At 42.3% G+C, this 72089-nt stretch overlaps 12 non-coding genes across 12 annotated transcripts; all 12 read right to left on the bottom strand.

Annotated features, from left to right (window-relative positions):
* Positions 1-31889: 31889 nt before the first annotated feature.
* On the bottom strand, positions 31890-31961 carry trnap-ugg (transfer RNA proline (anticodon UGG)). Its single transcript has one exon. It is a non-coding gene; the product is annotated as a tRNA-Pro (tRNA).
* A 1028-nt stretch (positions 31962-32989) lies between these two features.
* trnap-ugg (transfer RNA proline (anticodon UGG)) lies at positions 32990-33061 on the bottom strand. The gene has a single exon. It is a non-coding gene; the product is annotated as a tRNA-Pro (tRNA).
* A 1025-nt stretch (positions 33062-34086) lies between these two features.
* Positions 34087-34158, bottom strand: trnap-ugg (transfer RNA proline (anticodon UGG)). Its single transcript has one exon. It is a non-coding gene; the product is annotated as a tRNA-Pro (tRNA).
* Positions 34159-35186: 1028 nt separating this feature from the next.
* Positions 35187-35258, bottom strand: trnap-ugg (transfer RNA proline (anticodon UGG)). Its single transcript has one exon. It is a non-coding gene; the product is annotated as a tRNA-Pro (tRNA).
* A 1028-nt stretch (positions 35259-36286) lies between these two features.
* trnap-ugg (transfer RNA proline (anticodon UGG)) lies at positions 36287-36358 on the bottom strand. The gene has a single exon. It is a non-coding gene; the product is annotated as a tRNA-Pro (tRNA).
* A 3199-nt stretch (positions 36359-39557) lies between these two features.
* trnap-ugg (transfer RNA proline (anticodon UGG)) lies at positions 39558-39629 on the bottom strand. Its single transcript has one exon. It is a non-coding gene; the product is annotated as a tRNA-Pro (tRNA).
* A 1028-nt stretch (positions 39630-40657) lies between these two features.
* Positions 40658-40729, bottom strand: trnap-ugg (transfer RNA proline (anticodon UGG)). Its single transcript has one exon. It is a non-coding gene; the product is annotated as a tRNA-Pro (tRNA).
* A 3206-nt stretch (positions 40730-43935) lies between these two features.
* trnap-ugg (transfer RNA proline (anticodon UGG)) lies at positions 43936-44007 on the bottom strand. The gene has a single exon. It is a non-coding gene; the product is annotated as a tRNA-Pro (tRNA).
* A 1028-nt stretch (positions 44008-45035) lies between these two features.
* On the bottom strand, positions 45036-45107 carry trnap-ugg (transfer RNA proline (anticodon UGG)). The gene has a single exon. It is a non-coding gene; the product is annotated as a tRNA-Pro (tRNA).
* Positions 45108-49413: 4306 nt separating this feature from the next.
* Positions 49414-49485, bottom strand: trnap-ugg (transfer RNA proline (anticodon UGG)). Its single transcript has one exon. It is a non-coding gene; the product is annotated as a tRNA-Pro (tRNA).
* Positions 49486-50513: 1028 nt separating this feature from the next.
* On the bottom strand, positions 50514-50585 carry trnap-cgg (transfer RNA proline (anticodon CGG)). The gene has a single exon. It is a non-coding gene; the product is annotated as a tRNA-Pro (tRNA).
* A 998-nt stretch (positions 50586-51583) lies between these two features.
* On the bottom strand, positions 51584-51655 carry trnap-cgg (transfer RNA proline (anticodon CGG)). The gene has a single exon. It is a non-coding gene; the product is annotated as a tRNA-Pro (tRNA).
* Positions 51656-72089: the final 20434 nt, after the last annotated feature.

The raw sequence follows: 72089 nt of genomic DNA, 5'->3' as shown, positions 1-72089 counted from the left end.
TGCACTACGCCGATTTTCAGACAGGCACGTCTGCGGGCAGCCCAGTGTTATTGTTGCTGTGGAACACGTGACCCATGCTGCCTTGTGCAGGACCACAGCCAGAAGTTTTGGAAGAGTCCTGGGATAAAACGGTAAGGCTTCAATTCTGATCTTTCAATGACCTGTTTATTTAAGTAGTTTGCTATGAAATGTTGCTTTAAAAGAAAACGCGAATTACGCTATTGGGAACTGGGGTAATGATAATGAGCCTTCAACCAACCGTAGCTTACAGGTAACATTAAGGATCATTGATTCTAATAGAGTTCGTTTTGTGCGCTTATTGGTGGGCTCATAGACATTTTTTAATCGTTAAAAATCATTTTAATTGTTAACATTTTAATTATTACCATATCAGCCCGATGTTATCAGTTATGTTTTTTTTCTTGTGTCGGAGAGTTTCACTCTGTGAGTGTGTGGGGCGGAGCAGGCAGCTCTCAAATACTGTAGCGTGTGTGAGAGTTGCGTTACTCTGCCCTGATCGCAGACAGCGCCGTCCTCGGAGACACAGAGCTGCTAAAAACAATGCATGGCGGAGAAAAGTGTTTGTTCGAAAGCGTGGTTACCATTTACTTGAGCTGATGCTGACAATGGTCCTTCTGTGCAACTTTTTTTCATTTGAGACCGGAGATTCAAACAATTTGTCAGACGTCTAGATAAAAAGTGCATGACTTTGCGCAGTTAGTTTCCTCATTAAACATGTCTATCCTTTATACGGGCTTATACGTAGACAACGTCACAATCACTAGGGGCTTATGTTGTCCTTGCATACAAGGCTGTGCAATACGACAGTTATTTTATTTTATTTTCCGGGATCACTAGATTCTGATTGTGAATTTGGCTTTAAGCTATCTGTCTGCTAACAACAGAAACAACATGGATATGTGTTTAAAACATTACTGCATGTTAGGGCTGGGTGATATGACAGAACTTTATATATCTTAGGCAGCGATGATATAAAGTGTGAATCGATTAAACTTTTCAAAATCGTTTACATAGGCCTAGGTCATTTTGTACACTACTCATCATACCATTATGCACTTAGTGTTTTTTTTTCTTCAAAATGTATTAGAGTGTAATTGTTTTAATGTGCATGGAATACTGGAATTGTAGAATGAATTGAAGATGAAGGTACTATAATAAAAATTCTAACCTTGCATTTATTCTTCTGTTTTAGTAATTGCTGTCTTATGGCTGAACAAAAATCTAATCCTGTATGACAGCATTTCACAAAGCCAACACCAGGAAAAGCCAGGTGCAATATCTGCAGCAGACTGGTGAGCTTGGGAGCTGAAGAATGAGTTTGCTGCTAAAGAGATTCTGATGCTGCTATCTTTATTGTTTATAAGTTTAAGTTGTTTATAAGTTGTATTGTGTTTTTGTTATTAAAATTTATATTTAAATTTACACAAGTCAGTATTCAATAAATGCTAAGTTGAGAAATTTTGTGTATCGTTTGTTATTATTAATGTGATATTTTATCATGCAAATAGAGGGGAAAACGTCCAATTTTCGGCCAAAAAATATCGGCAGCATATATTGGCCATCGGCTGACCCTGACTCCTAAATATCGGCATCGGCTATTGAAAAACCCATATCGGTCGACCTCTAGTCACAAAACACCAATAAACCGAGCTCAAACGTATAACAAATGCAATTATCCTGCTCTATTGGTTCACCTTGGTAGCTAGGTAAAATCCACCCATTTTGCCCATTTAACCGCAATCTGTCTGGGCTCCCAGACTTTAATTGAGATATATATATATATATCTATATATATAGATATATATATATCTATATATATATATATATGTTGATTATACGACATTGAATCACTGTCCACGTACACGCATGCGTGTTTAGAATTCACTACGAGTCGTAAACGTACGTAGCGCAGTGCATCGAGCCGCAATCGCAAACAGTACTGTTTGCTACCAGTCATAAAATACTCCATGTACGCAAGCTTTAACTCTGAGCACATGCACAGTATAACGCTGGGAAAGACACATGCAGGCGCACATGTACATTATGCATGAACCGGATCCGGAAGCTACAGATCCTGTAGGGTGTACAGATCGTGTAGCGACAAGTCGAACGCACCCAATGACCGGACTGGGGAAACAAACGGAAATGCGGACTTAATACAGAGGACTAATGACAACAACCAGAAACAGCTGATCACATGGGGATCCCACACGAGGTTAATGAGGGGGGCGTGACACACGGAAGGAGCGGAAGATCGGGGCAGGACAGGGGTAATGTTGGGATAAGATCTTTATCGTTTTGGAAGCCGTTAAGAAAAAAATGCTCTTCTTGTTTTATCCTGTTAATTTTGTGTTTAAATGCTAAAAAAAAAAACATATTTAGGTGTAATTAATTGGTTTTCCATTATTTCTTATGGGGAAAATTCGATCACAACTCGAACTTTTTAGGATTCGATCTGGAGTTCTGAACGGATTAAATTCGAGTTCTGAGGTACCACTGTATATTCAAGTATACTTGAATTCATGTAAAAGCACTGTACTATCCTTAACAGGAAATAAAACTGGAAAATAAGGTTGACGTTAGCAAGGTAGATAATGTTAATTAGGTAGGAAAAATTCGATCAGAACTCGAACTTTTTAGGATTCGATCCGGAGTCCGTAACGAATTAAGTTCGAGAACCGAGGTACCACTGTACTGTTTAAATAGTTTTCTTATAGTAATCAAGTAGTCTGCTTAGGATCTTTTTATACATGAAAACATAAAATTTTAATTACGATTTTTTTTTATTGCCTACTTTGCCTTGCGGTAACCCATCTGCTTTTGGCTAGCTACTTGAGGCTAATGCTGCCTGCACAGAAATCATGATGAAAAAAGAAAGTCCATTTTCTCTCAATTACTAATATAGACTCATCAAAGTTTATGAGAAAGTGCCAAAATGAGCCAAGGAGATGCAGTAGTGAAACTATAATAAGTAACTTTATGTACAATACTATACTGTATTATAGCATATTTGAAATATACACAGTTCAATAATTTTATTTGTACTGTAATTGTACCGTAATTTGAAAGTGTTTGAAACAGCTGTACTCCCAGATAGCACCATGTTATTGTTTCAACGTTGAATTATAGTTTAATGCGTTGAATTATGGTCAGTGTTAAATTATCAGCGTTGAAACTGAATTGATTTTTGGTCACTGTGATCAAACAGACCTGCTCCACAGTTCTCTTCGCAAAGCATCGTAGGTAGTCTCAGTTTTCCCGTTGCACATCAGTACAACATCATGTCTCCTGTTCTGTGTTCCAAGTGCAATATGTTTAGTTATTCTTCTCCAGTCATTAGCGGTACGTTTACATGTGAGAAGTGTCAGTTAGTCGCTAGGCTGACGGAGAAGATTTATAGTGATATAGTGAGATAGTGTTAGAAGGACGTATCCAGATGTTATGGGACATTCAGGAGAATGAGAGTTTTATTAATTCAGTGTTAACGGCTCTGGATATGTCCGCAATAGCTAATTAGTCTCCCCCCGCTCCGGCATCAGAGCATTCGCAGGCTTATTCAGCACTATTCGCCCATTCGCGTTTTCAACAGGTTCTCCCCACTCAGTGAAACTCCCGCTGAGACACCTGTTGAAAGTGCTCTAGTAATTGCCGATTCTATGCTAAGAAACATGAGAGTAGCGACTCCAGCGACTATAGTAAATTGTCTCCCTGGTGCCAGAGCGACTGACATCTTGTCAAATTTAAAAGTGCTGGCTAACAGTAAGCGTAAATACTCTAAGATTATTATTCACATCGGCACTAATGATGTCCGATTGAGGCAATTGAAGATCACTAAGGCAAATTTTAAAGAGGTGTGCAACCTTGCGAAGAACATGTGTGTGTCAGTATGTTGCTCTGGTCCCATCCCTGCTAGATCGACGTGGTGATGAAATGTACAGCAGATTAACGTTGCTACATCACTGGCTGTCAGAATGGTGCCCGATAAATGGTGTGGCTTATATAAGCAACTGGCGAACGTTTTGGGATAAGCCTGGGCTTTTGAAGAGGGACGGTATTCACCCTTCACGGGCAGGTGCCGACTTCCTGTACAAAACGATAGCTCATAGCCTCGAATAGCTGACTAACTAGAGCCTAGCCCAGGCGGCAGGCAAATTGGCATAACCGACTGCCTGCTAGTAACTTAGAGTCATCACCTAGGGTTCATTTTATTGAGACTGTGTCTGTTCCCCGCACTTTTAATCATGAAAGCCTATTCCACCGTAGTGTGTGCCATAATGACTTGATAAAAATGAATCGGTTACTAGAAAACAGTTGTGATGCAGGGCTTAAACTTAAACTTGGACTTCTCAATGTAAGATCACTGGCTCATAAGGCACTATTAATAAAAGAAATGATTACTGATTTTAGTCTTGGGGCCCTATGCCTTACTGAGACCTGGCTTAAACCGAATGAATTCATGGCACTAAATGAATCTACTCCAACTGAATACAGTTATAAGCATAACTGTTGCTGCAATTTTTCAGTCTAACCTAGGAGTGTCTGAGAAATGTAGTTTTAGCTTCAGCACATTTGAAACTCTTGTTCAGCACATTTGAAACTCTTGTTCTTAGCCTTGCTGGCTTATCTCTTTGTAACTCTTCACCCCAAATCACCATTGTTACTGTGTATTGGCTGCCTGGGCCATACAGTAATTTTCTTAAGGAGTTTGCAGATTTTATAACAAACCCGGTGGTCAGTACTGACAAACTGTTATTGTTGGTGATTTTATATTCACTTGGAGAAAGACAGTGAGCCTTTAAAAATAGCGTTTGCAGCTATTCATTTTTTTTTTTTTTAATTGTCCCGCCACCACCCCCCCCCCCCCCCTCTTTGGAGGACAACTTTATATTTATTTCCAATTGTGTATAAACAAAAATTTCTCCAGACAAGCCCACATCACCATATCCCTAATATTGTGAAGTAAAGTGAGAATGGTAACAAGCACAATAATTGATGGCAAGTTGAACAGAATTAACCAAATTTTATAGATAGATGCAGATGGGCAGACAGATGGGCAGGCAAATACAGACGACAGACAGAGACATTAACAGCCATACACACAGGCAAATCAACGGACGGCTGAACAGACAATTTAGACAGGAAAACAATAAACAGGCAAAGACACACATATAGACAGGCAAGTATATAGTTATATCACGTAATATTGGAGTACAAAGGTCTATAGAGAAGACTGGTTACTGTTGGAGAGGAGGGAGAAAGAGAGAGAAAGAGAAGAAGGGAGAGAGAGAGGGAAAGAAAGATAAGTTATATGAACTAGGATAATGACCAGGCATAAGTTGAGAATAGTAGTTATGAGGAATATAAGTGGTTCAGTTATTATTAAGTTGAAGAAAAGTTGTGAATGGATTCCAGATGTCCTTAAAGTCTTGGAAGGCTGATGTATTATTCTTCTTTTGAGCTGAAAGTTCTTCTATAAGGATGTGTTCTGACATTAGGTTGATCCAATACTTTATATGACAAGAATTTCTAGATTTCCAGTTTTGAAAGACTATTTTCTTAGCTATAGTTAGAGAGACAAGTACTGGGTGTTTCATTTTCTGTGGAATGCAGATAGAAGTGGTGTCTCCTAGAAGGCAAAGTGAGGGGGACAGTGGGATGCTACAGTCCAAAATGGTAGAAAGTGTCTTTATGACTGAGGTCCATAAATGATTGATTGGCTAACAAGTCCAAGTAGCGTGCAAATATGTGTCAGTGCTCACTGAGGTACAGTGTGGACAGAGGTCTGTGTTGACTAATCCCATTTTAAACAGTTTACTTCAAGTGATGTGAGTCCTATGTACAGTTTTATATTGTATAAGTTGCAGGTTAGTATTAGAGGTCATGGAAAATATATTTTTGCAGATATTTTGTCACGATCCGCTCCGAACAATCCTCATGTGTGCCACGCCCCCTCATTACCTCATGTTACTTCCTGATTGTTCCCACCTATGTCTAGTTAATTCCAACCTGTCCTGTGTATTTAGTCCGAGTCTCAGACAGTCTTCCCCAGATCAGTCATTGTGGTGTGATGTTCGCTGTCGTGTTTCCCCGGTCCTATCTGTCTACAATAAATCCCCGGTTTTGCTCGACTCCCTGGCTCCGATCGCCTGCTTTCTGGCTCGCTTGCCCCGCGATCGTGACAGAATGAGTGATCTCCCGAGCGCACCTCCACAGCTTGAGGAAAGCCGCATCAAGCTGCTGGACGAGGTGCTGTATTGGCTGTCACAGCCCGAGGTCCGTGAGGACCCTGGGCTATGGCAGCTAGCCAGCAAGAGCGGTCGCCTCCTTCAGGAGATGACTCCAATCACGGGCGCGCACATAATCGCCGACGTGCGCAAAAACCTCCAGCAGCTGGTCGAGGGATTCATGGAGAGGCAACTGCGACCGCTCACCTTCTCGGAGGTAACCCCGCCTCCACCGACCTGCCCCAGCCGCAAGAAGAAGAAGAAGCGCAGGGGAAAAGGGGAAGAAGCAGCCCCAACAATCTTCTTGGGGGCATGCTCACTACGCCCCACTTTCCTCCCTGCCGGCAGGCACGGGGACTTCCCGATAAGCCGGGAGGTTACTCCCGCTGCCAGTCACGCGGACGAGCAGCCGCCTCCCATGGAAAATTACAACTACCGGCCGGCGTGCCTGGGTCTAGGCGGGGTACGCGTCGTAAGAGACGGCATTCCCCGGGTGCCCAAAGCCCTTAAAGTGGCAGTCCCTGGTTTGCCGGTTCCGGACCTGCCTGCTCTGGACCTGCCAGCAGCGCCTTCTGCAGCTGCCGCCTCTCTGCCCGCGGTACCGCCTGCTGCAGCTGCCGCCTCTTTGCCCACGGCACCGCCTGCTGCAGCTGCCGCCTCTCTGCCCACGGCACTGCCTGTCCTGCCTGACCCGCTTGCCCAGCCTGCGGTCCCTTCAGCTGCCGCCGCGCTGCCTGAGTTCCCTGCAGCTGCCGCCGCTCTGCCTGCGGCACCGTCCCCTGCTGGCCGCGTGACGGCGGTGCCCTCCGTGTCCCCTCCGTCTCTCCCTCGTCCCGTTCCCTCGGTCCCTGTGTGGTCCCCTCCTGCTCCCTCCTCCCTCTTGGAAGGCTGGGATTGCTGTAGTGGCTGCTGGGATTGCTGTACTGTGCGGGAGTGGTGTAGTCGCTGTGTGCACTTCTGTTGTGCGCCTGTTGAAGCGGTTGATTTGATTTGAATTATCTGTAAAGTATATTTTAGTGTTTGTGTGCAAGCATGGTTACGTGGGTGGTTGTTGTTGTTGTTTCATTTTTAACTTTTATTTTTACGTGTGTACTTGTCTGTCCTTGTTAATTGACAGCGTGAGTGTTACCGACAGCTGTGGGCGCGAGCGGCGTTTCTGTCTACGTCCTTCGCATCAAACACCCGCGGGTAATATTATCGAACATCGGTAACATTAACTCTAAACAGACAGTTGCTCCTGAGCTTTGCACAGTCGCCGGTCGGGGCCGGGAGGACATTTTCCACTTTTTTTCCCGCTCCAGCAGTAGCCTGCTTTGAGAGGGTTTTTTTTTTTTGTGGTTTTTTAGCCTCCCTAGAGCAACTTCGCTTTAGTTTAGCTAAACGTGGTTCAGCAGGAAGTTAGTCTCGGGTAAGTAATTGTTAATTTGGTTATTTTAAAAGTTTAATTTAAAGGTTGTTATCGTTGACGCCGCCGGATAATTTATAATAATGTACCGATTTAACGCAAGTGTTAATTTAGTGTTTTAGTGTACTAGGCACTTTGTTTTAACTATACGCTAATTAGATCAACTTAAAGTTTAAACACTCTATATTAATATACTGGGCTGGGAGTAAAGGACGGGGACATAGTGAGTTAGGTAATTATGGGGCCAGCTCAGTGTTGTGTTTGCAAGATGTTTGCCCTTCTGGATGCTTGCGTCCAGTCGGACTTTGTCAGCGAGCGATTGTAGGAATTTAACAGCTCAAATGGGGGTGGTTTTCCACCAATGAACAGGGGAATTGATTATGAATGAATTAATGATTAATTCATACACAATTAAATATGGAATATTAGGTTTGAGTTGTTGTTCCGATATCACAGTCTTTATATTAGTCCCACTTGGTAAAGAGCTGAATGATTTAAGTCCAGAATGTGAATGGAATTCATTCGTTGGTATCACTACTCAGTCTAAGATAGCTGCCCGTCCACCGGGTCAGCTTCTCTCTGTAACCTAGCGACTCAGCTCTTGGCCAAAGAGAGAGTCTCGCGATACTTGAGGACGCGAGTGGGACTTCAAAGCTCAGTAACGGGATTCAGACCAATAAAGTGACTTATTGTAAGCACAGAGAGGGATATTTAAAATGTGAACAGCATGCGTTTATTCTAATACTACACTAAAACAGGACAAACATTACACATAACATAATACATACAAACACAATAACAAAATCACGGAAAATGGATTTACAGTAGGAAACAATGATCAGCTTTGATTAAATACTGTTCTGCAATGGCAAGCCTAGGATCTAAACAGGCAACCCAGATTTCAGTGTAGATCAGCCGGTACCAGTTGCCTATGAGAGAGTTGACGGTGAGTTTACATGATTGCAGCGGGGATCAGCTTTGTCTTTTGTTGAAACTCGCGGCGAAGAGGCTTCGGAGTTTCGATGGTAGATTTATCTTCTCCGCGCATAGTTTCTCCCACAGCCTTGGATTGGAGGCTTCGCGTTTTCTTCTTTTTTTCTTTTCTCCTCTCTCTTTCTCCTCTGGGTGTGAGGTTTTTATGCCCCATGGGTTCCATGAATATTCATGACCCAGGGTCCGACTCATACCCAATGAGAATTGGTACCGGGATCCGAGGGGCCGGTTGCAGGCTCCCCGAATGGCCCCATAGATTTATGGTGGTCTTTGGCCAAATTTTGTGCTGATTTTAATTAAGTAATTTAGCTTTGGATAGGTTCAATTGTGTAATAATCCGTCCTCGGATTCATATTCGAACATAATTTAGGATGACATCGATACCAAACATGATATTCCACCTTCGATCCAAACCTTAGCTAATTTTTATTGATTAATTTATAATTCCTTCTATGAGGTGCATACTTATTATTGCCATCAATGTACAGAATACCTGGTTAGGTGGTATATCTCGCAGCTGTGACAAGTTTAGGTGAGTTTTACTGAAGCTGTACCCCATTGCATACGGTGTGTCCTAATTAAGGATGGCTCGGGTAACTGTCTTTACTCCAGTAAAAGAACAATATTGATTATGCATTGACAAATTATAAAATGGAGCAAACCTGGCTATTAAAAAGGGGTTCAGTACACAACTTTTAACATACATTGCATAGTCTCTCTCAGACAAAGGGAGGCAGAAAAAGAGCGCGAATCTCCGATTTACGGCTGTAAGGCATAGATAAGCGACCGCTTTTCTACCCCTCCCCCCCCTTTGGTGGGGGGGTGGGGGCTTTCCTTAGTTCTATTAAATAAATAACTATGCGCTCAACCATTTCTACCTACTTGGTTACACCACTTAAACTCATTCCCCAATCTCTGAGAGAGGTGTGAGCGCGTGGTTGGATAACCCCAGTGTTTACCTAGCTGTGCATATTCTATAATATATATATATATATATATATATATATATATATATATATATATATATATATATATATATATATACACTCACCTAAAGGATTATTAGGAACACCTGTTCAATTTCTCATTAATGCAATTAACCAATCACATGACATTTAGGGGTGTGGTCCTGGTCAAGACAATCTCCTGAACTCCAAACTGAATGTCAGAATCAATGCCACGTAGAATGAAGGCAGCTCTGAAAGCGAAAGGGGGTCAAACACCGTATTAGTATGGTGTTCCTAATAATCCTTTAGGTGAGTGTATATTGTTTTTATTTATTTTGCTATTAATTATTGTTTTCAGTTGTTGGTAATGAAGGAACTGGTCTTTTCCAATCCCATATTTCTGGACAATTGTATGAAAAGGTAGGAATTGCTTATTTTCAAATAAGTGATGGAGGTGAGTGATACCTTTAGATTCCCATTTGGATAAGTGAATTGGGGTCTTATGTAGTAGGAAGTCAGGGTTGTGCCATATGGGGGTGAGTTTACAAGGTGTCAGGGTGGATTTAGTTATTTTATTGGTTTTCCACCAGGTTGTCAGAGTGGTTCGAATAGTACTATATTTAAAAGAGTCCAGTTTTACTGCCGTTTGTGATAGAAATAGAAAATCTGCGATCGAGAGGGGGGTTCTTAAATTTCATTCTAATACTAACCAAGGGTGGAAATTTTGATTCTGTGTCCATTTAAGAAGATACTGTAATTGATTTACAAGAAAGTAATAATGGAAATTTGGAGCTTCTAGTCCACCCTGATGTTTGGAATTCTGTATAGTAGCAAGTGCGATTCTTGGTGGTTTATTTTTCCAATAAAAGTGAGTTGTAAGTTAATCTAGAGTTTTGAACCAATGGTCTGTGGGGGTGGTCGGGATCATCGATAAATCTGTTCAACACTCCAAGCAGAGTATTTGTGAGGTTGGGCCCTTGAAGTAACTGACCGTTCAGTGAAAATCCTTGGTAAGACGCATTGCAGTCAAAAACCACTCGTATCTTATTCTTCTTAGGGTGATAAAACTAGAGATGCACCGATACCGATATTCGGATCGGTATCGGCGCCGATCCAGACCTATTTGACGGATCGGGAATCGGCCATGCGTGACCGATCCACGTCCTATACTTACTTATTTAGTTTTTGGCAATCAATCGCACGACAGCTCTTTCCCATTTTACATGTGTGTTTTTGCGGAATTCAAATCGAACGCTATCACTGCCCCTAAGTCTTTTTTGCTACTCAGTGGGTGTGAGTACAGTGACTTCCGCCTGCTGTGAGGTCATGCGCATACCCTTCGCAGTACGAGGAGCGTAAGATAAGACGTGACGATCTGGGAGTATTTTAGGCTTTTAACAGAAACCGGAAGCACAGCGTTTTGCAATCTATGTAAAATAAGGTTTTGAGGTGGGAATAGCGTTTAATGGAAAATCCCAACTGCGAGACAAAACAAAGCAATGGATGATTTGGGAGTCGCTAACTTAATTGGACTGTTTTGCGAACTCGTTGCTTGAGATACAAGAGGGGCTGCCATCGCAACAAAAGTGTAACTGCGCTGATGCCAATGGGAGAAAAACTGTAAAAATTTTAAGCATTCGCCACTTGTGTATATTTGCTTTGAAGATATTCATATTGAACTGCAAATGCCTCAAAAACGCTTAAAACAAATGAGTTGGAACAGTACGTTATGTATGTTTGTAGTAGCCTAATTACATATTTTTTGTCATACATTTTTTCCATCTGTATTTACTAGCTTAAAAAAAATAATATGTAAAGTATAACAAAGTAAAAAGAGCTCTTGTATCGGAATCTGTATCGGTATCGGCAGTTGTGTATCGAAATCAGATCGGAACTGAAAAAACGTGGATCGCCCATCTCTAGATAAAACCCATGGTGTGGGATATACCACACCCTTCTGTCTTCATGCAACTCCTTTTCTGGTATTCTTTCAGCATATCCCTTAATAAGCATGCTGTCCATAAATTCTGAGTAACCGCGGTGAAACTGAGGATTAACTGTGAGCTATCAAGTCTTCAATAGTCTCTACCACTATACGATTCACTGAGTATCTGTGTAAAACATCAGCACTCACTGTCTCCGGCCCCAGTAGATCCACAAGTCTGCAGATATAGTGAAAGAGGAGCGTTTGACACTGTAGGATTGTTATTCCCATCCGAATAACTATTTTCTTTCGTGATATGAAGTATTGTTGGATGCTTCATAGCACAATCTGCACATGTGAGTCTTTTCTTGCAATCTTTGCTTAAGTGTCCTTTAGTTAGACATCCAAAGCAAAGTCTTCTGACCTTCAGGAACTGTATTCTTTCATGATGTTCTTGTTCCTTAACTCTATGGAGGGCACCAGGGGCCCCTTGCATGGGGGGGCATTTCTTCCCTCTTTGGAATAATTACCTTATAACTTCAGATATAAAAGTCACAGACACATGCCTGATACCTAAAATCAAAGTTGACCCCTTTACAATTGATTGTAGGAAGTTCAATAACAAAATGAATAACCAGTGTATAATTTATGGACATGCGAATATAACAAAAACAGCTGGAAAAATACAAAAACCTGTCTTTGTGTCTTGGATTTTTGTAAATATTTCAAAAACTACATGATGGAATAGGTCCAATTTTAAAAATCTGGTTCCCAAACTTGTTTTCTACATGTGTGCCCAATTTCATATCATTTGATGCAGCCCAACAGGTTTTACGGAGGAAAGAGCAAATGGTGCAACTGGGAGCCTTTCCTATCCAAAACCTAACCTAAACTAATCTGAAACTTATCCAAAATGGCAATAGTGTAACTAGCAGTGTTTTTTGGGGTAGCAACTTTCTTTCTAAATGCATTACCACTTATAGGTCATAAGTAACAATTTGTCACACATCATCACCACACATTTGTAGGAAAATCTATATTTTATTCACACGACTTGTGCCAAACTTATCCAAAACCTATCCAAAACCTATCCAAACTGGCCACAGTGTAACTAGCAGTGTTTTTTGGGGTAGCGTCTTTCTTTCTAAATGCATTACCACTTATGGGTCATAAGTAACATTTTGTCACACAAAATCACCACACATTTGTAGGAAAATCTATATTTTATTCACACGACTTGTGCCAAACCTATCCAAAACCTATCCAAAATGGCCGCAGTGTAACTAGCAGTGTTTTGGGATAGCGTCTTTCTTTCTAAATGCATTACCACTTATGGGTCATAAGAAACATTTTGTTTCTAACCCTAACCCTGCATAACTGTGCCCAAACAAAGCCCGACAAGTGCCCCGCATAACTGTGCCCAAACAAAGCCCGACAAGTGCCCCGCATAACTTTGCCCAAACAAAGCCCGACAAGTGCCCCCCATAACTTTGCCCAAACAAAGCTGACAAGTGCCCCGCATAACTTTGCCCAAACAAAGCCGACAAGTACCGTACATAATGTTGCCCAAACAAAGCCGACAAGTACTGTACATAACTTTGCTCAAACAAGGCCGACAAGTGCCCCGCATAACTTTGCCCAAACAAAGCTCCGCGTAACTTTGCCCAAGTGAAAGCCAAAAGCGCTGCATTACTTTGCACACTTCAAAGCTTGACAAAGGCGATGCGGAACTTTTCCCAATGTACCACAATACAAGTGTTACCAAAGCAAATGTTAATTGTAATTTACTGAATCACGGAATTATAAAAATCTATAGAATAAAAGAGTAAACTGTAAATAAATGTACTTATGTCGAGCGTTGCATCCTCTCTGCGCAAAAAAGCGTCCTCCTCCATCGAATCAATGGATAAAAGCGACACTTTCTTCCCCCGAACCACTCTTCAAAATCATCTTCTGTGCTTTCTCAACAGTGAAAGTCATCCGAGCCATTTTTCTTCAGTCAAAAAAGTTGTTGTCCGAAAATAACTGGGTAAACTCACGGAGACTACGTGCGCAATGCGTAATCGAGACACTCCCACAAATACTGCACCTGCAGCTAATAAGTTGCGCATTCATGTCCCCAGCGCGAAAAACAATGCCCAATCAGCACATCCCATACCATTTTGCAAACCTTAGACACACCTCTATTGGATGAAGCAAATGACACTGTAATTTGATGTTCATGTAAAAAGTTTATTATGGTGAAACATAACCATGGGCAAAGGTTCAGTGCGTAAAAAATAATGTGCTAGCAGGGAAGCAGAGCATATATCTGAAAAAATACTTGACAATGAAGGATTACAGTGATTGATTTATGTACATAAGAGATCAAGCTTTCAAACGAGGGTAACTTTGTCATTTTATTCATTGGTTTTCTTCTAAAACTCCGAAGATAAAAAACATTGCACGAATGTACAGAATGCCGACTGACATTTTTCCGCGATGAGTGAGCAAGCTATTTGAGAGCATTACAGTCATATTTATGGAAAAATGCGTGTTTTGTCTTAATACTGTGACGGTTTATGAAGTATTGGCCGTGAAAGAAATAGTTTGAAGTGCTTAGTTTTCATTTTATTAACACTTATATTTTACTTCCCGACACTCGACCCGTTTAAAGATGGCTACCATGGTCATTTTATTTTTACTTGTTACAAAAAAACCATGGCACAAAAATTGCGCAACTTTCTACAGATATTATCTGAAAGGTTTTTTGTAGTGTAACAAGCCGTTTTTGGTTGATTTGATACATTTGTTTCTTTTATTGAACGTCGTTTTTTTTTGTTATTGAAAATTTGGACGTATGCGTCCGAACCACTAGGCGGCGACAATGAAAGAGTTAATCTTCCTGCATGCACTGAGAGTGTGCGCCTTCTCACAGTACAAACAAACCTTTTCAGAGGTGTCAGCGGGTTTAACTGTATTCTTTTTTTTTTTTTTTTTTTTTTCCCCCTTGTCGTGTCCGGCAGTTTAGCAAGCAGGATGTTAGTCTGGGTGCTTTATTGTGCCAACACTTTTATTTTGCCAAGTGGAGCTTCGGATTTAAGCTCCTCTTGTTACTTGAGGTATACTCTTTATTAATCGGTTGTATGTCATTGCGCCACAAAGCCGGAGCTGACAGGGGGGGTTAGTGGGAAAGAGATAGAGAGAGAAAGTAAGAAAGGAGAGAAAGGGGTGAGAGACAGAGGAAGTAGAAAAATAAATAAATGCATATTAAAAATAAAAATAAAATAAGGAGGGAGGTCAGAGAGAGAGACAGGGAAAGAGAAATAATACATAAACAGTAGAACAAAAAAGAAAGAGTAATAAGAGGACAGCTTCTGCATCTTGCTGCTTTACACCGTATCATCACACCAGCTGTTGTATCTGAAAGATAAGATCCAGGGACACACACAAACAGTATACACACAAAGAAACCAGTGGTACTATTATGACATGGGAATATGCTTGTGTCAGTATCTGCTCCTGGAATTAAATACGTTAATACCAGCGGAAAAAAATAAAATAAAATAAAAATAAAAAATACATATATATATACACACACATGCACATATATATACACACACACATACACATGCATAAGCAGACCACCAGGAACACTGTCTAAATATTGTCGTACCCGTATCTGCATCTAAGAGGAGGGAGTGGAAGCCACACACCAACTTTCACACATACTCTCACACACACACCCATAAAAGGAGAAACAGGGGTAAAATAGGGGATGAGAGCCCTAGGCTCTCCTGTGTGTATGTGTGCGTGCATGTCTATGTGTGTGTTCGTTCTAAGTGTATGTGTGTTGATATGAAAGTGTGTGTATGTGTGCGTGTGCATATGTACGTGTATGTGTGCGTGCGTACGCATACGTGTATGTGTGTGTGTACGCATTTGTGTATGTCTGTATGTTTGTGTGTTGTGAGTGTATGTATGAGTGTGCAGGTTAACATGGAATGATTCCCAGTGAGTGTGCGAGGCCACAACAACGCCGCCCCGGAGCCCCCAGACGGCCGGGAAAGCCCCGACGGGTCATGGACCCAGCCGCCCCACAGCGGCCAGGTACCCGGGCCCCCCGCTACCGGAAGGCTGCGCGTCCACCCAAGGAAGGCAGGGGGGGAGGCACCGGGCGCCCCCCACCGGCGAGCACGAGCCAGGAACCCCACGGCCACAGGCGGCACGGATAGAGCCCGGAGCCCGGAGCACCCGCACACCCCGTGGGGGCCTCGCCAGCCCCGGGGAGACCTGCCCCCCCCCAAGAACCCCCACCCGGGGGACCAGGGGGACGCCCCGAGAGTCACCAAGCACACCCGCCCCTGGCTACCCCGACCCCCCCTCCCCCAAGCCCAGATCCCAACCCTCCCTCCCCAGCCCCCGTACCCTCCCTCCCCCAAGTCCCCTCACTGCCGCCCCCACACCGCCCCATCATCCACGTGCTCCCCGTACCAGGACAAACATGCAGACACACCAATCCATGCATGCACTCATACACACACTCAGACACACACTCCCAGTCACACCTGCTCGTCTTTGAAGTCCGGCAGCAGATGCCCTGGACTTGCCCAGTGGACGGCCCAGAGGATGTTCCCCACCCCCCCAGATCGCAGGCGAGCGGGCACCCCGCCGGAGACCGGCAGCACCCCACAGATGCAGCCGCCCCACCCCCAAGCCCACCCGCCGGCGCCCGCCGCCCCCGCCACTGTATTCTGATTGTGTTGTTTTGGAGGGTGTGTACTTTCTCTAACAATGGGAGAGACATCTGTAACAAAGCTGGCTCCCTTACTCTCATTCCTCTTGGTGCTCTTCACCACCGGCTTGGACCTACCCTTTGTTTCAATGGTCACTTCCTGTATGTCACCAAAGAGTGGATCATTTACAACTTGTGCATACCAGTTGATGAAGTCAACCAGGTCTTCAAACCTAGCTCGTCTTCCTTTACGCGCTTGAAAGCCAAATGCAGTGTTCCTTCACCGCTCTCTGACTTTATATGGAAGTTTTGGGATCACTGTTCTCATATTACTCGGATTGTCCATTTCATCCATAAATTGGACATCAATGCTTCACTGCGACTACCCAATGCCTGTGATGACTGCTTTAAAGGAGTAGGTAAAGAAATTCCTTCTTCTTTCCAAGGGGGATCATAGAAATCTGTTTTGCGCTCCTCATTCTTGTTTCTGTGACTGATAATAATTGTTCATATCATCATGAGCATCTTCATGTTCACTGAATACTTTCAGCCTGGCAGTGGAAGCTGCAATCTCTGCCTTCATCTCAACATACTCTCGTTTAACCTTTGACTTCAGTTCTTCAGCGTCTAATTCTTGCTTTTTCTTTAAAGCTGCTGCACGTGCAAGCAAAGCTGCATGTTCTGCTTCAGCTTTCACACGCACAGAGTTTGTTGTGGATTGTGCCAAAGATCCATGTGCACTTCTAGCACCTGATGTAAAGATTGCTGAAACACTATCCTTTGGCATAATGTCATCATTGTCTTCTTCTTCACTAAGGATTTCACGTGTTTCCGAAACCCATTTTCCAGTATCTAAAATAAACTATTCAAAGGCGTCACATTTAAGTTTGTACCAATTAGACTGGTCATCTTCTTTCTCTTCAAGTAAATACTGAACTACTTCTTCATTTGCTCTTTTAAACTCACAAAATAGGCGATGAAAGTCATGTGACAACTTCCACTATTTCTACATTGTCTTTTACTTCTTTCATTTGCTCAATATTATGCATCTCGCGAGTGAGCAGTGCCAATTTTCCTTGCCTCCTATAGCGAAGTCTATTCAGCTTCTCTTCTATAGCAATCTCTGTGGGTTTTGGCGCCCTCTTCCATCTAACAGAATCCATGATTTCACTTGCCGACTCATCAGCCATTTTACTGTATTTATGCTGATCTCTTATTTACGTGAGCTTCAATTAGCATTTTGAAACATCAAACATTTCTCCGTACTACATCTTTATATGCACAATCTTCTTTCGTTTACATTTTTTCTAGCAGGGTCTGTGAAAACTTCGGTTTCCTCTAGCAGCAACCATGTTCCACCATGAAGTATCCACACGGCAGTCTTTGACTGTTGTTAGTGCTGTTCCTAATATTGCACGTTCTTCTTCTTAGGGACAATAAAGTAATTGACGCGAGACTTCTTTAAACTTTCCAAACTCTTTAGTATGTAAACATACCACAGTACAAACTGCAAAGTTCTTTCAATATCAAAACAATATTTTGTAGCCACGGTCAAAGACTGTTGCGCCCTCAGTCGCATACAGCACTACTGTCATTTTACGGCACTTAACCCGTGACATCAGACAATTCTTCATATCCGGCGAACAATATTAAACAGTCACTCCTTTAAATATTTCTATAATATTGTACTTCACAAAGAAACAACATCATATTCTCTTATCTATACTATGGCTCTAACATTCAGAAAGGAATGTACACAACTGTGTACAAAAAGTGCACGGTGAAATTTTCTGCTGCAAAGCAAAATCATGAAATTGACTGTGCAGTGCAGTTAATAAATGGGGATCCCTTAGTTTGTGTGGTAGGCTTTCCCAACCTATCTGCTTGTGCACAGTACCATTTACCACAATAACTAGTAACCAAGAAGGAGATAACCAAAGTCAAAATTCTATGACAATCAATGCTGGAATACATTCAAGTCTGGCTTGTGATCACTCCTTCCCTACTAAATGACACAAATGGCTTGATTTTCAAGTTCACTCTATTTGCTTTTGTTTCATGTCAATTTCCCTTTACATTTGCAAGTGCATTGTCGTAGTGATTTCAGCAGACACATACAAATGGACACAATTTAGCAGACCCACCTTCGGCAATCGATTGTGATCTTCAATGGACATTGACCGTAAAAGAGCAATCTGCTTAAGTCTTTGCAAAACCCTACACCTCAAAGATAAAGCTCAAACATATTGTGCACACATGCAGAAGGACCTTGTGCAGATGTGGCAAGTTTCTTCTGGAACTGATTGCAATCTTCAGTGGACATTGATTATAAATGAGCAATCTCGCAAAACATTTGCAAAACCCGACAGGAAAACGGTCAAAGAGAAAACTCTTGTCCTGACGTGGAAAATGCATGCTGCAAACTGATGGGGATCTTCAATACACATCGACAGTAAAAGAGCAATCTTCTCAAACATTTGTAAAAGTCGACAAGAAAATGATCTATGGACATTGAGCGTAGAACTGCAATGTTCCTCATGGCACTTCAGCTTTACTAGATGTGTAGCGCCTCTAACAAACCTATTATGGCGCTTCCTGAGTTCTTTTAATACTTCCCAAATAAATATGTCTAATTCTAGGTTGCTAGGATGTATAGCCTCTCAGTATATAATAATTAAATGCTTACTCAATTGATTATTTGCAAATCCTTCACAATACAGTCAACAATCACAATTTAAATATAACACAATTTAATATGAATCAGTCCCGTAAACCCATAAACTCATTAAGCATTGGATAACATAAACCACAGAAAAGATAGGAAATAAATTGAGAATAAAATTAAATCAATTTCAATTGAAATTAAATAAATAGGGTACCCATTAACTCAACGGTGCAGGCCTGATACTCGGGTGAAAAGAGTAGCTGGTATCCTCACCACGAGGCGAACGCGTGTCCAAGAGTCCCTACAGTGTGCACGTCCCACGCCGGTTCTCACAAGGCAGTGTGGTAGCGAGCCACACTCAGGGATGGGCAGTATTTTAGATAAATGTATTTAAAATACGTATTTGAAATACAAAATACTATGATGTAGAGACAAAAGAAGGTTAATCACTGTCTGTCACCATCACTTTAATGTAGTGATTGTGTGCATTTGTTATGACACTGATGCATGATGCACAACTCTTCAGCTTTTAGATTTATTCTTCAAAAAAAAAAAAAACTTTTTATGAACTTTCTAATTTTAACAAACTGTATATAGAAGCAAACTTTACATTAAATAAATATAAAAGCTTCTATGCTTAAAAAGCATTGTACAACCTGCAAAGAAAAAGAAAGAAAAAAAAGAAATTCAGTTAGTTTTTGATGTGGTTTTAAAACTTGCTGTGAAGTAAAAATAATATAATATAATATAATAACTTTTCCTACAGGGCAGGGGAAGGGAAGATCATTTCTATCATTGATGCCAGTTGTGTAGGACAGAAGTCAGATATGTGGGACATATTGGGGATCCCTTAGTTTATCCCACATCAAAATGTTTTTGTTTTGCATTCAGAATATGTCCAGATACTGTATATTTCAGCCTAATATGCATGCCTGCACTTGATGGCCAATTTCACATGTATTTTGTGTACTTTAAAAATACAAAATACTGTATTTGTATTTAAATACATTTTTTACACAGTATTTTGTATTTGTATTTAAATACATTTTTCCACTCAGTATTTAATACATTTCTATGTGTTTATGCCCATCTCTGGCCACACTACACCAAATCCACCACTGACCCTCTCTCGGTCCTCCGGCCGCGTGTGGACAACAGTCCCCTCGGTTGTTCCACTCTGCAGCGGTCCAACTTCACAGCTCGCTGGGCTAGCGACTGTTCAGCCTCTATGATGGCGTCGGCTCCCCGCATTGGCAAGCTAACATTGTTCTCTTTCCCAGGCCTATACTAAACATCAAACTCATAAGTAGCCAAAGCTGCCAACCACCTATGGCCAGTTGCATTTAGCTTGGCTGACGTTAGCACGTAAGTAAGTGGGTTATTGTCAGTTCTGACCGTAAACCTAGATTCATAGAGGTAGTCATGGAATTTGTCTACCACGGCCCACTTAAGTGCCAAAAACTCTAACTGGTGTATATGATACCGCTGCTCAGCATTGTTTAGCTTCCGGCTGGTAAATGCCACCGGCCTCAACTCCTCAGAATGTTCCTGATACAAGACTGCACCCAGCCCTTGCAGGCTGGCATCCACATGGAGTACATACGGTTTACGGGGGTCAGCAAAAGACAACACTGGAGCATGAGTCAAAGCATAAATACCCTGACTGAAGGCATCGGAGCATGCCTGATCCTATCGGTCACCAAATGGCTCTGATTCACTAAAATACTTCACAGAGCTGTCTTTTTTGAGTCTCTTACCACGCTGAGTTAGGGGATAACCCTTAGTAAGTTCTGTGAGTGGATGAACAATGGAAGAATAATTGCCTATAAACCTGCGATAATACCCGCAGAAACCAAGAAAAGAGCGCAGAGACTTGAGGTCAACTGGCTGGGGCCAAGTAGTTACTGCATCCACTTTTTCTGGATCAGCTGCAATGCCATCTTTTGAGACAATATGTCCCACATATCTGACTTCTGTCCTACACAACTGGCATTTATCCAATGACACTTTCAACCCTGCTCTCTCAAGCCTATCCAGCACTTTGAGCAACCTTTCTTCATGCTGTTCCAAAGAATTTCCAAATCGTCGAGATAAACTAAGACTTGGAGAAGGTTCATGTCACCTAACGTTTTCTCCATAAGTCTTTGAAACGTGGTTGGAGCTCCCATGATTCCTTGCGGCATCCTTTCAAATTGGTAGAAACCTAACGGACAGATAAAGGCAGTTTTTTCTTTATCTTCATCGGCCATTTCAATCTGATAATACCCACTCCTTCAATCAAGAACTGTAAACCACTTACTTCCAGCTAAACAGTCTAGTGCATCATTGATGCGAGGGGTGTTGTATTGATCTGGTACACATCCTAATGTTCCCATTTTTCTTTCGAGCTATCACAATGGGAGATGCGTATGGGCTAACTGACTCCTTAATAATTCCTACTGCCAGCAACTCTCTGAGGTGTTCTCTCACATCATCAATGTCAGCAGGTGCAATTCGTCTTGAACGTTCTCTGAAAGGCTTTGGGTCTACCAGGCGAATGGTGTGCTTTACAGCCTTGGCAAGACCTACATCCCACTCATGTACCGAAAATACATTTGACTGTTCAGCAAGTTTCAGCTGAAGTCTCCTCTTCCACTCTGGTGGAACAGGTGAGTCACCAAAGTTAACCTTTGGGAGTCTGAAGGTGTTTTAGAGCCCTGAAGAGATTCTGGCATGCCTGATCCTATCGGTCACCAAATGGCTCTGATTCACTAAAATACTTCACAGAGCTGTCTTTTTTGAGTCTCTTACCACGCTGAGTTAGGGGATAACCCTTAGTAAGTTCTGTGAGTGGATGAACAATGGAAGAATAATTGCCTATAAACCTGCGATAATACCCGCAGAAACCAAGAAAAGAGCGCAGAGACTTGAGGTCAACTGGCTGGGGCCAAGTAGTTACTGCATCCACTTTTTCTGGATCAGCTGCAATGCCATCTTTTGAGACAATATGTCCCACATATCTGACTTCTGTCCTACACAACTGGCATTTATCCAATGACACTTTCAACCCTGTTTTAGAGCCCTGAAGAGATTCTGGCATGTCCTGACATTTGTGTATTTTTCAGTTACTTATAAACATATAAATGTCTAAAGTCTGATAACATAGTATTCAGCAGAAACTGGGGTACAATAATATATGAGAAGCATGTATGTACAAGTCTTTATATTGGAGAAAAAAAAGTTATGCGTGATTATTGAAAACAACAAAAAAATAAGTCACTGAAATTAGACCCCAAAACACATTCATGACATTTGTGTACAAGACTTTTGTGACCTGGATCTTGTAGTGTAGAGGTTTTACTTCAAAATGATGTGACAATCATCTCACTCACTCATTTACAGAAAACCAATACATTCATTAAAATTTTCTAAGACACTTTTTGTTTAGAAAGGCCATATGCGAGGAGGTGGGAATGATCATGAATAATGCTGTAGTTCACATCAGAAAAGACAAAGACCCGCATAATGAGCTGTATAATTACCCCTTTCAGTCAGGTATGGGACAGAGGAAAGTGCTACAAGAAAATAATTTGAGGACAGAAACATATTTCTTTGTTTGTGGTTTATTTAGCATGCGTGTCCCGATGTGAGGTGCTGGTGAAGGCAAGGGTGATGCAGACACATTCCTAAAAATAAATAAATGAAAAAATGTTAGCATCTCAAATATTTATACCCGAAATGTTTGTGCTAAATAACATTACCGATAGCAGTGTTATAGGCTAACCAAAACGGAGCCAAATATACACTCACCTAAAGGATTATTAGGAACACCATACTAATACGGTGTTTGACCCCCTTTCGCCTTCAGAACTGCCTTAATTCTACGTGGCATTGATTCAACAAGGTGCTGAAAGCATTCTTTAGAAATGTTGGCCCATATTGATAGGATAGCATCTTGCAGTTGATGGAGATTTGTGGGATGCACATCCAGGGCACGAAGCTCCCGTTCCACCACATCCCAAAGATGCTCTATTGGGTTGAGATCTGGTGACTGTGGGGTCCATTGTAGTACAGTGAACTCATTGTCATGTTCAAGAAACCAATTTGAAATGATTCGAGCTTTGTGACATGGTGCATTATCCTGCTGGAAGTAGCCATCAGAGGATGGGTACATGGTGGTCATAAAGGGATGGACATGGTCAGAAACAATGCTCAGGTAGGCTGTGGCATTTAAACGATGCCCAATTGGCACTAAGGGGCATAAAGTGTGCCAAGAAAACATCCCCCACACCATTACACCACCACCACCAGCCTGCACAGTGGTAACAAGGCATGATGGATCCATGTTCTCATTCTGTTTACGCCAAATTCTGACTCTACCATTTGAATGTCTCAACAGAAATCGAGACTCATCAGACCAGGCAACATTTTTCCAGTCTTCAACTGTCCAATTTTGGTGAGCTCGTGTAAATTGTAGCCTCTTTTTCCTATTTGTAGTGGAGATGAGTGGTACCCGGTGGGGTCTTCTGCTGTTGTAGCCCATCCGCCTCAAGGTTGTGCGTGTTGTGGCTTCACAAATGCTTTGCTGCATACCTCGGTTGTAACGAGTGGTTATTTCAGTCAAAGTTGCTCTTCTATCACCTTGAATCAGTCGGCCCATTCTCCTCTGACCTCTAGCATCAACAAGGCATTTTCGCCCACAGGACTGCCGCATACTGGATGTTTTTCCCTTTGCACACCATTCTTTGTAAACCCTAGAAATGGTTGTGCGTGAAAATCCCAGTAACCGAGCAGATTGTGAAATACTCAGACCGGCCCATCTGGCACCAACAACCATGCCACGCTCAAAATTGCTTAAATCACCTTTCTTTCCCATTCTGACATTCAGTTTGGAGTTCAGGTTCTTGATCAGGACCACACCCCTAAATGCATTGAAGCAACTGCCATGTGATTGGTTGATTAGATAATTGCATTAATGAGAAATTGAACAGGTGTTCCTAATAATCCTTTAGGTGAGTGTATATTAGCAACCATAATCTAAAGCTATCCAAAACAAGGTGAAATACATTAGAACATTTACAAACATCTGTAAACTCCTTAAGGCATTAGCTTAGCCACCAGGAAATAACATGTTTGCTACATAAGGCAGCATGTTAGCAGAGTTATCTACATGGTACACTAAACTATGTAAATGGAATTGAAAGCTAATGTTTCACATAAGCTGACAAAAGCTAGCTGAAGTGAGGAAAATATTGACTAATATTAGTTTAATATTATCATAATAAGAGTTATATAAGACTTAATAACTTACCCATTGTCATAGCAGCTTGCTGTGTGTGTGTTTTTAAGCCGGTGTCCTGGGGGCGTGGCCTTATATGTATAGTGCCCGGACTGTTTTCCGTGTGAATGGCGTGTGGGCGTGCCCTGCCTTGGGTCATTAGCAGATAATGAAGTGCGACAGAAATTCTGTGCCTCTCCTTGGTTTCACACGGATTACATAAACTGAAAATATTTATTTTTCATTTAAAATACTTTATTTAAAAGTAGACACTTTAAGCTTTCTATTGATATATTTCTCATGTCTGTCTGTGCAGTATTCGTGGAGTTTCAGTTCATTTTAATGACATGTTTCAAAAAGATTTTCGCGGAGACTGAGACGGCTGAAAGCGCACCCTGTTTATTTTCTTTATTTTACAAAAGCACAATGTTTCGTGGATATTGTGAGTATACATGAATAAAAGTAGACCATTTACTGATTAAAATGATGTACTACACTTACGTGTATGATCAAACATGACGACGCATTTTAAGTTCTTTTCACGGTTACCAGAAAAAAATGCAAGTGTTCCCGCCGGCGGGTCCGCCGACTCCCAAGGTTTAAACAGTTCTGGAGGAATTGTAACTCCAGAGGATGCTGAGACCGGATTAGGAATGACTGGATCTGCTAGGTACACATGTCCAATGACTGTTCCCTCTGCAATTATCCCTTCTCTCCGAGTCACATTCTGCACAGTCACTGAGAAGTTAACATCCATCTCCTCCTTCTTTACCACTACTGACTGCACCAACACACCAGTAGGAAGTGTGGACTCAGGGGAAGTTTCCACCAACAATACCTGTTCCACAAAGGGCTTAAGTTCTACTTTACAGACGGCTGACTCCAGGCGGCACGATTAAATTGCCAGGGCCCGGCCACTTTACACACCCAACTGCTTCCCCATAATCATTACTCCACTTATGTGAAGAACAATTTTGTCCCTGCTGGCTTCCGAAAGTCTGTGTATTAATTCTTAGGCTTCTAAGAACATTGGGCCCTGTTGCACTTTCATATAGATGAGCTAATAAACGCCTGAACAAACTGGAATTTGTGCCTAGAATGACTGTGGTTTTGTCTGGGCCACTGGGGCCTGGACATACCAGAGCTAGCACATCTACGATCTCTGACTTCCCTGTAACAACTCCTGGAAATTCAATGGTAACCACTACATGGCCTTTGTAGGGATAACTCGATTCACTCAAACCCCACACAGCAAGTCCAGCCACTGGATGGATAGGAACATCAGAAATATGCCTTCTATGCCAGGCTTCAAATATAATAGTAATCTGTGACCCACTGTCTAGTAAAGCTTTACAGGGGTGACCGTTCACTTTCAGTGGCACTATTGAAAGAGGACCTATCAGTCCCTCAGGAATTTGTCCCATACTTGCCGTCTGAACTGCACTCTTCTTCACTGAACAGTTGGCATCACCCATGGCAGTATCTGGGACTTTGGCCTCTCCTTGGCCTTTTTGAGTGACCTAAGTAGTTTCTGAATAACCATACTATGGTTCTCCGCATTTTGACATTTGGTGTCTATATGTGTCCTGCCTCTCCACATCTATAGCAGAAATAGCTATCTGACTCTTTAGAAGAGGCTTTCTGGGAAGACTGTGCTGAGCAAGGTGATCTTACGTTGGTGGAATAAGATGAAGCCTCTGTTGGCTCACTATCCCTGTTACTCATTTTATTTTGCAGTCTTTTCACCTGCTTCTTCAAAGCAGCAATTTCTACATCCTGGCAGCTGTCATTTGCTGGAAATTTGGGCTTAGGAGGTGGCACCAGTCTGTTAACTTGGGCTTTTTTGTCACTATCTACCATGGCTGCTAGCTGCGCCTTCAGCTCCTTAAGTTCTGTTTTCAGCCCTTGTACAGATCTGGCCATTCAAATTGCGCGCGGGAAGGAAAGTGATCTCGCGTGACACCGCAGTATTTCCCGTGAACACAGAAAATGCATTGACACAGGAAAGACATGATCAGTAGGGGGCAGTCATGTAACGCACTGAACTGAAGCGGCAGCGAACATCACCGCGAGCTACTGTACAGTAAAAGGCTCGTTTGAGATGAGCCAAATCTGCGTGGAATCGATGGGAAACGACTGGCTGAGGACACAGTTGTTCAAACAACTGTGATGTTGCATTCTCTTCTAAAATGTTTTATTTTTTAATCTAATATCATGTCTTGTGTATCGTATTTATTTTCATATAAAAGCAACAGAACTGAAACTATATCTTGTTTATCAGCAACACGGCACGTGAGCGTGAATAACGCGATATCCGCATTTGATCTCGTAGGTATCTGTTCCGCTTCCAGAGCTCTGTTCCACTTTTTTAGCTTGACATAGCAACCTGTTCATTATCAAAAATCGAATATAGTTAAAGGAACATATAAAACGTTGTACTGCTCAATTTAAATAGTCCATACAGTCTGTGCTTTAGGCCTGTAAGTGATTAGGCTGTGATTAGGCCTGTAAGTAGTATTTTTAACCAGCCGTAATTTAAAATAATACATTTGGCTATGCTAAATATATATATTTACATCTGCATATTTATGCTGGGTTCATTCTCGAAAGAGCGGTGACTGACAGTCATATCGAAGCAATTGACGGGACAAAAATATTTTCCCCGTTAGTTCAATTTTGTATGTATTGGCAAAGTGATTATATTTAGTCTAATTTAGTTTAGTTTTTTTAGTTAATTTAGAAAAACGTTTGGAGCATTTTTTGATCGTTAAATATAAGGGGTATGTTGGGGTGTATTATTTCCTGTTAGAAAACATACATTTTAAAAGCTGAAAACCTGTTAAAACATTCGCTATAAGCTGGAGCTTAACCATCAAACATTGTTTATTTTTTTCTGTAGATGGAAAAAAAAACACGGGTTAATAAACAAACATAACATAAAGCAAGCCTTTATGGATTCTTTTAATTCTTATAGCCTATTTCAAGGACAATGCAAGCATTATTTTACAACGAATCAATCAATGAAATGGTATAAAACAGAAAAAAATATATTTCGCGAAATATTTTACAGTTTTGAATTATGTTTAGCTTCTGTCTGTATGACCATAAATTACAGAGTAACCGTCTCTTCTCATAGATGCAGTGATCACGTACACGCAATATATTTTGCTAACTTGACAACCTGTTCATTATCAAAATCAAATATAGTTAAAGGAACACTGTTCAATTTAAATAGTCCATACAGTCTGTGCCATTCAGCATGAGCACCACCTCACTGTGATTAGGCCTGTAAGTAGTATTTTTAACCAGCAGTAATTTAAAATATCTTGAATTAGATTTTAACCCCCCCAGAGCCAATGGCGATTTCCATTTGCCTCGGGATCTGATTTTCGGAATCCGAGATTACGTCACATCCGGTAAAAACTCGGAAAAACCGAGTCGGATGCGTTCCATTTGCCCCAGAAGTAGCAATACCATGGATCCATATGGAAAAAGCAAGATTTTTTGCTTAGCCACACAACTTGTCGGATTTAAGGTACCTCAGTTTAAATGGCCTTTATCTTCGTTCACTTACAATTAGCCCGAACTACCTTAAATCCGACAAATAATCCGACTAATCATGAAATCCAATTCTAGAACGGTTAATTGGTAGCCATTGTTAGCAATATCACTTGATAACACATTACGCGCGGTGCTTCACGTATAAAACTCCGTAGCAACACGTCCACAGATAAATTGGACGATATAGTGTGTGCGACCGATTTAATGAGCCACAAATGAGAAGTAGTGCTTAAACAGGATAAAGCTACAACTTTCCCTTCTGTTGAGAAAGAGCGCAGCCATCTTCGATTCTAAACTCGGGATCCTCTGCGTTATCCGAGATATTTCTCGGATCTCCGAGAAACGGGAGCGCGCATGTCATCACTTCCGGCTTCGAAACTCGGATTCCGAGTTCCCAGGGCAAATGGAACGCACCACAAGCCTGCTCTTCTCACCTTTATTCATAGGGTGGGGGAAGGTGAATTGGCACGTTTAAAAGTGACACGAACGACCCCCTCTCATTAACATTTGTGAGGTTAGATCTTGTAATTTGAAGGGTTGTGAAAGCCATAAGGTATTGCTAGGGTGCAAAGTCCAAGAAGCAAGGAATATCTGCGCTGTGTTACTCGTTAGTTGCGCAGTAATAGTTTATGAATCACAAGAATAGGCCAACATGCAATTACGAAATACAATGCTCTGCAGTTTTTAATTTAACTTCTGAAGGCCATTTTGCGATCTCAATCGTCATACACCAGCATAGACCACCGTTTTCTCAATTATTTCTTAGATTTTTGTTTTAATATGCCACTCAAACGCACATAATGCTATGCCTTTATTCTTAAAATAGACTATTAGGATCTCATATTGCTACAACTTTGTACACAATACGGCAACAACTTTACAACGGGACACGTTATTTTTGTTATTATATATTTTTGATAACAGCATATTCTCAACAACAACAATGCCAAAAAAGCTTATTTATTCAAGTGATCAGAAATATACAATCATCAGAAATGTGTCATACATATTGTCTCAATAGAATTCTGGCAAAGAGAACAAGCAGAGCCCACAGACCAAAAATAAAACAGGGACTACCCGGTTTGTAAAAAAGAAATCAGTGGGTATTTGCTAATTTATTATTACGCAATAATAATAAATTGTTGGTCGGAGATTCAACCCCGCAGTTCGTGACTGGAAGCTGATGAGACAGACTTAACGAACTTCTCCGAAATAGAAGGACAACTTTTCAACTTTAAAAAAAAAAAAAAGTTTAAAAAAAAAAACTTGCAGAACTCACTGGAGCACTTTTTGTTACGATTCGTGCGTGCGGGGGAGCGGGCAGGCAAGCGAAGCCGAAAGTGCAGGCAAACGGGTTTTACTAGGCATAGACAAGACCAACACGGTAAACAACATCGACTAACATCAATGACGGACACCCGACTAAGGAAGACGTGGACTAATATACATGAAACAAGCCAAAATAACAGGGAACAGCTGGGCACAATTGGGGAAGCACACGTGGATAATGAGGGGGCGTGGCACACACGAGGAGCGGACGGAGCTGGGCGTGACACTTTTGATACTTAACAGTTGTATTCGTTGTCAGTCATATAATAAAAACTTGATTGTTTAGGATATCGGGGCGGCATGGTGGTGCAGTGGTTAGCACTGTTGCCTCACACCTCTGGGACTCGAGTTCGAGTCTCTGTGACATGCTGAGGCTAATTGCGGATACCGTAGGTGTGCATGTGTGAGTGAATGGTGTGCGAGTGTGCGAGTGTGCCCTGTGATGGGCTGGCCCCCTGTCCAGGGTTGTTCCCTGAAAAAGACAAGCTACCTGTCAAACATGCATATCTTCATTTGATGTTGCTTTAAAATGTTGAAATTTATAATGAATTTCTGATCGCACTTGCGTCATGTCCGAAAAACGTGTTTTAGCTTTCACTCTTCGCACAAATGATTGGATATGCACCTAATAGCACACATTTATATCTATTATTATTTATATCTATTATTTTACATCTATAGATTTCATTTTAGCCAATTCGTGATTTGAGAAGGCAAATTGAAACAGAGTAGGTCAACTCACTCTCTGCCGCTTGGTCTTTACTTTAAGAAACAAAAAGCTTACGTTTAACGAAAAAAATGCTCCAAACTTTTTTTTTCTAAATTAACTTAATAAAAAAGAAACTAAATTATAAATACTTTGCCATTACATACAGAATGAATTACCGATATGGCGCGAGACATAATGACGATATGGCGCGAGAAACAATGACACCGGGAAAAAAAATCCACTTTTCTCTCTGGCTGCCTGCTGTGAAACAACAGACATAACAAATACTGCCCAAATAGCCATCTTTGAGCGCGGAATCACTGCTGAGTTTGAAACGACCGAAGCATTGCTGTCTTTGCAAGCCAAATTGCTTGCCATACCAAAGGTGATGATTTGTTTGAGCAAGTTGTTTTGGCAATGAACAAATTTGAATTACTGTACCATTTGACAAGTTAAGTGGCCTTGCCACCGATTGAGCTTCAGCCATGCTTGGCCAGCAAAAGGGACTAACTGCATTGTTTAAGCAGTCAGGCAGAAGATGGCAGCCTGGAACAAAAACACTACAACTCCCATGCACACATACCAGCGCCCTGCTGCTGCACACAATACAAAATGCCACCACAAAGTTCCCTTCCTCCCTAATGGCGTCCCAACCCAAAAACAGTCTTAAAACACACAGAAATAATAAAACCCCTCGCTCTATACAATTAATCCTGGCAGTGAAACAGGGAATGACAATCCACCGATCCCCACATTCATAGTAGAGAAAAAGAGGCAAAGCAGCAGAATCCGTGTATCATTCGTTCATCCGTTTTTAATATGAAACCAAAACAAGAAAAGCGGAAAACCACTCGTATTTAACAGTTTTTGTTTCCAAAACCAAAACGACAAAACGGACAATGGCTCGTTTTCCGATTTCCCATTTTTTTCTCAAAACAAAAAAGGAACAAACGGATAACGAGCGCTCATGTCCGATTTAGTTTTTTTCATTTAATACAAACGCCGTGACCCGGAAATGACTGTACTGATAGTAAAACAAGCCCGAACAACGGTACTGCCCCGCGGTTAAGTTAGCCTCATATTCGGTATTCAGTTTTCTAGCTTTGATGACTTTTCATGGAAGTAAGATGGGGCGTTTTTAATGACAGAATCGTGTTGTCAAGTACACAGACAACGATGCACACCGATTATTTTGGGGTTGGGTCATTCTCCATTTGGAGTGGGAAACCATGTTAAAGATGTTGCAGGGTTTAAAAACATGCTTAACAATTAGGCACATCTGCAAATGTCAGCATGTACTTTCATATATACAAATTTCCCTCATGATTTTTTTCTTCTTTCAATTTTTATCATGTTTAAAAGTTCTAAACTAGTACATTTTTAATTTTTAAATATGTTATTAAAAAGCCATTTTTAATAATATATTTATTTTAAAAGTATACTTATTATTGTTATTACTTATCCAATATTTGTTACTCATAGTCCAGGCTATATTCCAATTGATATTTTAATTTGTTCCAAATGAACTCGGACCACAAAGTAGCAACGTTATGCATCAGGATTCTGGTGTATTTATTATTCCACTTTTAAACTTTTGTTAATAACATTTATTGTGACATCTTTTCAAGTGTGCTGCAATCTTGCAGTAGTTTAAGAAGACCTAAAAAAAATTGATCAGAGCTGCTTCGAGACGCAGACGCTTAAGTCAGTCACTCTTGTTCTTTCTATTCGTATCACGAAGCTGTAAAAATATATTTAGTTTCTACCTATATATATTTGGAAAGTAGAAGGTTTCTGAGGGTGTTTTTTAAATGTGTATATGACAAAAACTTGCGGAGTTATTTAAATGGTCTCGCAAGAATTCTGTCAGATCCCGCGCTGGTGCCCCCTAGAGCTGGCCATGGTTTTTGGCTACAGAATGTTGTCCCTTGTGCCACCTGGTGGATATTATATGAAGCGCAACAACGTTTTAAAAAAATATGAAAAAGCGCTTGCAGGGAGACGCGCGATCACGCGTGCCGAATTGCAGGATGCCACGTGAAAATAGACGCATTATTAATGGACAGATCTGGACAGAACTGGACAGAATGGACAGAACACACAAACTAAAGGATCCCTTTATATTAACCACACTGCACATGGGCTCGTGCGGGATTTGAACCTGGGACCTCTCGCACCCAAAGCGAGAATCATACCCCTAGACCAACGAGCCCCTCATGCTGACAGCTCTTACACGGTGTGTGGGATAAAAATCAGAGTTTTTCAATTTCATTATTTTGCTTAGCAGCAGAAAATCTCACCGTGCACTTTTTGTACACAGTTGTGTACATTCCTTTCTGAACAGCCACGTTTTCAACATAACAGTCAGAAAATCATGCTTAAAATGACAGCAGGAAGACACAGTTCCTTTTATCTTTGATGGGTTTGAATATGCTGATTTCCATAGAGTTTTGGTCATGCATGAAGCACATGAATGTTACATCTAGTAAAGCTGAAGTGCCATGAGGAACATTGCTGTTCTACGCTCAATGTCCATAGATCATTTTCTTATCGATTTTTACAAATGTTTGAGAAGATTGCTCTTTTACTGTCGATGTGTATTGAAGATCACCAGCAGTTTGCAGAATGCATTTGACACGTCAGGACAAGAGTCTTCTCTTTGATCGTTTTCCTGTCGGGTTTTGCAAATGTTTTGCGAGATTGCTCATTTACAATCAATGTCCATTTAAGATTGCAATCACTTCCAGAAGTTACTTGCCTCATCTGCACAAGGTCCTTCTGCATGTGTGGACACTATGTTTCAGCTGTATCTTTGAGGTGTTGGGTTTTGCAAAGACTCGAGCAGATTGCTCTTATACGGTCAATGTCTATTGAAGATCACAATCGATTGCCGAAGGTGGGTCTGCTAAATTCTGCCAATATGTATCTGTCTGCTGAAATCACTACGACAATGCACTTGCAAATGTAAAGGGAAATTGACGTGAAACAAAAGCAAAAAGAGTGAAGTTGAAAATCATGCCATCTGTGTCATTTAGTAGGGAAGGAGTGACAGGCAGAGGTTAAATGACCACAAGCTAGACTAGTATGTATCACAGCATCGGTTCTCATAGAATTTTGACTTTGGTTATCTCCTACTTGGTCACTAGTTATCGTGGTATAAGGTACTGAGCACCAGCAGGTAGGTTGGGAAAGCCTACCACACAAACTAAAGGATCCACTTATATTATCCGCACTGCACAAGGGCTCGTCCGGGATTTGAACCCGGGACCTCTCGCACCCAAAGCGAGAATCATACCCCTAGACCAACGAGCCCCTCATGCTGTCAGCTTTTACACGGTGTGTGTGATGAAAATCATAGTCTTTCAATTTCATGATTTTGCTTAGCAGCAGAAAATCTCACCGTGCACTTTTTGTACACAGTTGTGTACATTCCTTTCTGAACAGCCACTTTTTCAACATAGTCAGAAAATCATGCTTAAAATGACAGCAGGAAGACACAGTTCCTTTTATCTTTGATGGGTTTGAATATGCTGATTTCCATAGAGTCTTGGTCATGCATGAAGCACATGAATGTTACATCTAGTAAAGCTGAAGTGCCATGAGGAACATTGCTGTTCTACGCTCAATGTCCATAGATCATTTTCTTATCGATTTTTACAAATGTTTGAGAAGATTGCTCTTTTACTGTCGATGTGTATTGAAGATCACCAGCAGTTTGCAGAATGCATTTGACACGTCAGGACAAGAGTCTTCTCTTTGATCGTTTTCCTGTCGGGTTTTGCAAATGTTTTGCGAGATTGCTCATTTACAATCAATGTCCATTTAAGATTGCAATCACTTCCAGAAGTTACTTGCCTCATCTGCACAAGGTCCTTCTGCATGTGTGGACACTATGTTTGAGCTTTATCTTTGAGGTGTTGGGTTTTGCAAAGACTCGAGCAGATTGCTCTTATACGGTGAATGTCTATTGAAGATCACAATCGATTGCCGAAGGTGGGTCTGCTAAATTCTGCCAATATGTATCTGTCTGCTGAAATCACTACGTCAATGCACTTGCAAATGTAAAGGGAAATTGACGTGAAACAAAAGCAAAAAGAGTGAAGTTGAAAATCATGCCATCTGTGTCATTTAGTAGGGAAGGAGTGACAGGCAGAGGTTAAATGAGCACAAGCTAGACTAGTATGTATCACAGCATCGGTTCTCATAGAATTTTGACTTTGGTTATCTCCTACTTGGTCACTAGTTATCGTGGTATAAGGTACTGAGCACCAGCAGGTAGGTTGGGAAAGCCTACCACACAAACTAAAGGATCCATTTATATTATCCGCACTGCACAAGGGCTCGTCCGGGATTTGAACCTGGGACCTCTCGCACCCAAAGCGAGAATCATACCCCTAGACCAACGAGCCCCTCATGCTGTCAGCTTTTACACGGTGTGTGTGATGAAAATCATAGTCTTTCAATTTCATGATTTTGCTTAGCAGCAGAAAATCTCACCGTGCACTTTTTGTACACAGTTCTGTACATTCCTTTCTGAACAGCCACGTTTTTAACATAACAGTCAGAAAATCATGCTTAAAATGACAGCAGGAAGACACAGTTCCTTTTATCTTTGATGGGTTTGGATATGCTGATTTCCATAGAGTCTTGGTCATGCAAGAAGCACATGAATGTTACATCTAGTAAAGCTGAAGTGTCATGAGGAACATTGCTGTTCTACGCTCAATGTCCATAGATGATTTTCTTATCGATTTTTACAAATGTTTGAGAAGATTGCTCTTTTACTGTCGATGTATATTGAAGATCCCCATCAGTTTGCAGAATGCATTTGACACGTCAGGACAAGAGTTTTCTCTTTCATCGTTTTCCTGTCGGGTTTTGCAAATGTTTTGCGAGATTGCTCATTTATAATCAATGTCCATTGAAGATTGCAATCACTTCCAGAAGTTACTTGCCTCATCTGCACAAAGTCCTTCTGCATGTGTGGACACTATGTTTGAGCTTTATCTTTGAGGTGTTGGGTTTTGCAAAGACTCGAGCAGATTGCTCTTTTACGGTCAATGTCCATTGAAGATCACAATCGATTGCCGAAGGTGGGCCTGCTAAATTCTGCCAATATGTATCTGTCTGCTGAAATCACTACGACAATGCACTTGCAAATGTAAAGGGAAATTGACGTGACACAAAAGCAAAAAGAGTGAAGTTGAAAATCATGCCATCTGTGTCATTTAGTAGGGAAGGAGTGACAGGCAGAGGTTAAATGAGCACAAGCTAGACTAGTATGTATCACAGCATCGGTTCTCATAGAATTTTGACTTTGGTTATCTCCATCTTGGTCACTAGTTATCGTGGTATAAGGTACTGAGCACCAGCAGGTAGGTTGGGAAAGCCTACCACACAAACTAAAGGATCCACTTATATTATCCGCACTGCACAAGGGCTCGTCCGGGATTTGAACCCGGGACCTCTCGCACCCAAAGCGAGAATCATACCCCTAGACCAACGAGCCCCTCATGCTGTCAGCTGTCACACGGTGTGTGTGATGAAAATCATAGTTTTTCAATTTCATGAATTTGCTTGGCAACAGAAAATTTCACCGTGCACCATTTGTACACAGTTCTGTACATTCCTTTCTGAACAGCCACGTTTTTAACATAACAGTCAGAAAATCATGCTTAAAATGACAGCAGGAAGACACAGTTCCTTTTATCTTTGATGGGTTTGGATATGCTGATTTCCATAGAGTCTTGGTCATGCAAGAAGCACATGAATGTTACATCTAGTAAAGCTGAAGTGTCATGAGGAACATTGCTGTTCTACGCTCAATGTCCATAGATCATTTTCTTATCGATTTTTACAAATGTTTGAGAAGATTGCTCTTTTACTGTCGATGTATATTGAAGATCCCCATCAGTTTGCAGAATGCATTTGACACGTCAGGACAAGAGTTTTCTCTTTCATCGTTTTCCTGTCGGGTTTTGCAAATGTTTTGCGAGATTACTCATCTACAATCAATGTCCATTGAAGATTGCAATCACTTCCAGAAGTTACTTGCCTCATCTGCACAAGGTCCTTCTGCATGTGTGGACACTATGTTTGAGCTTTATCTTTGAGGTGTTGGGTTTTGCAAAGACTCGAGCAGATTGCTCTTATACGGTGAATGTCTATTGAAGATCACAATCGATTGCCGAAGGTGGGTCTGCTAAATTCTGCCAATATGTATCTGTCTGCTGAAATCACTACGACAATGCACTTGCAAATGTAAAGGGAAATTGACGTGAAACAAAAGCAAAAAGAGTGAAGTTGAAAATCATGCCATCTGTGTCATTTAGTAGGGAAGGAGTGACAGGCAGAGGTTAAATGAGCACAAGCTAGACTAGTATGTATCACAGCATCGGTTCTCATAGAATTTTGACTTTGGTTATCTCCTACTTGGTCACTAGTTATTGTGGTATAAGGTACTGAGCACCAGCAGGTAGGTTGGGAAAGCCTACCACACAAACTAAAGGATCCACTTATATTATCCGCACTGCACAAGGGCTCGTCCGGGATTTGAACCCGGGACCTCTCGCACCCAAAGCGAGAATCATACCCCTAGACCAACGAGCCCCTCATGCTGTCAGCTTTTACACGGTGTGTGTGATGAAAATCATAGTCTTTCAATTTCATGATTTTGCTTAGCAGCAGAAAATCTCACCGTGCACTTTTTGTACACAGTTCTGTACATTCCTTTCTGAACAGCCACGTTTTTAACATAACAGTCAGAAAATCATGCTTAAAATGACAGCAGGAAGACACAGTTCCTTTTATCTTTGATGGGTTTGGATATGCTGATTTCCATAGAGTCTTGGTCATGCAAGAAGCACATGAATGTTACATCTAGTAAAGCTGAAGTGTCATGAGGAACATTGCTGTTCAATGTCCATAGATGATTTTCTTATCGATTTTTACAAATGTTTGAGAAGATTGCTCTTTTACTGTCGATGTATATTGAAGATCCCCATCAGTTTGCAGAATGCATTTGACACGTCAGGACAAGAGTTTTCTCTTTCATCGTTTTCCTGTCGGGTTTTGCAAATGTTTTGCGAGATTGCTCATTTATAATTCACTGGTCAACAGTGAAAAAAAGGTCTAACTTTTTATAGCTGATCTAGGATAATTTTAATGCGCTAAATCCAAAAATCACATTGGTTTTGCGCTACCAGGTCAACTTTTTCATCTATTGTCGAAATTAGATAAACTGATGCCATGCAAAGCATTACGTAAACTACATTGTGTGCGTGCGTGTGTGTTTCTCATTTATAGGCCTATACTTAAAATTTTGTTGCTGCATATTACAAATATTGTTATTTGGAGTTTCAAAGTTAATGAGATGGCATCATTAAGAAGATCTTGCAGAAATAAGCCTGATGTCTTTTGTTACATTTGCGGCGAATACACTCTTGTTCATAACAGGAAACCAATCACAAGTTTCGTAAAGCGTGCATACCTTGCTTATTTCAGTATGGCACTAGGTGACCAAGACAAAGCTTGGGCACCACACATGGTATGCAAAAACTGCACTGAGTATCTGCGTCAGTGGACCAAGGGTCATAAGAGTTGTCTGAAGTTTGGAATACCCATGGTCTGGAGGGAGCCGAGAAACCATGGCACTGATTGCTACTTTTGCGCTATTGATGTGACTGGGATAAACAGAAAAAACCGGAACAACCTGACATATCCTGATCTTGAATCAGCACGTCGTCCTGTAGCTCATTGCGATGAAATCCCAATACCTGTCTTTGGAGAACTTCCTGTAATTAGCGACCAAGACTCTCCCAGTGTTGAAGAAGATGAAGAAGAATATGTGGTTGATGAAAGCGGTGCGCCAAAGCTTTTCTCTCAAATGGAGCTTAATGATCTAGTTCGTGATCTCAGCTTGTCAAAATCATCTGCCGAACTATTAGCATCCAGATTAAAGGACAAAAACTTACTCTCAGACAGCGTTCGCATCACATTCTACCGCAACAGACATCAAGACTACCTATGTTATTTCTCTCAAGAGAAGGATTTGGTGTACTGTTCAGATATTGCACAACTTCTACACAAGCTTGGAGTGCCACAATACGAACCCACAGATTGGAGACTGTTCATTGACAGCAGCAAGCGATCACTGAAATGTGTTTTGCTGCACAATGGCAACCTCTATGCCTCTGTACCCCTCGCACACTCGACTACACTGAAGGAGAAGTATGAAGCAGTGAAGTACGTTTTGGAGAAAATTTGCTATGATCAGCATCACTGGTATATTTGTGTTGACTTAAAGATGGTGAACTTTTTTGTTGGGACAGCAGTCGGGGTTTACCAAGTACCGTTGCTTCCTTTGCATGTGGGACAATAGGGACAGAACTCATCATTACATACAAAAGGACTGGCCTGAACGGGAGGAATTGGTGCCTTGCAGAGCAAAGAACGTCATCAACAACCCTCTGGTGGACAGAGATAAGATACTCTTCCTACCACTGCACATCAAACTTGGTTTGATTAAGCAGTTCACCAAAGCATTGGACAAAGCTGGTGGCTGCTTCATTTACTTGTGCCAGGCTTTTCCAGGATTGACCATTGAGAAGTTAAAGGCTGGCATCTTTGACGGTCCTCAAATCCGTCAGCTCATCACAGATCCTCAGTTCGAAAAGTCAATGAACGAAGTGGAGCTGGAAGCGTGGAAGGCTTTTGTTATGGTTGTGAAAAACTTTCTGGGCAACAATAAGGCCCCTAACTACGCGGAACTTGTCACGAATATGTTGACTGCTTTCAGGAACCTCAGATGCAACATGAGCATCAAGATGCATTACTTATACTCACATATGGATCGGTTTCTGGAAAATCTTGGATCTATGAGTGATGAACAGGGCGAGCGTTTCCATCAGGAGATGAAGGAGATGGAGAACAGGTACCAAGGTCGGTGGGATGCATTAATGATGGCGGACTACTGTTGGAATCTGACTAGAGACATATCCCTGCCGCTGGACATTCCAGAACTTCAAGGAAAAGGAAATTTAAGCCCCAAGTTTTGAACAGTGATGATTGAAGATACAATTTGCATATATAAAGTTAATTTTGTGGTAAATTAAAATTTTTCGAGACAGAAAATCGCACTATTTTAAAATCAACTTAGCTGAAAAACCTGACCTGATCTACAAAAACTGATGCCATATTCGTGTTCTGTGGGCCAGAAATATGTTAAATCAGCAGAAATATATTAGACAACTCACAAAATTTTTTTTTTGTAACCCAGTGTAATCAATGTCCATTGAAGATTGCAATCACTTCCAGAAGTTACTTGCCTCATCTGCACAAAGTCCTTCTGCATGTGTGGACACTATGTTTGAGCTTTATCTTTGAGGTGTTGGGTTTTGCAAAGACTCGAGCAGATTGCTCTTTTACAGTCAATGTCCATTGAAGATCACAATCGATTGCCGAAGGTGGGCCTGCTAAATTCTGCCAATATGTATCTGTCTGCTGAAATCACTACGACAATGCACTTGCAAATGTAAAGGGAAATTGACGTGACACAAAAGCAAAAAGAGTGAAGTTGAAAATCATGCCATCTGTGTCATTTAGTAGGGAAGGAGTGACAGGCAGAGGTTAAATGAGCACAAGCTAGACTAGTATGTATCACAGCATCGGTTCTCATAGAATTTTGACTTTGGTTATCTCCATCTTGGTCACTAGTTATCGTGGTATAAGGTACTGAGCACCAGCAGGTAGGTTGGGAAAGCCTACCACACAAACTAAAGGATCCACTTATATTATCCGCACTGCACAAGGGCTCGTCCGGGATTTGAACCCGGGACCTCTTGCACCCAAAGCGAGAATCATACCCCTAGACCAACGAGCCCCTCATGCTGTCAGCTGTCACACGGTGTGTGTGATGAAAATCATAGTTTTTCAATTTCATGATTTTGCTTGGCAACAGAAAATTTCACCGTGCACTTTTTGTACACAGTTCTGTACATTCCTTTCTGAACAGCCACGTTTTTAACATAACAGTCAGAAAATCATGCTTAAAATGACAGCAGGAAGACACAGTTCCTTTTATCTTTGATGGGTTTGGATATGCTGATTTCCATAGAGTCTTGGTCATGCAAGAAGCACATGAATGTTACATCTAGTAAAGCTGAAGTGTCATGAGGAACATTGCTGTTCTACGCTCAATGTCCATAGATCATTTTCTTATCGATTTTTACAAATGTTTGAGAAGATTGCTCTTTTACTGTCGATGTGTATTGAAGATCCCCATCAGTTTGCAGAATGCATTTTACACGTCAGGACAAGAGTTTTCTCTTTCATCGTTTTCCTGTCGGGTTTTGCAAATGTTTTGCGAGATTACTCATCTACAATCAATGTCCATTGAAGATTGCAATCACTTCCAGAAGTTACTTGCCTCATCTGCACAAGGTCCTTCTGCATGTGTGGACACTATGTTTGAGCTTTATCTTTGAGGTGTTGGGTTTTGCAAAGACTCGAGCAGATTGCTCTTATACGGTGAATGTCTATTGAAGATCACAATCGATTGCCGAAGGTGGGTCTGCTAAATTCTGCCAATATGTATCTGTCTGCTGAAATCACTACGACAATGCACTTGCAAATGTAAAGGGAAATTGATGTGAAACAAAAGCAAAAAGAGTGAAGTTGAAAATCATGCCATCTGTGTCATTTAGTAGGGAAGGAGTGACAGGCAGAGGTTAAATGAGCACAAGCTAGACTAGTATGTATCACAGCATCGGTTCTCATAGAATTTTGACTTTGGTTATCTCCTACTTGGTCACTAGTTATTGTGGTATAAGGTACTGAGCACCAGCAGGTAGGTTGGGAAAGCCTACCACACAAACTAAAGGATCCACTTATATTATCCGCACTGCACAAGGGCTCGTCCGGGATTTGAACCCGGGACCTCTCGCACCCAAAGCGAGAATCATACCCCTAGACCAACGAGCCCCTCATGCTGTCAGCTTTTACACGGTGTGTGTGATGAAAATCATAGTCTTTCAATTTCATGATTTTGCTTAGCAGCAGAAAATCTCACCGTGCACTTTTTGTACACAGTTCTGTACATTCCTTTCTGAACAGCCACGTTTTTAACATAACAGTCAGAAAATCATGCTTAAAATGACAGCAGGAAGACACAGTTCCTTTTATCTTTGATGGGTTTGGATATGCTGATTTCCATAGAGTCTTGGTCATGCAAGAAGCACATGAATGTTACATCTAGTAAAGCTGAAGTGTCATGAGGAACATTGCTGTTCTACGCTCAATGTCCATAGATGATTTTCTTATCGATTTTTACAAATGTTTGAGAAGATTGCTCTTTTACTGTCGATGTATATTGAAGATCCCCATCAGTTTGCAGAATGCATTTGACACGTCAGGACAAGAGTTTTCTCTTTCATCGTTTTCCTGTCGGGTTTTGCAAATGTTTTGCGAGATTGCTCATTTATAATTCACTGGTCAACAGTGAAAAAAAGGTCTAACTTTTTATAGCTGATCTAGGATAATTTTAATGCGCTAAATCCAAAAATCACATTGGTTTTGCGCTACCAGGTCAACTTTTTCATCTATTGTCGAAATTAGATAAACTGATGCCATGCAAAGCATTACGTAAACTACATTGTGTGCGTGCGTGTGTGTTTCTCATTTATAGGCCTATACTTAAAATTTTGTTGCTGCATATTACAAATATTGTTATTTAGAGTTTCAAAGTTAATGAGATGGCATCATTAAGAAGATCTTGCAGAAATAAGCCTGATGTCTTTTGTTACATTTGCGGCGAATACACTCTTGTTCATAACAGGAAACCAATCACAAGTTTCGTAAAGCGTGCATACCTTGCTTATTTCAGTATGGCACTAGGTGACCAAGACAAAGCTTGGGCACCACACATGGTATGCAAAAACTGCACTGAGTATCTGCGTCAGTGGACCAAGGGTCATAAGAGTTGTCTGAAGTTTGGAATACCCATGGTCTGGAGGGAGCCGAGAAACCATGGCACTGATTGCTACTTTTGCGCTATTGATGTGACTGGGATAAACAGAAAAAACCGGAACAACCTGACATATCCTGATCTTGAATCAGCACGTCGTCCTGTAGCTCATTGCGATGAAATCCCAATACCTGTCTTTGGAGAACTTCCTGTAATTAGCGACCAAGACTCTCCCAGTGTTGAAGAAGATGAAGAAGAATATGTGGTTGATGAAAGCGGTGCGCCAAAGCTTTTCTCTCAAATGGAGCTTAATGATCTAGTTCGTGATCTCAGCTTGTCAAAATCATCTGCCGAACTATTAGCATCCAGATTAAAGGACAAAAACTTACTCTCAGACAGCGTTCGCATCACATTCTACCGCAACAGACATCAAGACTACCTATGTTATTTCTCTCAAGAGAAGGATTTGGTGTACTGTTCAGATATTGCACAACTTCTACACAAGCTTGGAGTGCCACAATACGAACCCACAGATTGGAGACTGTTCATTGACAGCAGCAAGCGATCACTGAAATGTGTTTTGCTGCACAATGGCAACCTCTATGCCTCTGTACCCCTCGCACACTCGACTACACTGAAGGAGAAGTATGAAGCAGTGAAGTACGTTTTGGAGAAAATTTGCTATGATCAGCATCACTGGTATATTTGTGTTGACTTAAAGATGGTGAACTTTTTTGTTGGGACAGCAGTCGGGGTTTACCAAGTACCGTTGCTTCCTTTGCATGTGGGACAATAGGGACAGAACTCATCATTACATACAAAAGGACTGGCCTGAACGGGAGGAATTGGTGCCTTGCAGAGCAAAGAACGTCATCAACAACCCTCTGGTGGACAGAGATAAGATACTCTTCCTACCACTGCACATCAAACTTGGTTTGATTAAGCAGTTCACCAAAGCATTGGACAAAGCTGGTGGCTGCTTCATTTACTTGTGCCAGGCTTTTCCAGGATTGACCATTGAGAAGTTAAAGGCTGGCATCTTTGACGGTCCTCAAATCCGTCAGCTCATCACAGATCCTCAGTTCGAAAAGTCAATGAACGAAGTGGAGCTGGAAGCGTGGAAGGCTTTTGTTATGGTTGTGAAAAACTTTCTGGGCAACAATAAGGCCCCTAACTACGCGGAACTTGTCACGAATATGTTGACTGCTTTCAGGAACCTCAGATGCAACATGAGCATCAAGATGCATTACTTATACTCACATATGGATCGGTTTCTGGAAAATCTTGGATCTATGAGTGATGAACAGGGCGAGCGTTTCCATCAGGAGATGAAGGAGATGGAGAACAGGTACCAAGGTCGGTGGGATGCATTAATGATGGCGGACTACTGTTGGAATCTGACTAGAGACATATCCCTGCCGCTGGACATTCCAGAACTTCAAGGAAAAGGAAATTTAAGCCCCAAGTTTTGAACAGTGATGATTGAACATACAATTTGCATATATAAAGTTAATTTTGTGGTAAATTAAAATTTTTCGAGACAGAAAATCGCACTATTTTAAAATCAACTTAGCTGAAAAACCTGACCTGATCTACAAAAACTGATGCCATATTCGTGTTCTGTGGGCCAGAAATATGTTAAATCAGCAGAAATATATTAGACAACTCACAAAATTTTTTTTTTGTAACCCAGTGTAATCAATGTCCATTGAAGATTGCAATCACTTCCAGAAGTTACTTGCCTCATCTGCACAAAGTCCTTCTGCATGTGTGGACACTATGTTTGAGCTTTATCTTTGAGGTGTTGGGTTTTGCAAAGACTCGAGCAGATTGCTCTTTTACGGTCAATGTCCATTGAAGATCACAATCGATTGCCGAAGGTGGGCCTGCTAAATTCTGCCAATATGTATCTGTCTGCTGAAATCACTACGACAATGCACTTGCAAATGTAAAGGGAAATTGACGTGACACAAAAGCAAAAAGAGTGAAGTTGAAAATCATGCCATCTGTGTCATTTAGTAGGGAAGGAGTGACAGGCAGAGGTTAAATGAGCACAAGCTAGACTAGTATGTATCACAGCATCGGTTCTCATAGAATTTTGACTTTGGTTATCTCCATCTTGGTCACTAGTTATCGTGGTATAAGGTACTGAGCACCAGCAGGTAGGTTGGGAAAGCCTACCACACAAACTAAAGGATCCACTTATATTATCCGCACTGCACAAGGGCTCGTCCGGGATTTGAACCCGGGACCTCTTGCACCCAAAGCGAGAATCATACCCCTAGACCAACGAGCCCCTCATGCTGTCAGCTGTCACACGGTGTGTGTGATGAAAATCATAGTTTTTCAATTTCATGATTTTGCTTGGCAACAGAAAATTTCACCGTGCACTTTTTGTACACAGTTCTGTACATTCCTTTCTGAACAGCCACGTTTTTAACATAACAGTCAGAAAATCATGCTTAAAATGACAGCAGGAAGACACAGTTCCTTTTATCTTTGATGGGTTTGGATATGCTGATTTCCATAGAGTCTTGGTCATGCAAGAAGCACATGAATGTTACATCTAGTAAAGCTGAAGTGTCATGAGGAACATTGCTGTTCTACGCTCAATGTCCATAGATCATTTTCTTATCGATTTTTACAAATGTTTGAGAAGATTGCTCTTTTACTGTCGATGTGTATTGAAGATCCCCATCAGTTTGCAGAATGCATTTTACACGTCAGGACAAGAGTTTTCTCTTTCATCGTTTTCCTGTCGGGTTTTGCAAATGTTTTGCGAGATTACTCATCTACAATCAATGTCCATTGAAGATTGCAATCACTTCCAGAAGTTACTTGCCTCATCTGCACAAGGTCCTTCTGCATGTGTGGACACTATGTTTGAGCTTTATCTTTGAGGTGTTGGGTTTTGCAAAGACTCGAGCAGATTGCTCTTATACGGTGAATGTCTATTGAAGATCACAATCGATTGCCGAAGGTGGGTCTGCTAAATTCTGCCAATATGTATCTGTCTGCTGAAATCACTACGACAATGCACTTGCAAATGTAAAGGGAAATTGATGTGAAACAAAAGCAAAAAGAGTGAAGTTGAAAATCATGCCATCTGTGTCATTTAGTAGGGAAGGAGTGACAGGCAGAGGTTAAATGAGCACAAGCTAGACTAGTATGTATCACAGCATCGGTTCTCATAGAATTTTGACTTTGGTTATCTCCTACTTGGTCACTAGTTATTGTGGTATAAGGTACTGAGCACCAGCAGGTAGGTTGGGAAAGCCTACCACACAAACTAAAGGATCCACTTATATTATCCGCACTGCACAAGGGCTCGTCCGGGATTTGAACCCGGGACCTCTCGCACCCAAAGCGAGAATCATACCCCTAGACCAACGAGCCCCTCATGCTGTCAGCTTTTACACGGTGTGTGTGATGAAAATCATAGTCTTTCAATTTCATGATTTTGCTTAGCAGCAGAAAATCTCACCGTGCACTTTTTGTACACAGTTCTGTACATTCCTTTCTGAACAGCCACGTTTTTAACATAACAGTCAGAAAATCATGCTTAAAATGACAGCAGGAAGACACAGTTCCTTTTATCTTTGATGGGTTTGGATATGCTGATTTCCATAGAGTCTTGGTCATGCAAGAAGCACATGAATGTTACATCTAGTAAAGCTGAAGTGTCATGAGGAACATTGCTGTTCTACGCTCAATGTCCATAGATGATTTTCTTATCGATTTTTACAAATGTTTGAGAAGATTGCTCTTTTACTGTCGATGTATATTGAAGATCCCCATCAGTTTGCAGAATGCATTTGACACGTCAGGACAAGAGTTTTCTCTTTCATCGTTTTCCTGTCGGGTTTTGCAAATGTTTTGCGAGATTGCTCATTTATAATTCACTGGTCAACAGTGAAAAAAAGGTCTAACTTTTTATAGCTGATCTAGGATAATTTTAATGCGCTAAATCCAAAAATCACATTGGTTTTGCGCTACCAGGTCAACTTTTTCATCTATTGTCGAAATTAGATAAACTGATGCCATGCAAAGCATTACGTAAACTACATTGTGTGCGTGCGTGTGTGTTTCTCATTTATAGGCCTATACTTAAAATTTTGTTGCTGCATATTACAAATATTGTTATTTAGAGTTTCAAAGTTAATGAGATGGCATCATTAAGAAGATCTTGCAGAAATAAGCCTGATGTCTTTTGTTACATTTGCGGCGAATACACTCTTGTTCATAACAGGAAACCAATCACAAGTTTCGTAAAGCGTGCATACCTTGCTTATTTCAGTATGGCACTAGGTGACCAAGACAAAGCTTGGGCACCACACATGGTATGCAAAAACTGCACTGAGTATCTGCGTCAGTGGACCAAGGGTCATAAGAGTTGTCTGAAGTTTGGAATACCCATGGTCTGGAGGGAGCCGAGAAACCATGGCACTGATTGCTACTTTTGCGCTATTGATGTGACTGGGATAAACAGAAAAAACCGGAACAACCTGACATATCCTGATCTTGAATCAGCACGTCGTCCTGTAGCTCATTGCGATGAAATCCCAATACCTGTCTTTGGAGAACTTCCTGTAATTAGCGACCAAGACTCTCCCAGTGTTGAAGAAGATGAAGAAGAATATGTGGTTGATGAAAGCGGTGCGCCAAAGCTTTTCTCTCAAATGGAGCTTAATGATCTAGTTCGTGATCTCAGCTTGTCAAAATCATCTGCCGAACTATTAGCATCCAGATTAAAGGACAAAAACTTACTCTCAGACAGCGTTTGCATCACATTCTACCGCAACAGACATCAAGACTACCTATGTTATTTCTCTCAAGAGAAGGATTTGGTGTACTGTTCAGATATTGCACAACTTCTACACAAGCTTGGAGTGCCACAATACGAACCCACAGATTGGAGACTGTTCATTGACAGCAGCAAGCGATCACTGAAATGTGTTTTGCTGCACAATGGCAACCTCTATGCCTCTGTACCCCTCGCACACTCGACTACACTGAAGGAGAAGTATGAAGCAGTGAAGTACGTTTTGGAGAAAATTTGCTATGATCAGCATCACTGGTATATTTGTGTTGACTTAAAGATGGGGAACTTTTTTGTTGGGACAGCAGTCGGGGTTTACCAAGTACCGTTGCTTCCTTTGCATGTGGGACAATAGGGACAGAACTCATCATTACATACAAAAGGACTGGCCTGAACGGGAGGAATTGGTGCCTTGCAGAGCAAAGAACGTCATCAACAACCCTCTGGTGGACAGAGATAAGATACTCTTCCTACCACTGCACATCAAACTTGGTTTGATTAAGCAGTTCACCAAAGCATTGGACAAAGCTGGTGGCTGCTTCATTTACTTGTGCCAGGCTTTTCCAGGATTGACCATTGAGAAGTTAAAGGCTGGCATCTTTGACGGTCCTCAAATCCGTCAGCTCATCACAGATCCTCAGTTCGAAAAGTCAATGAACGAAGTGGAGCTGGAAGCGTGGAAGGCTTTTGTTATGGTTGTGAAAAACTTTCTGGGCAACAATAAGGCCCCTAACTACGCGGAACTTGTCACGAATATGTTGACTGCTTTCAGGAACCTCAGATGCAACATGAGCATCAAGATGCATTACTTATACTCACATATGGATCGGTTTCTGGAAAATCTTGGATCTATGAGTGATGAACAGGGCGAGCGTTTCCATCAGGAGATGAAGGAGATGGAGAACAGGTACCAAGGTCGGTGGGATGCATTAATGATGGCGGACTACTGTTGGAATCTGACTAGAGACATATCCCTGCCGCTGGACATTCCAGAACTTCAAGGAAAAGGAAATTTAAGCCCCAAGTTTTGAACAGTGATGATTGAACATACAATTTGCATATATAAAGTTAATTTTGTGGTAAATTAAAATTTTTCGAGACAGAAAATCGCACTATTTTAAAATCAACTTAGCTGAAAAACCTGACCTGATCTACAAAAACTGATGCCATATTCGTGTTCTGTGGGCCAGAAATATGTTAAATCAGCAGAAATATATTAGACAACTCACAAAATTTTTTTTTTGTAACCCAGTGTAATCAATGTCCATTGAAGATTGCAATCACTTCCAGAAGTTACTTGCCTCATCTGCACAAAGTCCTTCTGCATGTGTGGACACTATGTTTGAGCTTTATCTTTGAGGTGTTGGGTTTTGCAAAGACTCGAGCAGATTGCTCTTTTACGGTCAATGTCCATTGAAGATCACAATCGATTGCCGAAGGTGGGCCTGCTAAATTCTGCCAATATGTATCTGTCTGCTGAAATCACTACGACAATGCACTTGCAAATGTAAAGGGAAATTTACGTGAAACAAAAGCAAAAACAGTGAAGTTGAAAATCATGCCATCTGTGTCATTTAGTAGGGAAGGAGTGACAGGCAGAGGTTAAATGAGCACAAGCTAGACTAGTATGTATCACTGCATCGGTTCTCATAGAATTTTGACTTTGGTTATCTCCTACTTGGTCACTAGTTATCATGGTATAAGGTACTGAGCATCAGCAGGTAGGTTGGGAAAGCCTACCACACAAACTAAGGGATCCCCTTATATTAACCGCACTATACATGGGCTCGTCGGGGATTTCAACCCAGGACCTCTCGCACCAAAAGCAAGAATCATACCCCTAGACCAACGAGCTCCTTATCCTGTCAGCTGTCACACGGTGTGTGTGATGAAAATCATAGTTTTTCAATTTCATGAATTTGCTTGGCAACAGAAAATTTCACCGTGCACTTTTTGTACACAGTTGTGTACATTCCTTTCTGAACAGCCACGTTTTCAACATAACAGTCAGAAAACCATGCTTAAAATGACAGCAGGAAGACACAGTTCCTTTTATCTTTGATGGGTTTGGATATGCTGATTTCCATAGAGTCTTGGTCATGCAAGAAGCACATGAATGTTACATCTAGTAAAGCTGAAGTGCCATGAGGAACATTGCTGTTCTACGCTCAATGTCCATAGATCATTTTCTTATCGATTTTTACAAATGTTTGAGAAGATTGCTCTTTTACTGTCGATGTATATTGAATATCCCCATCAGTTTGCAGAATGCATTTGACACGTCAGGACAAGAGTTTTCTCTTTCATCGTTTTCCTGTCGGGTTTTGCAAATGTTTTGCGAGATTACTCATTTACAATCAATGTCCATTGAAGATTGCAATCACTTCCAGAAGTTACTTGCCTCATCTGCACAAGGTCCTTCTGCATGTGTGGACACTATGTTTGAGCTTTATCTTTGAGGTGTTGGGTTTTGCAAAGACTCGAGCAGATTGCTCTTTTACGGTCAATGTCCATTGAAGATCACAATCGATTGCCGAAGGTGGGTCTGCTAAATTCTGCCAATATGTATCTGTCTGCTGAAATCACTACGACAATGCACTTGCAAATGTAAAGGGAAATTGACGTGACACAAAAGCAAAAAGAGTGAAGTTGAAAATCATGCCATCTCTGTCATTTAGTAGGGAAGGAGTGACAGGCAGAGGTTAAATGAGCACAAGCTAGACTAGTATGTATCACAGCATCGGTTCTCATATAATTTTGACTTTGGTTATCTCCTACTTGGTCACTAGTTATCGTGGTATAAGGAACTGAGCACCAGCAGGTAGGTTGGGAAAGCCTACCACACAAACTAAAGGATCCACTTATATTATCCGCACTGCACAAGGGCTCGTCCGGGATTTGAACCCGGGACCTCTCGCACCCAAAGTGAGAATCATACCCCTAGACCAACGAGCCCCTCATGCTGTCAGCTTTTACACGGTGTGTGTGATGAAAATCATAGTCTTTCAATTTCATGATTTTGCTTAGCAGCAGAAAATCTCACCGTGCACTTTTTGTACACAGTTCTGTACATTCCTTTCTGAACAGCCACGTTTTTAACATAACAGTCAGAAAATCATGCTCTAAATGACAGCAGGAAGACACAGTTCCTTTTATCTTTGATGGGTTTGGATATGCTGATTTCCATAGAGTCTTGGTCATGCAAGAAGCACATGAATGTTACATCTAGTAAAGCTGAAGTGTCATGAGGAACATTGCTGTTCTACGCTCAATGTCCATAGATGATTTTCTTATCGATTTTTACAAATGTTTGAGAAGATTGCTCTTTTACTGTCGATGTATATTGAAGATCCCCATCAGTTTGCAGAATGCATTTGACACGTCAGGACAAGAGTTTTCTCTTTCATCGTTTTCCTGTCGGGTTTTGCAAATGTTTTGCGAGATTGCTCATTTATAATCAATGTCCATTGAAGATTGCAATCACTTCCAGAAGTTACTTGCCTCATCTGCACAAAGCCCTTCTGCATGTGTGGACACTATGTTGGAGCTTTATCTTTGAGGTGTTGGGTTTTGCAAAGACTCGAGCAGATTGCTCTTTTACGGTCAATGTCCATTGAAGATCACAATCGATTGCCGAAGGTGGGCCTGCTAAATTCTGCCAATATGTATCTGTCTGCTGAAATCACTACGACAATGCACTTGCAAATGTAAAGGGAAATTGACGTGACACAAAAGCAAAAAGAGTGAAGTTGAAAATCATGCCATTTGTGTCATTCAGTAGGGACGGAGTGACAGGCAGAGGTTAAATGAACACAAGCTAGACTAGTATGTATCACTGCATCGGTTCTCATAGAATTTTGACTTTGGTTATCTCCTACTTGGTCACTAGTTATCGTGGTATAAGGTACTTAGCATCAGCAGGTAGGTTGGGAAAGCCTACCACACAAACTAAGGGATCCCCTTATATTAACCGCACTATACATGGGCTCATCCGGGATTTGAACCCGGGACCTCTCGCACCCGAAGCGAGAATCATACCCCTAGACCAACGAGCCACTCATGCTGTCAGCTCTTACACGGTGTGTGTGATAAAAATCATAGTTTTTCAATTTCATGATTTTGCTTGGCAGCAGAAAATTTCACCGTGCACTTTTTGTACACAGTTGTGTACATTCCTTTCTGAACAGCCACGTTTTCAACATAACAGTCAGAAAATCATACTTAAAATGACAGCAGGAAGACACAGTTCTTTTTATCTTTGATGGGTTTGGATATGCTGTTTTCCATAGTCTTGGTCATGCAAGAAGCACATGAATGTTACATCTAGTAAAGCTGAAGTGCCATGAGGAACATTGCTGTTCTACGCTCAATGTCCATAGATCATTTTCTTATCGACTTTTACAAATGTTTGAGAAAATTCCTCTTTTACTGTCAATGTGTATTGAATATCCCCATCAGTTTGCAGAATGCATTTGACACGTCAGGACAAGAGTTTTCTCTTTGATCGTTTTCCTGTCGGGTTTTGCAAATGTTTTGCGAGATTGCTCATTTACAATCAATGTCCTTTGAAAATTGCAATCACTTCCAGAAGTTACTTGCCTCATCTGCACAAGGTCCTTCTGCATGTGTGGACACTATGTTTGAGCTCTATCTTTGAGGTGTTGGGTTTTGCAAAGACTCGAGCAGATTGCTCTTTTACGGTCAATGTCCATTGAAGATCACAATCGATTGCCGAAGGTGGGTCTGCTAAATTCTGCCAATATGTATCTGTCTGCTGAAATCACTACGACAATGCACTTGCAAATGTAAAGGGAAATTGACGTGAAACAAAAGCAAAAAGAGTGAAGTTTAAAATCATGCCATTTGTGTCATTTAGTAGGGAAGGAGTGACAGGCAGAGGTTAAATGAGCACAAGCTAGACTTGTATGTATCACAGCATTGATTGTCATATAATTTTGTCTTTGTTTGTCTAAGATACTATTCACCAGCAGATAGGTTTGGATAGCCTACCACACAAACTAAGAAATCCCCATTTATTTACCGCACTGCACACGGGCTCGTCCGGGATTTGCACCCGGGACCTCTCGCACCCTAAGCGAGAATCATACCCCTAGACCAACAAGCCCCTCATGCTGTCAGCTCTTACACGGTGTGTGGGATAAAAATCAGAGTTTTTCAATTTCATGATTTTGCTTGGCAGCAGAAAATTTCACCGTGCACTTTTTGTACACAGTTGTTTACATTCCTTTCTGAACAGCCATGTTTTCAACATAACAGCCAGAAAATCATGCTTTTAAATATATCATATAATATTAAAATTTACCTTTGATTATGAACACTTTTACCCGCAATACATTCGGGTATTACGGTATTTTACCATCTACATTCTCCCCTCCATGATCGCCCCGAACCCTGGCAAATAATATGTTGATTGCAAATAATGTGTCAGCATACAATGTTTACAAAACTTTCCAGGGTTATATGTATTTATGTTTACATCAGCTCAGTACTTTAACCTATATTCTGCTTATTTCATAGAAAAAAGTCAATTTTTACCTCAGTGGAAATCCAAACTTCTGAACTGCCTCACGGAAGAAAGACAGTGTTGTAGAAGCCAGATTGTTGTTTGACACACCAAGATACATTATCTACATTAATAAACATATCTTTAAAAAACATCATACCTCTTTTCCATTTTCATTGTTAGAAAGTATTATGATAAGTATAAAAAATTGTTGCCTAAAAGGTAAGTTATTTCAATGCTTCTTCTGTTGGTATGTGTTTTAAGAAGTTTATGAATCAAAATAACTACCGTTCACTAATTCATCACTCTTCTAGTTTAATTAAGCAGTGTCTTTTTCTTTACCTTCCTGGAGAAGCCATCGATACCTCCAAATATCACAATGTTATACCTTGAAAAAGTACATTTCTGTCACATATACTGTACTGAATTGAGCAAACAGTATATAATAAATGCAATGTTTATGTTTAACTTACCGTATCAGCTTGTGGTTTGTGTCAATGTGCATCAGGGACTTTGGGCTGGGGACAGAGTATGTCCTCCTAACCACACATCCCAACTGTGACATCCTGAACACAATGCTTGCAGTGTCAACTCGATGCATTGAAGAACGAACTCTGTCCCATTGTACCCGATGACCTTGTGCTCTCAGCAGACCCATCATCATTCTGTAACCTGCATTCGGATTGCTTGTGTGGATTGTTGCCACGAGTGAGTCTAGCTCTGCATCTGTTATGTTGCTGTAGGTTGCCTTCACAGACAATCCCCATTCCACCATGCGTCTATGAATTGTGAACTTGGACACCCCTAGCAACCTTGCAATACATGCCACAGGCAATCCTAAAGTAATTAGTTGGGATACAGAGTTCTTAGAAATTACAATCCGCGGACGGCCATTGTTTCCTTTCTCCTGGGAAACCATGATGTGTGGATCCATGTTAGTGCTGCTTACAACCATCTGATGTACCTGATAAAGTGCATCATACAGTTCATGTGGAATGGGTACCTGATTTGAGATGGCACTAAAAATTACCAGCTCCTGAGAACATGTAAATTCCAAGAAGTCATGGTCAAGAGGAACACGTTCCAGCCAAAGTGACAGATGGGTATATACTGTAGCCGTTGTAATAAATGGTTCAACAACAGTTCCTGAAAGATAATAATTAGTGCTGTCAAACGATTAAAATTTTTAATCAGATTAATCACAGGGTTGCTGTGGATTAATTTAGATTAATCACGATTAAATATCATTAATTTTTAATCTATATTAATCACAATTCATTTTGCATGAGCAAACAGACTCAAGAAAAAATGGAATATACACTCACCTAAAGGATTATTAGGAATACCTGTTCAATTTCTCATTAATGCAATTATCTAATCAACCAATCACATGGCAGTTGCTTCAATGCATTTAAGGGTGTGGTCCTGGTCAAGACAATCTCCTGAACTCCAAACTGAATGTCAGAATGGGAAAGAAAGGTGATTTAAGCAATTTTGAGCGTGGCATGGTTGTTGGTGCCAGACGGGCCGGTCTGAGTATTTCACAATCTGCTCAGTTACTGGGATTTTCACGCACAACCATTTCTAGGGTTTACAAAGAATGGTGTGCAAAGGGAAAAACATCCAGTATGCGGCAGTCCTGTGGGCGAAAATGCCTTGTTGATGATAGAGGTCAGAGGAGAATGGGCCGACTGATTGAAGCTGATAGAAGAGCAACTTTGATTGAAATAACCACTCGTTACAACCGAGGTATGCAGCAAAGCATTTGTGAAGCCACAACACGCACAACCTTGAGGCGGATGGGCTACAACAGCAGAAGACCCCACTGGGTACCTGTCACGCCCCGCTCCGTCCGCTCCTAGTGTGTGCCACGCCCCCTCATTATCCATGTGTGCTTTCCTGATTGTGCCCAGCTGTTTCCTGTTTCGTTTGCCTAGTCTTGTGTATTTAGTCCGTGTCTTAGTCGATGTACCCCAGACTGGTCATTGTATTGTCATGTGTAGTGTCTCGTTGGAGGTCCGTGCCTGTCCATCCCTCCGAATAAACCCCGTTACCCTGACTGCCTGGCTTCGCTCGCCTGCTTCCTGCTCGCCCTCCCCGCGAAGCGTGACAGAATGACCAGTCTCATACACACGCTCAGCGCTACCGGGGAAAACCTCCCCGTAGACGAAGAGGTCGTTTGGTGGACCAACATGCTGGAGCTTCAGGGGGATCCAGTGGCCCGCCCGCTAGTGGAGAGATGTTGGGTGCTCCTGAGACGAAGGCATAAGATTGGTGAGGAGCAGCTGCGTGACAAGGTGGGAGAACACCTTAAGCGGCTGAGGGAGAGAGCGGCAGTCTGGCTGTCCCCCTTGGGGTACACCTCCTGGGAGCCGCCCCCCGACTCACCACCTGCCTCCATCCCGGTTGCTAGCAAGCCGGAAAGGGCTCCAGCCTCGACCACTCCGCGAAAGACGCCTCTTCAGCGGCGCACAACTGAGCGCAACGCGGCTACGGCCGCTCAGTTCCCCAGCACTGGGGAGCTGCCTGGGGGAAGACCTCAGGAGAAGGACCTACCCTGGGTCCTAGAGAGCCCCGCTCTTCCTAGAAGGAAGAGGCGCAGGGGGAAAAAGAGAGCCAACCCGACGCTCTTCCTGGGAGCGTGCTCCCTTCTCCCCGCCTGGGAAGACGCCACGGATGCCGCCCTTAAAGGGATAGTCCCGGGCGTATCTATGCCGGACCTGCTGGCTCCGGATCTGCCCGCGGCTGCGCTGCCTGCTGCTGTCGCCGCCGATCTGCCCGCGGCTGCGCTGTCTGCTGCCGCCGCCGATCTGCCCGCGACTACGCCTGCTGCTGCCGCCGCCGATCTGCCCGCGGCTGCGCTGCCTGCTGCCGCCGCCGATCTGCCCGCGGCTGCGCTGCCTGCTGCCGCCACCGATCTGCCTGCGGCTGCGCTGCCTGCTGCCGCCACCGATCTGCCCGCGGCTGCGCTGCCTGCTGCTGATGCCGCCGCTCTGCCCGCGGCACCGCCTGCTGCTGATGCCGCCGCTCTGCCCGCGGCACCGCCTGCTGCTGATGCCGCCGCTCTGCCCGCGGCACCGCCTGACCCGCCTGTCCTGCCTGACCCGCCTGTCCTGCCTGACCCGCTTGTCCTGCCTGCTGCAGCTGCCGCCGCTCTGCCCGCGGCACCGCCTGCTGCAGCTTCCGCCGCTTTGCCTGTCCTGCCTGTCCCGCCTGACCCGCCTGCTCTGCCTGCAGCTGCCACCACTCTGGCTGCGGCACCCGCCGCGGCGCCCCCTGCTGGCCGCGGGATGGTGGCGCCCGCGACGGCGCCCCCTGCTGGCCGCGTGATGGCGGCGCCCCCTGCTGGCCGCGTGATGGCGGCGCCCGCTGCGGCGCCCCCTGCTGGCCGCGTGATGGCGGCGCCCGTCCTGCCGGCACCTGAACTGCCCGTCTTGCCTGTCCTGCCGGCACCTGAACTGCCCGTCTTGCCTGTCCTGCCCGGCCAGCCCTGCTCCTGCTCGCCTGTCCTGTCGGCGCCTAAACGGCCTGAGGTGGCCGCGGTTGCGCCCCCTGCTGGCCGCGTGCTGGCGGCGCCCGCCGAGGCGCCCCCTGCTGGCCGCGTGCTGGTGGCGCCCGCCGAGGCGCCTGCAGTGGCCCCTGCTCTGCCTGCAGCGCCCCCTGCTGGTCGCGTGCTGGCGGCGCCCGCTGAGGCGCCCCCTGCGGACCGTATGCCCGAGGCGCCTGCAGTGGTCCCTGCTCTGCCTGCAGCACCCCCTGCTGGCCACGCACCTGACCTGTCCGTTTCGCCTGTCCTGCCGGCACCTGAACTGCCCGTCTCGCCTGTCCTGCCGGCACCTGAACTGCCTGTCCTGCCGGCACCTGAACTGCCTGTCTCGCCTGTCCTGCCGGCTCTTGACCTGCCTGTCTCGCCTGTCCTGCCGGCTCTTGAACTGCCTGTCTCGCCTGTCCTGCCGGCACCCGAACTGCCTGAGGTGGCTGCGGTTGCGCCCCCTGTTGGCCGTGTGATGGCGGCGCCCGCTGTGGCGCTCCCTGCTGGTCGCGTGCTGGCGGCGCCCGCCGAGGCGCCCCCTGCTGACCGGACGCCCGAGGCGCCTGTCCAGGCGGCCCCTGCTGGTCGCACGCCTGCAGCTGCCTCCGCTCTTCCTGAGGTGCCCGCTGAGGCGCCTCCTGCTGGCCACACGCCCGCGGCCCCGTCCGAGGCCGCCTCTCCCGTCCTGCCCGCGGCCCCGTCCGAGGCCGCCTCTCCCGTCCTGCCCGCGGCCCCGTCCGAGGCCGCCTCTCCCGTCCTGCCCGCGGCCCCGTCCGAGGCCGCCTCTACCGTCCTGCCCGCGGCCCCGTCCGAGGCCGCCTCTCCCGTCCTGCCCGCGGCCCCGTCCGAGGCCGCCTCTCCCGTCCTGTCCGTGGCCCTGCCGGGGGCCGCCTCTCCCTTCCTGCCCGCGGCTCTGGCTGCCCCGCCTGCGGCCACGCCCGATGCTCCAGCTGCCCCGCTGGTTGTCTCCCTCCTGACTCCCTCGCCCTTACCCCGGCAAGGCCAACGCCCCCCAGGACCCCGCCTGTCAGTTTCCCGTAAGGGACGGGGACACAGGCGTCGGGCCCGGGTCCCGCCCGCCCTGCCCCCTGGCTCGCCCGTTCGGCCCCTGGCTGTGGCTCGCTGGCTGCCTGCGGGTCCTCCGGCTCGGGGTCGGCGGTCCCCTTCGGGTCTCCCCCTGGATCCTCGGTGCCGGTCCTCGGTCCCGCCTCCGGGTTCGTGTCGGCCGCCTCCGGGCCCCCCTGCTCCGGCTGGGCGTCGGACGGCGCCTTCGCCGGCTTCGGCTGCGCCTCCGCCTGCCGCGGCTTCCCCCGCCTGCCTGCCTTCACTGGTGTTCCCTCCTGCTCCCTCCGTGTCCCCTCCGTCACTCCCTCGTCCCGTTCCCTTGGCCCCTGGGTGGTCCCCTCCTGCTCCCTCCTCCCTCTCCCCTGCGGCCCCTCCGGCCGCTGCCCGTCGCCCGCCTGGGCTCCCTCGTGCTCCCCTTGTTCCTCCTCCCTTTCCGTTTGTCCCGCCTGTCTCTGCTCCTCGTCCCTCTCTGTCTCCTTTGTTCACTCCTGGCCCTTTTGTTCCGCCTTTCTCCCCTTCTTCTGTGTCTCCCTTCTTGGTCTGTCTGTCTGCGTTCCCTGTCCTCTGTCAGGTCCTGTCTTTCTTTTTGTCCTTGTTCTTGTTTTGTGTTTCGGTCCTGTTCCCCGTCCCTCGTTGACGTTTTGCTTTTTTGTCTTCCAGGTCCTGTTCCCCGGTTTCGTCCTGTCCGTCGCCTCCTCTCGGGCGCGCCCGGTGTGCGCGCCTTTGGGGGGGGGTTTTGTCACGCCCCGCTCCGTCCGCTCCTAGTGTGTGCCACGCCCCCTCATTATCCATGTGTGCTTTCCTGATTGTGCCCAGCTGTTTCCTGTTTCGTTTGCCTAGTCTTGTGTATTTAGTCCGTGTCTTAGTCGATGTACCCCAGACTGGTCATTGTATTGTCATGTGTAGTGTCTCGTTGGAGGTCCGTGCCTGTCCGTCCCTCCGAATAAACCCCGTTACCCTGACTGCCTGGCTTCGCTCGCCTGCTTCCTGCTCGCCCTCCCCGCGAAGCGTGACAGTACCACTCATCTCCACTACAAATAGGAAAAAGAGGCTACAATTTGCACGAGCTCACCAAAATTGGACAGTTGAAGACTGTAAAAATGTTGCCTGGTCTGATGAGTCTCGATTTCTGTTGAGACATTCAAATGGTAGAGTCAGAATTTGGCGTAAACAGAATGAGAACATGGATCCATCATGCCTTGTTACCACTGTGCAGGCTGGTGGTGGTGGTGTAATGGTGTGGGGGATGTTTTCTTGGCACACTTTAGGCCCCTTAGTGCCAATTGGGCATCGTTTAAATGCCACGGCCTACCTGAGCATTGTTTCTGACCATGTCCATTCCTTTATGACCACCATGTACCCATCCTCTGATGGCTACTTCCAGCAGGATAATGCACCATGTCACAAAGCTCGAATCATTTCAAATTGGTTTCTTGAACATGACAATGAGTTCACTGTACTACAATGGCCCCCACAGTCACCAGATCTCAACCCAATAGAGCATCTTTGGGATGTGGTGGAATGGGAGCTTCCTGGATGTGCATCCCACAAATCTCCATCAACTGCAAGATGCTATCCTATCAATATGGGCCAACATTTCTAAAGAATGCTTTCGGCACCTTGTTGAATCAATGCCATGTAGAATTAAGGCAGTTCTGAAGGCGAAAGGGGGTCAAACACCGTATTAGTATGGTGTTCCTAATAATCCTTTAGGTGAGTGTATATGCACTTAACATGTTTATTGAACATCTTGAACACGAGTCGGATGCATTCCATCTGCCTCAGAAGTGCAATACCATGGACCCATATCAAAAAGTAAAGATTTTTTGCTTAGCCGAACAACTTGTCGTATTTAAGGTACCTCAGTTTAAATGGTCTTTATCTGCGTTCACTTACAATTAGCACGAACTACCGTAAATCCGACAAATAATTCGACTAATCATGAAATCCAATTCTATCCCGGTTAATTGCCATTGTTAGCAATATCAGTTGATAACACATTACACGCCGTGCTTTATGTATAAAACACACATAGCAACACGTCCACAGATAAGTTGGACGGTATAGTGTGTGCGACCGATTTAATGAGCCACAAATGAGAAGTAGTGCTTAAACAGTATAAAACTACAACTTTCCCTTCTGTTGATAAAAGGCGCAGCCATCTCAGATTTTGAACTTGGGATCCTCTGTGCTGCTCCAAGATATTTCTCGGATCTCTGAGAAATGGGAGTGCGCATGTTGTCACTTCCGGCTTCAAAACTCGGAATATGAGTTCCCAGGGCAAATGGAATGCACCAAAACTGCCCAAAATGGGTTGACAGGGATTTTGAGTCATTCTGCGCTGCAGATGGGTTAATTGCGTTAAAATTTTTTAATCAGATTAATCACAATGATGGATTAATCCGCGTTAACCCATTAATTTGGACAGCCCTAATAATAATATTAATATATTAATTGAAACAATTACATTACATTACAATTATTTTACATTTCAATAATATTAAAGTTATACATACATTTTAACTATACATCTAAAACAATTAGTATTATTAAGCTGTAGTATTTTAAACAGGTAAAGGCATGGTATGTCCCTTTAAAAAACAGCATATGCTGGCTAGATAGGTTTTGAAATATGGTTTAAGCTGGTAATGTGCTGGTCCTGAGCAGGAGCACTTTGCTTAGGGCCATCTCAGGACCAGCACATGGCCAGTTTAAAACAGCTAAGGACCAGCACATGAGCATCCTAAACCATCTTATGACCAGCACATTACCAGCATAAATCAGGTTTCAAAACCTACCTAACCAGCATATGCAGGTTTTTTTTTTGTCAACAGTGGTGGTAGCTAGTAAAAGGATATCACATCGCGGCACTCTGGAATACTTAATTATGATGTGTAATAAACAGGCTACTGTACAGTAAATCGGCCATTTATGTGATAACACCTTGAGGTAAAACTTAAATTTGGAGCTAAAAACCTTGTCGATTATTTTAAAATTTTCACTGTAAGTTACATTGTCCATTGAATATTTAATATTATCAGAGAAACTGCCTAGAATGATGAATTATGTTCGTTTAGAACTACATGTGGCAAAACGTTAACGTTAAGTGGGGTCCCACTTTGTGTACTTACATGTTTTTACATTGTACTCATTAGTAGCCTAATATACAGAATATCACTCAAGGAAAACGTAATAAGTATTTTATTCTTTAGAACGGTTATAGAAAAATATAAAAAAAAAAAAAAAACTTACTCTCGGATTGTTCGATACAGCCATCGCGATCTATCGACAACGACGACAACCGCCACCACCACCAAAACGGCGCGAGCTGCTCTGTGTAGTGACGTCATCGCGCACAAAACGTCCCACTTCATTGGCTGGCTCCAACCAATTAAACGACATTGCTGCGCTTTTACTGATATATAAAAACCAGTAAAACTAATGATATTTCATAAAAATATTTTCCAAGCGTTTTAAAAAAATAGCTGATACATATGCATACAAATGTTTGCATTGTGGCTGGCGTTGTTCATTGGTGAGGCATCGACCAATAAAATTACTTCATTCCCACCCCAGCCCCGCCCCCGACTCTGCTCTCTCAAGTTTGCATTTACAAGTGCACGAGTGAGTTTTGCTACAGGAATATCGCAAAAAGAGTAGCAAAAGTCAAAGCGCTAGGATTTGAGGTTGTACTGCCAGATCTGAGAGGTTGTGAGTGCCGACTTGTGGTTGTACAGCGAAACTGAAGTAAAGCGCAAAGATAAATGTGTAGTACACAATTGTGCCTGTCATTTTGTTTATGCGAATGACACTTTACACATTTGTAACTATTAATCTGCAACTTCGAATTCAAAACACAGGTGTTCTGAGTATTGACTGTGTCTGCAAATCGATAGATTCAGCTTTTCACATCAGAGCTGTGAGTATAAATTTCAACTTACAAATACAAATATTAATTTTACAAGTTCTCACATTCAAATTAGCAAGCTCTTGAGTTTTGCTACTGTTTTACCTTCATAAGAGGTGGTTATTAAACGTACAATTACAACTTTCCTCAACACAGTGTCAGACTAGCCGTCTGTGCTCAGCCATCCCCTCTCCCTGCTCCTTCTCCAACAGCTAGGTTCAGGTTCGAAGGTCACTATCCATTTTCATCCAATAAACTCACAGAAATTAACATAAAAATATTTAAGCATACAAACAAAATTCAGGTCATGACAAAATAAACATTTTGGCACAGTACATTCAAAAACCACTTTTATACATTTTGTAACATTTTTCAATAACACAGAAACAAAATAAATTATAGCACAGGGATACACTTGGATTTGTATTATTATTATTAGAATTACGTCTGTTATTGAAGTAACGACAGTGGTTACCCCCTTGTCCCTAACATCACAGTAAAACTGAGCCAAGGCAAAAACAAGACAAAACATGGAAGACACTGTTAGTGCTCCATAAGGTAAGATTTGTCTTTAAATAGCAATGGTTAATTGCTGGCTTATCAGGAGGTTTACATGTTGTTGTCTTCTAATGTATGTGTATAAATATACACACCATTTGTGGATTTTAATTGTCTCTGAAATAGGTATGTGCAGAATTTCGTTGAATTTAATCGAATTACACAAGTTCAACTGAAAGAAACTTTACTGACAGCCCTGACTAAGATTTTCAGAGTAAAGGGTGCCAAGGCTACACAGGAATTGAATACTCTTTTGGAACACTTGGATGAACAAGTACCCTAGACTATGCTTAGTATTGGTTGATCTGAAAATTGGTTTTGAAATTTAGCATCATTTTCAGAGCACTGTGATTTCTGTAGTTTTAAGCTGTTAAACTGATGAACAAGTGTGTAGTCTTTCTTAGTGTGATCTATAGGGGGTAGTTGGGGTCTTTATTAAGGTGCACATTGTGCTTGAATACATGCTTGCATTACAGGAGCACGCAGAATGGAGTGGCTCTTGGTGATTGTGATACAAACCTACTAAGTTTAAAAAGTACATTCGGAATGAAGTCACACATACTCTACATCAGAGGTCACTAACTGGTGGGCCGTGGTCCGGGTTCGGACCCAGAAGCTGTCCTATACGGACCGAGACCGATAGCCAAAACAGAAAGTTATACTGTAACTTAAAACCTGACAGGGCACTTCTGTTTTAACCGGTGCAGCTTTGTAGGCTTTGTAGTGGTTTCGGACCGGAGTAAAGTCAGCAGTGGGTTCGATATTTGCCAGACAGACAGATTTGCCTCTATTTTCTCTATTAAACCATAACAAGTTCTAGCAATTTCCACATTCACAGAATCGAGTATGTTTCTGAAATTACATGAACACCTTGGTTATTCAATTGCTACCGCCAATAAATTGTGAAAATGCAAAATACTCCAGCTCCTCTTCAGAATTCACACACTCGCTTCACTTTTGACAGTAAGCGACGTTTCAAAATAAAAGTCCTACATGGAATACTATAAAATAATGTCTTTTAGCTTGTAATCAAACAACATGTGTAAATATATGTATATCATGCACTTTGACACTTGTGAAACCTGTAAATAATTTGTGAAATTACCTGATATCCCTTATTTCCTTTGGTTTCTATGGAGGTGGAATACACAGCAACCTATTGGTCCCAAACAAAAGACTCCATAAACTTAATTTAAGGGCACATGTCAGCCTAGACATATCATGCACTTTGACACTTGTGAAACCTATAGATAATTTGTGAAATTAACTGATATGCCAAATATCCATTGTTTTTGGTGCAGTTGGGACATAGACAAAGAAAAGACAAAGAACCCAGCAACTGAATTTCAGCCTGTGGTTCAAGAACATGAGTAAAGCTACACATATCATGCACATTAGCACTTGTGCAACCTGTAAACAATTTGTGAAATTAACTGATATGCCTCATATACATTGTGTTTTTTTCCACCCTGTTATTGATAGACTCAGAACAAATCATTTGAAAAGGTGCAAATTGTTTAAAAATTCCAAATGTCCAGTTGTTTTAATTACTGATAGGAATTGCAGAAACCATAACACAAACACACATTAAAGTTACTCTTGGGGGCTTACGGTCATGGTCTTTTTTTGTCCATCCTGCCATGTTCCTGTTTTTGAGGTTTCTGCTGACCTTCCTGTTTTTTCTACTTTGGTTTCTTACCATTCGCATGTGTCCCTCATCTGGTCCTCATTTCCCCCCAACTATTAGAACCCCCTTATGTGACATTCCTTAGTTCAGTCATTGTTGATGTTTGCCCCTGTATTGGTCAGTGATGGTGTCGCTCTGTTCCCCACTGCAATTAGTGTGTCCTCTACCACATTGACCTGAACTCTGCCCCTACTTTAGATTAGCCTACAGACTCTCTTTATTGTACCTCCCAGACTCCTGTTTTGACCCCTTGTGGTCCTTTTGTTTCTGCTTGTTTGTTTGTTTGTGTTCCAATAAACCCCTTCAGTTCAGTTGTCCCTCCTTACTGTGAGACTTAGGCAACATTGCGTATTATATTATACAACCCCAATTCCAATGATGTTGGGACGGTGTGCAAATTGTAAATAAAAACAGAATGCAATGATATAGAAATCTCATAGACCCATATTTTATTCATAACAAAACATAGAAAACACATCAAATGTTTAATCTGAGAAAATGTATCATTTTAAGGAAAAGATAATGTAATTTTGAATGTCATGGCATCAACACGTCTCAAAAAAGTTGGGACAAGGCCATGTTTACCCCTGGGTGGCACACTGTAAAAAGTAATACCTAGATCTAACTTATAAAAAGTGAGGCAAGTGGCTGCATTGGATGTTTTAAGTTGAGTCAACTTGCAGCCTTTTTTAAGTGTAATAAACACTAACATTACTTAATACAAACACAACAAAATCAAGTTGAGTTAACTAATAGTACTAGTATTGCTCAGTTAGATAAACCTACTTTTATTGGTACAGGTAACATTTATGGGTTGCTACAAGTAACCTGTACTCATTTTAATTAGGTTTTATGAACTTTATTTTCTTAGTAAAATTAACCTAATCATATGTGAATAAACATTTTAATTGAGTCCTTCCTATAACTTCAGAAAAAAATCTAAATGGCTATATAGTCTAAGTACTACAGTGATTAACTTTACATAAACAGACTTTGTCAATAACAATTACAAATTAAATTGAAGAAGAAAAAGATGGGAAGATAGATTGAAGACAATAACATTTATTCAATGTCAACCAGTGTCACTTTTAACAGGGACTACAAAACAGCCAATAAATGTGGCCACAAATGTACACAATAAGTGTATTAAGTGTATTTTCAACTTGTTCTGAACAGTAAAGTGAAATATCCAAACTGCCCAATCTGCAATGTTTAGATAAAGGTAAATGTGAGCCATAACATCACATTGTACCACACTGGAACTGCAATGTCAAAAATGATTACAGTATTTCTATATTTTGACCAAATATTATTTTTAAGAACTACCAAATTGTGCACACAACACTGTTGAGTATTTACCTCATGAGGTAATAATCGGCACAGGACAAAGGCCAAAGTCCACATTAATTAAGGCACTGAACAATGAACAAAAAAAGGAAAATAACCATGTAAATTATATTTAGGGTGACCACCTAATACATGTCAGGAGGGACACTATGAGCTACAACAGGATTTGTAAACCACCATTTCATACATTTCAATTAAAAGGACCAGGATTTCACTTAAGCACTGGGTTCTTGCCGTATGCTGATTGGTCAGTCTCCTATAATCATGCATATGTGTCAGTAATGTTAATGCGAAACAGCTGGATGAGTCTTTCAATCTAGGAACTAACCAAACATTTTAGCAGAGCACAGAACCCTTTCAGCTTTAAAGTAGTTCGTAAAAGCTGAAGTAGCTCATAGTGTCCCTCCTGACATGGATTAGGTGGTCACCCTAATTATATTACCTGAGCAACTTGTACCTGTCAAATGAGTCTTAAGGTCAAAAACAAACAAAAGAAATCTGTAAGAGTAATTATTTCAAAGCAAAATACTGGTAAAATTCAGAGACAACTATTTATATCACCCTGAAGATTATCAAATTATCTGATTATGTTACAGTACGTTTCTGTTGGCATTTAGCAAACTCACCTACCAAAGTGATTGCATTTTTTCAAATGATGGCAAACAATGCCAGATGCCACTGAGAAATAATCTAAGACAACTTGGTAAGGAGATTTGCATACTTGGATGATGGCTTAGGACGCATGGGGTCCAATCCCACAAAGAGCCTCTGATATATCTCAAAAGTATACACCATTTTTGAGGGATACTCAAGGTCGAGGGCATAGGTAAGTCCAAACAGGAGGCAGCATGCTTTCGACAGGTTTGGCACACCTCTGACCACGGGCTGTCCTTCTATGATGATCCCAATCGTGTCGGGCTGATGGCACATGTAAATTTTCAGTGGGCAACTGCCAAGCTCAGCGTGCACCTCTGTGTCATCGCGACTCTATTGGTGGAGACAAAAAAAGAATCAAGAGTTTGGTCAGACAAACAGGTAATGAGATGAATATATGTGCCTCACAATACAGTATGAATACATACAGACAGAAAAATAGACAAGTAGCTTTAAGCCCAATACATATGTGGTGGACACTGATGAGGTCTTCCTGTCTCTCCCCCATGTACTCAATCAGGCATCTCAGGACCACTTCTCTCCTTTTCTCCACAGAGGCAGATGGATCCTGTTAAAAAGTAAAATCTGATCAAAATTCACAGCCTGATGTCAGATTGCTGTTAAAGGTCCTACTATACATACACCACTGTACTATAAGATATCACGCTATCACCAGCATCTCAAAAAAACAAAACAAAAAAAGCATATGTGCATGTTGTTTACTCAAACAGCGCTCCAGAATCCTGTCAAATTCCAGCTCGTTTTGCCTGTTGTCCATAAAACACCATAGCTTCCCAGACAGCAATTCCCTCTGTCCCGGATCCGTCCTCGAAAAGTCACACGGCAACAATTGCAGACTTGCTTGTGGCTCTTGGTAAGTGCATTATAAAACTATATTAAGGTTGGCATCATGTTAGTCTGTTAAATATTCCTGTGAAACATTAAGTTTTCTACCTTAGTTTACACTGACTGACATTATGACAACCTTAGACGTTTTAGTCAGACGGGGTAACAGGGTGAGCTAACAGCTATAGCTGATAGTCCTACCCATGCGATTAAAAAACGTACAGTAACTATAATGTGAAAAGGCTTAAAGTAAGAATTAGCGATTGTGGTGAAAGCTTGTTAACAAATAACATTTCCGCAAAACTATACTACATGCCCGTCCATTGTGTGTTAAATCTTAGCCAATGTTGCTAACTAACGCTCGTCGCTCGTCGCTTTGGCCGGTGTTAGAAGTTTGTGTGGATGTTAAGTGGAATGAGATGCCGGCAGTATTTTTGTACGTCTGTGTAAAATTCTAATGAGTTCAGTGTCACCAACCTGTCAGTAAATATTATCTATGGTCATTACATGCCTGTTTGTGTCTTCCAGTTCATTCTTCTGGTTAGCATGCAAACCTTAAAATTACTTAAAATTAGCAGGCCCAGTTGATGCGAATTTCGTTTAGTTAAATGTTAATATAACATTTATTGCTAGTGTTAGCATAAAATCTTTTCAGATTTAATTTTGATGGTGTTTGAATGAATATGTTTATTTAGATTTAAAATTTATCTATGAGGTGAAACATTAAGTGTTTCTTCCCGCTTTTTTCAGTTTCTTACTTTTAGTTCATTTCAAATTCAGATTCTCATTGAAATTTTGCAGCAGTGTTAGTGCAGGGTTACTGAGTCTTTTTGAGTAGCTAAATGTCTCCTGTTTCTCTGAACTGTGCCCCTTAAGTTTGGTAACCAGCTATATCACATACATACAATTCACATTTTGAGACACAGAATGCACCTGTACCCTGATTTTGAAACTTGATGCTTGACCTTCATTTCCACCTGATGCCCTGTCGAATAACACATTAAGATTTAGAAATGACACTCTACAGGCACCAGCAGCATCATCCAGCACAGATGTTGAATTCCTTTCCTCCTCTATTGCACAGTCTGAAAACTGTGTTCCCAGTAGGGCTGCGCGATATGGACTGAAAATCAAATCTCAATATTTTGAGCTGAACCGCGATATACGATATATATCTCAATATTGTTTTCCCATAAAGTAATAACAAACAGACAGTGCCAAGTCAGAGCCAAATGTCCTCAGTGTACAGATAGCTGTACATGTACATGAAAAAATGGCTCAAAAATGTTGATTTGTCCTACCTTACTGCATTTCGACAGATATATCTATTGATCGGTGCTACCTTACCAAAAATATTATTGTCATTTTTATGGGCTGAAACTGAAAGCGGATAATCCACAATGTTTAAAAAACACGAACTAATGTAATGTAAGCAGGCATTGCAAGTCTGAAATACGTTATAAGATTAAGTGTTAAAACATGTCAGGTAATTTGACATACAGCATAGTAAATCAGCGTGATGCTGATAGTAAAGTATGATCAATGTATTTAATAAAATATTTAAAATGTATAAACATTGAAAATGCAGAAATAAACCATAACTCCAGGTAGGATAGATCAATGGGTGATTCTTCAAGCATGAGAAAAGGGGCTTGATTTCATTGTGTGCATACGCAGTACCCAAAGGTAGGATGTTTCCATAGGTTAGGATGAAATGTTAGAACACCGGCATATATTATTTTACCAACCAGGGGGGTATTTCACTAAGCAGGATTTCTTGCTTAGCCGGATAACTTGTTGGATTTATGGTAATCTGGGCTAAATTAACTATATAAGGGCGCTTTTCCACCGCACAAAGTACGGTACTTTTGGTACTTTCGCTTTTCCATTGACTTCCGGTCGAGTACCAGTACCGAAATCTCGAGTACCGAAAGTGCCAAACCAGTTGGGGTACTCCTTTGGTACTTCGGTACTTTGGGGTGGGACTGTATTTGCTGTCGATTGGTTATGCAAATAGCATGCCGCTGAAACACAAAATACAACCGCCATCTTTTGAAACACACAGCGAACAGAGCGATCACAGCGAGAAACAAAATAAAAAGCAGTAGAAACAAAAATATAAAAAAGTAAAATGGAAGGATGAACAAACGAGGAAACGCAGGCTTTAATCGCCATATGGTCGGATGAACAGATCCAGTGGGATTTGGATGGCACGACTCGAAATAAAAAAGTTTTTGCCGTTCCCGGCAATTCAGTTTCCCTACTGTATATGTTTCCCCTGTCACGCGCTGATTTGTACAATTTAGCTGTTGTTTTCATGTCTTTTTACGAAGCTCTTGAGGTAAACAGGCCATATATTAATTTTAAAACATCACATCCCTTTTCTATGTTTTTTGTTTTTACAGATAATAAATGAAATTACTTAATTCTGTGGATAGAGATATTTCTTGATGAAAACGGTATAGTATTGCTTATAAGACTATATTATGCGTGACGATCTACTGTATTCACATGTAATAATGTACCTGAGTGATTTTCAGACATTTCACATACCTCTTTGCTTTAATATTAGGGGAAACATTATTTCCTGATAGACAGGAGAAACATAGGGAAACTGAATTGCCCGGAACACCGTAATACCAAGCCGCTTGGAAGAAATGGGGCACACGCGAAACACCGAACAATGCCGCTTGAAAATCAAAAAACATAATTAAATAATTTGTTTGCTTTCAAAAGACTGAATTAGCAGTAAGTTAATTCTTACTGCTTTGATCAGCTTAGCCAAAGTAAGTGTACCTACGTAAATGTAATTGATGGCAGCATGATTAGGATTTTACTAAATCTTATACTGTGATAGAAGCTGTCATAACAATAAACCGCATTTTCCAGCCTCAACTGTTAGTTTTAATTTTGGGCTGTCAGTCAGGGGCGGTCACTGATGATGTCATTTGGCACCGGTACCATTTTTTACGCCAGTGGAAAACCGACATGAAAGAAGTACCAAACTTTCGGCACTTCATGGAAGTACCGAAAGTACCAAAAGTACGGTACCTGGTGCGGTGGAAAAACGCCCTAATTGTCCACTTAAATGTAGCTCAGACTACCTTAACTCTGACAAGTTATGCGGCTAAACAAGAAATCCTGCTTTGTGAAATAACCCCCGGCTCCTCTTCGCTAACTTGTCTGCTGTCTGTGCCTGTCTCCATGTTGTCGCTGAATGCAGGACTTATGAGTGAGTGAGTGGGAGGGGTGGGTTGTGTTCGGAGATGGAGAGGGGTGGAGCAGGGTGCAGTTTTGTAAGAGACAGACAGGGTGAGGAGAAATAGGTGAAGTGATGGCGCTATGAATATAATTTTAAAGCAACAAACTATATCGATATATCGTGGAAAAACCCAATATATATCGCCCAGCCCTAGTTCCCTGTTTACTTCCACTGACCTGCTACTTCCTACTCTTCAGTGACAGGCCAAGTAAGATACCACCCCACACACAAACACACACACACACAATGTACACTCACCTAAAGGATTATTAGGAACACCATACTAATACAGTGTTTGACCCCCTTTTGCCTTCAGAACTGCCTTAATTCTACGTGGCATTGATTCAACAAGGTGCTGAAAGCATTCTTTAGAAATGTTGACCCATATTGATAGGATAGCATCTTGCAGTTGATGGAGATTTGTGGGGTGCACATCCAGGGCACGAAGCTCCCGTTCCACCACATCCCAAAGATGCTCTATTGGGTTGAGATCTGGTGACTGTGGGGGCCATTGTAGTACAGTGAACTCATTGTCATGTTCAAGAAACCAATTTGAAATGATTCGATCTTTGTGACATGGTGCATTATCCTGCTGGAAGTAGCCATCAGAGGATGGGTACATGATGGTCATAAAGGGATGGACATGGTCAGAAACAATACTATCAGCTTGAATCAGTCGGCCCATTCTCCTCTGACCTCTAGCATCAACAAGGCATTTTCGCCCACAGGACTGCCGCATACTGGATGTTTTTCCCTTTGCACACCATTCTTTGTAAACCCTAGAAATGGTTGTGCGTGAAAATCCCAGTAACTGAGCAGATTGTGAAATACTCAGACCGGCCCGTCTGGCACCAACAACCATGCCACGCTCAAAATTGCTTAAATCACCTTTCTTTCCCATTCTGACATTCAGTTTGGAGTTCAGGAGATTGTCTTGACCAGGACCACACCCCTAAATGCATTGAAGCAACTGCCATGTGATTGGTTGATTAGATAATTGCATTAATGAGAAATTGAACAGGCGTTCCTAATAATCCTTTAGGTGAGTGTATATTCAGAGATTAGTAAATGTACCTTTCCTTTTTTATGTTCACAGACCTGTACCTGCTTCTGCTGGCTTCAACTTTTGGTCACCTGTTTTTCATTTAATCACCCAAACTGTCATGTAAGTTGACTTATTTTCAATGTCTTGCATTTGACACTTGGTCTCCGCACACACATAAATTCGTTAATAAATTTTTTTGTAATTATTTCTCCTTTTATTTTCCTGCAAATTTAACAGCTCGTGCAAGATGGATTCAAGGGAAACGCTCCTCTCTGGGGCTGCCATTAGATGGAGAGCACGTAGAGATGTTGCGAGATGACTTGAACAAATTAGGGATATGCACCAAGAAAGCTTTGCTTCTCAGTGTTGGATTTGGGAAAGTGTAGAGGAAGGGCAGAGTGGATCTAGGGAAAGGCCAGCTAACACAGTCTTGGAGAATAGGGAGTGTGACATGGAGGAGAGGGAAGAGATTAGGAATGAAAGGTTGCTAGAGGAGGACATTGTTGTGGACACATCACATTTTGACCAGCAGACCTTTATGACGGATCTGCCTAAGGAAGAGTCTGACTCAGACCAAGATTTAGATTAGATGGTGGATCAGCCCTGTAACCTAGGTGACAGTCTTCATAACTGGTATTACGCTGCTATCTACAACACGTAACAACACCACCGGGTCCCTAGAAGAAAACCAACTCACTACAGTCCATGTCCACCAGTGCTGTGCAATTTATTGTGTTTCTCCCGCTAACATAAACCTACACATATAGGAAATAAAAGTCAAACTATAACTCCAGGGGTAAGCCAGGCCAAAATAACAAACATAATCCCAAAATGTCTCCACCCCAACACACACTCAATACTTACCTAACCAAAAGAAAGAAAAGAAAAGAAAAGACATGCATCTGCCCTATCTCCCTAACTACACAAAAACAAGAACAAAGGAGAAGTACAAATGAGATGGCGCTTACCCCCTTCCAACAATGATGGGCAAAAACTAACAAAGTACAATACAACACAAATACAGTATGTGCACAGTGTCACAGGCCAACGCTGGGGAAAACCCTCACAACACAATAGGCATAATGTACCAAAGCACAGCAGAGAAAACAAGCACAATCCTCTCTCCTCGGTCTTCTTCTTCTGACCTTTATCATCTCTCTCTGGACTTCCTTCCACCACGCCTCCAGATGTCATATCGCCCCCTACAGGACAGGAGAGGAACAGGTATCGAGGAAAAGAAGGAAAGAAAATAACGGGCAAGCCCGTAACACCTCCCCACCAAAAACGGAACTGCTCGCAGTTTACTGTCCATATACCCGTGATAGGGCATCAGCAACAAGATTCTCAGTCCCCTTTTTGTGCACAATTGACAAGTTAAATGGTTGCAGAAACAGCGCCCAGCGCATCAAACGTTGGTTTTTATTACTCATTCTGTGGATAAAAACTAAAGGGTTATGGTCAGTATGTACTAATATGGGTCCAACATGAGAGCTTAAGTACACATCAAAATGCTTAAGGGCTAGAACCAACGCTAGAGCCTCCTTTTCAATGGTACTATAGTTCAATTGGTGCTTATTGAACTTCTTGGAGTAAAAACAAATAGGATGGTCCACACTTGACTCATCCTCCTGCATTAACACAGCACCAGCGCCTGTGTGAGAGGCATCAATGTCCAATTTAAAAGGGCGGGTAAAATCAGGAGCTGCCAATACAGGTTCACTGCAGAGCAAGGACTTCACGTTGTCAAAGGCCTCCTGGCAGAGTCCCGACCATGCAAACACAGTGTCCTTTTTCAGCAAGTCAGTCAAGGGCAACACAACAGAGGCAAAATTTCTACAAAACGGCCGATAGTATCCAACCATCCCAAGAAACCTTCTCAGTTCACGTTTTGTACGAGGTTTTGGATAACTCGTAATCGCACACACTTTATCAGCTAAGGTGCGAACTTTTCCTTGACCTACCTCTTTCCCCAAGTAGGTTACTGTAGCTTTAGCAAACTCACACTTTGCCAGGTTGAGCGTTAAACAGGCCACATCAAGCCGTTGGAATACCTGCTGGAGAGTTGCTATATGGTCTGACCAAGACCTGGAATACACTACCACATCATCAAGATAGGCAGAACAGTCTGTCAC

Source organism: Paramormyrops kingsleyae, chromosome 5, assembly GCF_048594095.1.
Source record: "Paramormyrops kingsleyae isolate MSU_618 chromosome 5, PKINGS_0.4, whole genome shotgun sequence".
NCBI lineage: Eukaryota > Metazoa > Chordata > Actinopteri > Osteoglossiformes > Mormyridae > Paramormyrops > Paramormyrops kingsleyae.
The sequence above is the reverse complement of the archived record's forward strand: the minus strand, read 5'-3'. Positions and strand labels throughout refer to the sequence as shown.